This window comes from Coptis chinensis, chromosome 3 (assembly GCF_015680905.1).
Source record: "Coptis chinensis isolate HL-2020 chromosome 3, ASM1568090v1, whole genome shotgun sequence".
Taxonomy (NCBI): Eukaryota; Viridiplantae; Streptophyta; class Magnoliopsida; order Ranunculales; family Ranunculaceae; genus Coptis; species Coptis chinensis.
In genome coordinates, this window is record NC_141458.1 from 78,263,944 (window position 1) to 78,336,032 (window position 72,089).

A 72,089-nucleotide genomic window follows, 5' to 3' on the forward strand; every position below is an offset into this window, starting at 1 on the left:
GCTTTCGACCTTTAACCAATCTCTGCTTAAAGATGTCATTTTTTATTTCAGTTTCAATTGCAAACAAGCCTTTGAAATTTTAAAAACCGCATTAACTACCGCTCCCATAATTCAACCACCTGATTGGTCTAAACTTTTTGAATTAATGTGTGACGCGAGCGACTATTCTATTGGAGTTGTACTAGGGCAACGCCGAGAAGATAAGCCAGTTGTCATTTACTATGCAAATAAAACCCTTAATGAAGCTCAACGTAACTATACCACCACTGAGAAAGAGTTTCTCGCCATTGTATATGCTTTGGATAAGTTTCGTCCTTACCTAGTGGGTTCTCCAACTATTGTCTACACTGACCATGCGACACTTCGTTATCTCTTAGCGAAAAAAGATGCAAAACAAAGGTTGATTTGATGGATTCTCCTTTTGTAAGAGTTTACTCTAGAAATTAGAGATAAAAAAGGTTGCGAAAATGTGGTTGCAGACCATTTATCACGACTTGTCAGTGATGTTGATACTAATACCGAACCTATCGTGACTCCTTTCCGGATGAGCGGTTGTACTCTATTTTTCGTCCCCTTGTGTGCTGACGACATAGTAAATTACTTAGTTACCGAAGAAGTCCCTTCATCTTGGTCTCGTAATGACCAGAAAAAGTTCTTCTCCACTGTGAAATTTTATTTCTGGGATGATCCCTACCTCTTCAAGTATTGTTCAGACCAACTAATCCGCCATTGCATCCCTGATTGGGAACACAATGATGTGTTATCCTTCTGTCATGAACAATCTTGTGGTGGTCATTTTAGTGGTAAGAAAACTGCGGCCAAGGTCCTACAATGTGGATTATATTGGCCAACTCTGTTTAGAGATGCACATGAGGATTGCAAAGCATGCAATCACTGCCAGCAGCTAAGACGCATTACTCAACGAAATATGATTCCCTTAAATCCCATTTTAATTGTGGAAATCTTTGATGTATGGGGCATCGACTTCATGGGTCCATTTCCAAATTCACATGGCTTCCTATACATTCTAGTAGCAATTGACTATGTATCAAAATGGATTGAGGCATTGGCATGTCGTGCTAACGATCATAAAATAGTCGTTTTGTTCGTAAAGGAAAATATTTTCTCTCGATTTGGTGTTCCAAAAGCTATAATTAGTGATGGGGGAAAACATTTCTGCAATAAAATTTTTGAATCATTAGTAAAGAAATATGGAGTCACGCACAAAGTGGCAACTCCATATCATCCTCAAACCAATGGTCAAGTAGAAGTCTCTAATAGAGAGATCAAATCCATTTTGGAAAAAACTGTCAATCCATCTAGAAAAGACTGGTCTCTACGATTATCTGATGCCTTGTGGGCATACAGAATAGCTTTTAAGACACCTATAGGGATGTCTCCTTATCACCTCGTTTTTGGAAAACCTTGTCATCTGCCGGTTGAACTTGAGCACCGTGCTCTATGGGCCATCAAAAGCCTCAATTATAATACTAACGCGGCGGCGGTAAGAAGAAAATTGCAGTTAAATGAGCTTGAGGAAATTGAGTGATGCCTATGATCTCGAAATCCTATAAAGCCAACATGAAAAGAGTGCATGACAAGCACATATTGAGAAAAGAATTCAAAGTGGGTCAAAAAGTTTTGTTGTACAAATCAAGATTACACATTTTTCGGGAAAATTAAAGACTTCGATTATGCGGTCTTTTCACCGTCTCTGCTTTGTCACCCCCTTATGGGGCTATTTCTTTGAAAAGCGTAAATGATGATGACCGAATTTCAAGTAAATGGCCAACACCTTAAACATTATCATGAGTTAGCTCTCCGGATGTCGAAGAGACTCTTCTAAATGATCAGTCTACATAGACTAATAGATTTGATGGTGTACTTCTTTCCATGTGTTTAAACAAAGAAACTACGCCATTTGGGTAGCCAGGCCCTCTTCTATTTTCTTTTCTAAAATCCCTAGAGTGTGTGGTTGCAAAGCGCCCGGAACCATAGTCCACAAAAACTCTACTTGAGCTGAGTATATAAATGTCTTCTCGATAATCAAGCAAACATGCCTCACGGAAAACAATGGGTACCAAAATTTCAACTCCTTTTTCTCCTCCCCTTTTCTATTCTCTTCCTCGCTGAACTCCAACTCATCATTTGGTCCAAATCTCACCCATCTCGAATAGGTAATGGTCGTAGTACTTTTTGCTCAAAAGCGGCGGCGAAAAGGATGGGGTGGTGTATGAACTAATCAAACTCCTTTCTGTCAGGTCTTGATCTTCTATCCGAGATGAGCCGGTATAAGGTATATTATTGTCTGACACCAGCTCAGCAGGATAAACTTCGTCGTCGTCCCGTTGTTCCCACAGGTTGGGATTCGTCTTGAGGATCTGACGTTAAAAGACTCACATTCGTCTTGAGGATCTGGCGTTAAAAGACTCACATTCATCTTGAGGATCTGACGTTAAAAGACTCAACATGTATATACTCGTTTTTCCCTTAGCACCAAGCATGGTGCCCAAAGAGAGTCGTGATATGCAACATCGGACATTTCCTAGTTTGTGCGGGCAATGGATTCCACCAGGCCAACCCCGATCGGTTTTCTATGTGACTGTATCAAGGGGCGGTTTGAGGCTATACCATATGTACTAAGGGTAATATTATTACTAGACCATTGCACATTGGTCAGGGATGGTACCGTCCTGAACCCTAGGCCCCCATAACATAAAGGTTAAGCCACGGGTCTGGCGGGATTGGGTTAAGCCCGAGCCGACATGAAAGTTGCTGAGTTAAGGCTGTTGTGATGTGTTGTTTTATTTGGACTTCGGTGTTGTTGACCGCGTTCCTTTCGTCTTGTACATTTGTATATAAAAGTGTAAATAAATAAAATTAAAAAAAAATAAAAAAATAAAATTAAAAAAAAAAAAAAAATAAAAATAAATAAATAAATAAAATTTTGAGTTTGAATGTGATTATGTCATATTCCAGTGAATAGAATTTTTAATGCCGATCGTTTTGATATATCATTGGTTCAATTTGGAGTTAAAACGAATCGAAAATCCAAGTTTGAAATTTCGGAACAATTCGGGACATAAGGGGAATTTCTGGAATTTATTTGGGCTTGGGCAAAAAATTGGACCTAACCCAAAATCACTGACTCGGCTACAAAAACCCACACGTGGGGCACCCACGCGTCCAACCCTCTCATTTCTTCCCCCTAAAAATCCGGATCTTGGTCTCCCTCACACTCCCCTCGCGCACGCGACTCTACAGCAGTGAATTCAACCCGCGCACGCGGGCCAAACTCCACCAAATTGAAAATCCTTCCTCTAGCACCATCTCCTCCACCAATCCTAGCTATTTCAACCCTCAAAATATCATCTACACCGCGTTATGGCAGCACGAAGGAGAATCACAGTTGAGAGGAATTTCAAAAATCTCTACAATTCTAGGATGTTTCACCTATTTTTCGATGAGGAAATTGCTAGTAGAGAGTGGGAATATCTATTGCATTGAATTCCAGCTCAGTACTCTGAAGATTTAGTGTTGAAATTTTACAACAATTGAGGTTTCCGGGGTGATGAATTTTGGATTACGGCGGATGGGTTGGAGCGTGAACTCATATTTGGAGTTAATATCGAATCTGACCTGATTCCGATAAACTCTGATAGTCCGACCCTGTTATTGTCAGAGTATCCGACTACAAGGGATTTGATGTTTGACACGCTTCTCGAGGGAGAGTACAATGATGGCTCGAACTGCGTGTACCACCACCTCGCTCTCAGACGAAACCAACTAGCCCGTCCACTCAATGGGTCGGCTTGCAACGTCATTGGAACTTCAAAGACGTCTGACGTGAACAAGACATTCTTGCACCTGCTGTGGATCCTCCAAGAGAAGAAGCACACTTTCTGTATGGTCCATTTTCTGGGCCATATTCTTACGACCGCGTCAAACAGGTCAGCTCCTCTTGCTTTGTACTTGTTACTTTCGGCTTATGCTTAATTTAGGGTTCGATCCGATACTCCTTTCATTCCAACAAGGTCTTTCGAGAATTTTGAATTTTCGAGACTTGTGTTCGACGGACCCTGGGACCCGGTAGCTAGAGATGACATTGGCGTGATAACGTACCTCCTCCTCCCCTTCACCACCCGATTTGTTTTAATGAGGCTACCATGCACCGAATCAACACTCCCATGGAAGCCTTGAGACACATGAACACTAGTATCGCGGGATGTTTCTTCGTCGGGGAAGAGATGATTACTTCCCAAAATGACTTCCAAAGAAGAAATGGCCAATCGCCAAGGCCGTTTCAGAGAATGATGTTGGCAAATCAGCTGCAATTCCAAGATCAATTGCTTCTGATCCTATAGGCCACATTCGGACCGGTCGGCTCGGCCGAGGAAGTTAGTTCGTCGTGGCCAACGACGTAGAAACCCGGGTTCATCTTCTACTAACCCGGAGGATTCCCAGTAGCTGTTTATTTCCCTTATGCATTGCATTTTTAGTTTTCTTGTGATAAAAATATTATATATCGGTTGATTTCTCATAATTTTGTATCTCCAGACGGTTTGAATGAGAAATTATTTAAGTTATGCAATTATTGTAATTCCTACTATATTAGTTGTCCCTTGATGCATTGGACCTACTCTCAAAGCCCAACGGTCAGAACCAAACGGACTGATTCCAACGGTCAGATGCCCAACGGTTAGAAATCAAGTTATAAATACAACTCTCCTTTTCCACTTTCACTCATTCCCTTCTCTCCCTCTTCACAAATTCTTTTTCACAAATTCTCAATTTCTTAAACATAATGAATCAAATAGAGCGATGGGAAAAGGAGCAACGCGAATGGGCTATCACAGTATTCGTGATAACAGTGTTTATCATTATTCTCCTGTCACTCATGCATAACATAATCCAGAACATCTAGATCTATGTAACCATCTCTTTTTCTGATTTTCATTTTGTATATTAGTATGGTGTGTTAAATAATTCTCACACATTTGTACGGGTTACGTATTAAATGGAGAAGTTCCGTATTAAATATTTGTGTATATTAGTTGTGTTTTCCTCTCTAAAAAAATAAAAAAATAATAATAAATAATAATAATAATCATAAAATAAATAAGTAAATAAATAAACAAACCATATCAAAGAAAGGCCATCCAAAACTCACCAAAATAATTAATTTATACATATGGTGTTCAGAGAAGATCGCGCACGCTACAAGGTACGCATAACACTTGTCACACATGCAGCTCGATTATTCTATCCATATTCTATTACTGAGTTATGATCATCATTTCTGAAATTACGTGTAAGTCTAACTACCCTGTGAAACTTTCCTCCGTATTTTCTAACATTGAACCATCTCATTAATTGTATTTGGATATCTGACATGACAAGACTTACTGTGGATCCCCTTTGATCTTTGTTCATAATCACATGGGTCATTAACTACACTTGGAATCCAGATTGGTACAGACTCATAGATTGGCTATAAATCTCTTCTTTTTCAGCCATTCTTATTCAAACAATTTTCACTATCCTTCCCTCAGTAATACTACCAATGGATCAACCCAGAAAAATAACGGCAGAGAAAGACTACCTGAAAACTTTCGAAGATGGCCGGTTTTCTCCTTATTTTGACACCGAAATCATACGTTGCGGATGGACGCCTCTTCTATATCATTCAGCAGCTGGTTATTCCCGAGAATTGGTTTTGATGTTCTACCAATTTAGCGGATCTAAAAATGGAAAATTCTACTTCAATGCCTATGGACAACGTTCAGAATTGACTAAGGAAATGATCTCCGACATTTGAATACCCAGGGGTCCCTTTTTCAAGAGTCATCATTTGATTTCGCCAAAACTTTACTACGAGCTACCGTATCTCATGATGAAGTCGGAAATACACATCACATTGTTCTTCAACGCTCTTTTTGAAACAGAATCAGCGTGTTTGTGCTCCATCGGGTTGGGACACAATGTGGTAAGTACATCACACCAATCGAAGTCACAAAGCCTCAACTTCACCTACTTTGGATTTTGCAGACTCAAAGAGATGACTTTTGTCTAATCCAACACCTCTGGAATGTAATCACCAAGAAAACAAGAAGGTCAGCACCCCTACCCACTTTAGTAACGCAGATTATGATGCATTGGGGTTATCCAGTAATTTCTCCAGAGACACCCCTTCAAAGAGCACAAATAAAAGTACTCCAAACAGATTACTCCGTTGGTTTTTGGACTCCTGATACTCTAATAGAGGAATAGAACGACCCAAGCTTAAATTCTGACCATTTATTTGATGAAAATGCCATGTTGAACATTATTAATCCCATGGAAGGCATTAAACTTCTTCATCATGGTTTGAGGGAACTACACGCTCGTCAGAATATCATCATCACAACTCTTCAGGATTTCCAAGATCGTCAAGCAATGCATGATGTTGAACAAGAGGAGATCTTGGAAAATCATTCTCAGTCCTTGCAAAATCACGCTCTCCTAATGGAAAATCAAACTGTACTCTCTGCCAACCAAGGGGACATTCAGATGCAACTCGGCCAACAAATGGAAGACCTAAACAGTCTGGTGCACGATATGCGTCTCCAAGATCAACATAACAATCCATAGTTTTCTACTATTACTAAGTCAATAAATAAATACTCATATATGTTATTACATTTTTCGTCGTATTATGAATTTTGTCTTACTTTTGTGTCTTCTTTTGTATGAAATGCTTAATAGGATTGTCATCATTTGCGTTGTGACTAATATAATTTAACATGTGCTTACAGGAGGGTCTATTCTCTTACATACTCATTTATCCATCCAGTTTGCCTTTGTCGTTACCTATTTCTTTACTTCATCCAATATGGCGTCTTCATCAATTGCATCTTCATCAAACATTGTACCTCCCAAACTCATTCATGAGCAATCCTTTCAGTCTATGATGGATTCCAATACCTATGGCCATCTCTTCCGTGACTACATTACAAACATCGGATGGTCTTCCCTAATTCTTCAACCTGACCAAACTTATTCTCCGAGTTTGGCTGCATACTTTTATGCTAATATGGAAGACACACCAACATTCAACCATGCACATGGTTTCTACTTAGATGGGTTCACAATCCAAGTTAGTGACACACCTCATATCTTTTCTGAACAACAACTTGCACTAACTTTGGATCTTCCATATCACGATCCTATTGCATCATGGCATTACATCTATCATAATTCTTACCGTGCCTTTCAGTGGCAAGCATTTCGTGAAACTTACGGTGATGGTCTTGAGATTAAACGAGAAGGAAATGGCCATGTGGCATGGCGTGACGTCACCATTCCCTTAGCAAGCATGACCATGAACATGGGGACTGCGATGTTATTTGTACTCCTGAACATTATGGGAGATTGGTATTTTTTCTCGCCAATGAGGCTTCGCGTTGTATTGATTGCCCTAGCTCAAGGTCATACATTATTTAACATCATAGGTTGTGTTATCTCCAACCTGAAATGAGCTTGCACTTTTCAGGATCAGTATATACTTTTACCGGTCACCGCTTGCCGAATCATGAAGACACATTTCCCACAGTTTGCAGCTACTTTTCATGACTGGGTCGAGGTAGATTCTATATGCCCAGAAAGCGAGAATCATTCGTTCATTGAGGTTTCAGCAATGGAAGCGCCCTTTCGGTACCTGAGGCATGTTCGTTGTTACCCGAAGGATGAAAATATGGAGACACATTTGAGGAAATCTGGAAACGAAGAATGGGCAGAAATTTGGCAGACTATTATCTTTTGGCGCGATACTAAGGAAATGCATTTCCTTCAAGAGGGCCTTGAGAACTTCACATCTATTTGGATGGTAAACTTGAGCTTGCCATTGTACATATATCTAGCTAAACCTTATGTTTGGTGTGCTATTGTTTTCATGTTTTGTATGCTATTATTTTTATTTTGTGTGCTATGTTTAGTGTGCTATTGAACATTTTCTTGTTTTTTTTGAATAATATATTATGTTCTCCAACCTTTCTGTTCTAGCAATCTAGCCCTAATTTTGCTCACGGTTCTCAGGTACTTTATCTCTTTAATTATTAATACTTCGAGGACTAAGCATCATTCTGTTGGGGGTGCTTTAACCCTGTAGCAAATATTAGGCAAATTGTAACCTGTATATAGTTTTTATTTTCATGTTAATAATTGTACTTAGTGACAAAGTCTTGTTTCCTTTTCAATGATGAAAATTGTCTAGAAATCTCACATTAGTATCCGAATTAGGAGTTGTTTTTAAAAAACTTAAGATAATATGTATGCAATAGTTTATACATCTTTTCATGAACATTCATGTACTGAGTATCATCGATTGTACATAGCAGTAAGTTTCTGGAACCAACGGTTAGTTACTTAAACTATAAACCCTGTGAGAATCTAACAAAAACCTTGACATGAGTGATTTGTGTGTGATGACACAGAGGACTAGTTTTTCCGATTAGAGAAAATCACGCGTCTACTTACTTGATCACCACCTGAACCCTAGGCGAGAATTTAGGCCATCTTTGGATCGACATAACTAAAAATTCTAACATGTTACAAATTTTACCGCTAATCACTCCACTGAACCTTTCATCAAACCTTTCACTTTCACAAAAAAAAAAAAAAAAAAAAAAATCCTTACCCATCTATTAAACCAAATAAAAGAACCTACCTAAGTGATGAGTATGAGAAATAGGATGAAATATGGAAAGAATAAAGAGAAAGACTTGTCCCAAATAAAAGTCAGTTACTTGCTTCAGGAAAGAAAAATATAATCATGTTTTAAGCCATCTAAAAAAAAAAAAAAAAATCCATTAGAGGCTTAAGAACAAGGTTGGAAAACTCAGGTAGAAGAAGGAAAAAAAACAAATATTTCTCTAGTGTAAATATATGAAGACCCTATTCTCTCATACTCGTAAATTTTAATTATCCATTTCCATTTTCTTGTACACTATCACCTAATCCCCACAATACCTAATAAAGACCTCTAGCTCAATTAGGAGTAGGGTGGTGTGATAATAAGTAATAGACGTGATTGATCGACATCGGATCCTCTGACTGTCATTGAGATGTGAGGAAACGTGTTCCCACTGCACACTGGAGTTAACAAAACCTGAGTGGAAAAATTTTGAATGAAATTGTGTTTTGACACATACCTGTGAGAACCCATTTAGGTACACTCTCCAAAGGATTCAGAAACAACCCTGCTAGTACATTTCAATGAAAAGTTCACTGCATGCATGATCATATGTAGATGTTTTAATTATTGAATACATATTAACTTGAGTTTAAAATAAATCAATCCTCGTTCCCTGCTAAGGAGATGTATGGATATCTGAGATTAATTTAGGGAACGAAGTTTTACATCGAAGTCGTTGTAGTATAAATGAAGTTTGTGAGTATCTTCTCTGGAAAACTCTCACGAGGCTATAACTCGTCAACTAGGGAATTCCTAGTGGTTTAAGGCCTTGTTGCATATGGTCAATGCAACCGCACTCTGCGAAACAAGAATTAGTTAGGACTACACATTTTTTGGCCACTTATCTGTTTTAATGTCTCTTCTTTGCTTGAGGACAAGCAAAGTGCTTTTTGGGGGTAGTGTGATAAGCACCCAAAAGTGTATTATGAAACCCCGTTGAGACATATAAATTTGGTTAACTATGTGTTTAATAATAATCATGAAATAAATATGTTTTCATACTTTTGCGGTATTCGCGAGTAAACATGGAAATATGGTTTAAACCTGCAAATAAAGCACGAGGAGCGACATGTATATGAATTCTTCCAAATCCGCACGAAGCATCAAACTTCGAAGCTCCTACCTCTTGAACCGGGACTCGAATCGACAAGTGAGCTGCTTTCGGACAATCGTAGGCGATGAACTTTACGCATAGGCAGGAAGTTGTAAAATTGCCCAAAGACCGGACCGCCACTGGACTGCACATAGGACCCACTATACGGGCCTGCAAGATTGGATGAGTCATCAATCATGGAGCATATCAAGACAAAAATGACAAATTATTGGTGCAAAGTTGACACCTTGCATGTAATTAATTAGATTAGGTGTTAATAGTGAAAAAAAGGCAAGGTGTCACTTTGTTTTAATGTGGTGGATAAAAATGAAGTAATGTGGTTTGATGTTTCACATGGGAGGAAATGAGATGTCTCTCAAATAAAGAAAAAAACAAAACAAGGGGGGGCGGGGGACACTCCATTTACTCCCTTGACTTCTTTTCCTTACCTTGTATTATTTTAGTTCCTTAGTCATTCTTATTATTTAGTTTTTAGTTTTAGAAAAAAAAAACTTGTAATAGTTTTAATGGAGGAAACCTTGGTTTTCTTCTAGAAAATAAATAAAAAGCAAGTGAGTTTAGTTAGTTTTTCTTCTTCCTCTTTCTCTCTCTCTTTTGTTCTTCTAGTTTGTAATCCTTTATCCCAAAGATCATGAGCTAACTTCCCTTTTGGGGAGTTAATCCAACTCATGTGAGGGAAAATAATTGTTGTTGGTTTGGTAGGTTGTTAGGAAGAACAACTTGACCTACATCCTATCCCAAAATGATAGTTGGTGTAGTGTCTAGTTAGGAATCAAGGAATGAGCTTAGAGATAAGTCATTGCTTGATTCCAATTGCTAACATGTATGAGTTTAGAAATGAGCCATACATGTTAGGGATCAAGTTTTCTTCCATTAGGGCTTGTCTATGAGTCTAGGAAGAATCAAATGAACATTTTCAAATCAATAACTAAATGTTATTTTCACATGAGGAGGATTAGCTCTCCACCTTTTCTTTAGTAAATTGTATTTTGTCTTAGTTGCATATTTCGAATCTTAATGTTTTTCTTTAATGTTTGTGTAGGAAAGAAACCTAGTATTAATATAAACTTACTCACTAGTTCCCTAAGAGTAACAACCAAGTTGTAGTTGTCCTAATCTTTAGGTTGGTTCGATCCTTACTTAAACTTTACGAACGCGAAGATCGTGAGTAAGAAACTTTGAGTTCGCTTTTGCATCAAATTAGAGAGTCAAATCTCTAACGTAGTAAAAAAAAGCTAATATCACACCTCCACCCAATTGTTTTACAGCCTGCTCCATTTTCAACCCCCATATACCAACAAGAAACCCCAATTTCATCAATCCCCACTATAAATGGCTTCAGTTCTTAAAATCGTGCCGGAGCAAAATTTTCAAGACCTCTTCTATTCTGATCTATTTGAAGTGCACTTCAGAGCTAAGATTAGAAGAAGAGGATAAGAACCCTTGGTTTTGTTGGAAGGTGCGGCTTATTCTCCCTCTCCTACTCTTTCGTTTTATAACTGCATGCTTAGAGGGGAGGATGACCGCATCACGGTTGTCAAGGATGGCCACTCGCTGGAGCTCACCAAGGAGGTGGTGAGTGGAGTCTTGGGGATTCCTCTGAAGGCTTATGTTCAGACGGAACAGTCCCCAGATGGAAAGACCATCGACCTGATGATCATAGAGACACTTCTCGAGGGGGTTAAAAACCCCAAGTCTCACTGCATTTTTCAGAGTTCGCTATGAAAGAACCAGCTAGCTTAGTATTATCTTAGTGGACAGACCTACAACCTGCTAGGCTTGGCTAAGCCTTCGGATATAGGTAAGGCGATGCTTCATCTTTTATGGATTCTTCAAGAGCAGAAGAATAGCTTCTGCATCGTCTCCTTTATCTTTGAGCAACTCTGCAAACCGAAGAAGTCAACCACCCCTCTGCCAGTGCTGGTCACCAAGATCATGTAGCATTAGGGGTTCCAAGCCACATACGCCCTAGTGGAGGTCAAGGACGCTACCACAGGTCCTATCTATGCCCATTGTGTCCAAAAGTTATGGCTTCCACCTACCGCAAGAGCCCCTGAGCAAGCACGCCCGACCAAGAAGGTGGATTACTTCGCTGAAGATGCCACTCAACAGTTCACTTAGCTCTTGGATGGAATTCACTTCCTCTATGGAAGCCAGAGGATTCTACATTCGTATCTCCACCAACTCAGGGAACCTCAAGGGAACATCATAGCGGAATAGCAGACTATCAGAGTGGAATATCATACCCTCAGAGAGGAGCAGCGGTCCTTCCAGCAGGAGCAGCGATGTTTTCAGCACAATGTCACTAGAACACTGCAGAGCATCAGAGACACACTCCCGCGTAGTGGTAGACATGCTAGGTCCCGACGTCAGCAAGGAGAATGATCTTCTAGACGTCAAGACGAGTCCCGCACGGATTCTGACTAGGATTCCTAGTGTTCGTATAGTTGGATTTATTTACTTTTCTATTTTTTCTTTCACGTATATGACGTAGCATAAGTTTAACTTTATGCTTAATATTATTTGATTGTTTTATGTTGTTTTGTTTTTCTTGTGGAATTTGGTATATGAGTATAAGGTAAAATAGATACATCATGCCAAAATTTTCCATTTTTCTTTCATGCATTTTAGATATGTTTTCAAAAATACAAAAACCTAAAAAGATTTTATAGTAGAATAAATATCCCTAGTATAATAAACCATGTATTTCTCGTTCTATATCAAACAACCCACGCCCCAAACTTATTTGGGGGTGGCGTATTTTCATCGTGAAGAACAAAATACAGGTGTATCGCCGTTTTTTGCTCATGTTTCTATGGTAATCTCTTTCTTTATCTCTTCATACTTTGAGGACAAAGCATAATTCTATTTGGGGGTGGTATAGTAACATTTTGCAAAAACTAGACATTTTCTATATAGTAGGTATAATATTATATTTCTTCCTTTCTAAAAAAAATTTCGAAAAAGACCAAAAATATTTTTATGGTTAGTATTAAAAAGTCTTGTTTCGTTTTTCTATGATGAATAAAAAGTTTAGAAATCTCATTATAGCAATAGAGTAAGGACTTGTTCTTCGTACTTAGACTAATATACGTACAATAGTTTCTACATATTTTCATGAATGGCATGCATCAACATTTGTTTGTATATACCAGTGAGTTTCCGAAGCCAAGGTTAGAACAATTAAGTTACATAGCCTGTGAGAATCTAGCCAAAAGCCTCATCTAAATGATTATTGAGTGATGACACAAAGGATGTCCGGATAGAAAGACCACATGTCCATTTGCTTGATCGCCACACTATATCCTAAGAGAGAATTTAGGCCCTTTTTGGATTGATATAGCCAAATAAATGTTAAAACCCCAAAAAGATAGTTTTCCTCTAGTTACCCTTCTTGAGCCTTCCCCTTTTCTAAAAGTCTTTTTATTCTTCACCAAAAATTTCTAACCCGTTACAACACACAATAAAAAGCTTACCCAACTAATAAGTTGAGAACTGGATGGATATCAGAAAAAGAGAGGAGAAGACCTTGTACAAAAAAAGACAGTTATTTGCTTCAAAAAGAAAAGAAAAGAAATAGAAGAAAAGAAAGATCCATCAAAAACCAAAACTCCAAAAAATCAAAGGAGTAAAAAAAAAAATCGAATCTCCCAAAAGTTCAAAATCAAAAAGAGACGATATCAGAAACAAAAAGAAACAAAAGCAAAGTTAGAACTCTCAAAATTCAAAATCATATAGAGTCATAAAAACAAAGGGCAAAAAGAATGTATTACAGTTCGGAAGCAAAAGAACAAAACGAGGTTCTTCTCTAGTTACAAGTATCTTGAAGACTCAGTTTCTCGACTTATCAGATTTGTTTTTTCCTTCCTTTTTCATTCTAAGTCATCACCTTAGCCCCGTTACTCCTAATAAAATACCTCTAGCTCGATTAGGAATAGGATGGTGTGATAGTAAGTGGCAGGCGTGATCAATCGACCATGGTTTCTTTGGACATCATTTGAGTATGCGAGGAATATAAGTGCCCACTACACTTGAGAGAACGAACCTTGAGTGAATCTATCAGAGAGTTGTAATTGCAACACACCCCTGTGAGAACCCACCTTAAGGATGCTCTCCAAAAGCCTTGGAAACGACTCTGCTTTTGCATTTCATTGCTCATGTTTTGTACATTTATCTTTAGATGATTTAATTACTTTATATATGTTATTCTAAATTCAAAGGAGCTTGTCCTTATTCACCGCTATTGAGATGTATGAACTTCTGAGAATAAATAAGGAAACAAGACCCTTTGTACTGAATAGAAGAAGTTTGTAAGTACCTTCACTGGAAAACTCTCACGAGATTTAAAGCTCGTCCACTAGGGAATTCCTAGTTGTTTAAGCCCTTGTTGCATATGGTCAATGCAATCACACTTTGCGAAACGAGATTAGTATAACTTATAATAAATCACTCATTTGTAATCTTAGTTTTTTTTCTCATCCTTGCTTGTGGACAAGCAAGATATTATTTGGGGGTGGTGATTGACCTTGCCTCTTTTTTGTGTATGTAGATGGTGTATGGTCGTTGAACAAAATAAAAGCGTATCAAAACCTAATTATCCCTTAATAAGTAAAGGATGAGTATGGTATCGTTCCACTTTTAAGTGTATGTTATGTGAAGGACATGACTGGAGAGGGGGTTTAAGGGATTAAAAACTATGATTGTAGAGATTTTAGATTATAATACTAAACTAAACTAAATTAACTAAACTATTGAGAATTTATAAGAGAGGGAATTCAAGAGATTAGAATCCACCAATACTTTTAATCTATGACCTTCTGCTTCATGCTTGTTCTTACAAGTAGACTACAATTAGACAATCGAGCGAGTGTCGATGCCCTCTTGGACGAAACATCGTTAACAATTAACTCTACTTAAGGTTGTTCCTATGTTTATGCTATTAATATCTTCTTTCCTTTTATGTAAGCTCGGGCAGCCATTCAATGTATTACCAAGAGCAACATCAAGGAGTACTTCCTAATAGGGCGGCCATTCAATGAATCACCACTTAAGGCAAACACAAAGAATACTTTCCCTAGGCAGCCACTCCCTAAGCTACTCATTCTAAGGCAACACAAAGAATACTTCCCTAACTTTAAAGAATTATACTACTAGAAGAAAAGTAAAGAACACTAGCATGATATTAATATTGCAAAACATAAACCCTATTCTATACTTCCATCCCCTGGTGTGGGCAATGGAACTAATAACTAAAAACATAAAGAACTAACCTGATTGAAGAACACCATGAACTTGAAAAATCATTAAACCTTAAGCACTGGCTTCATCTCCTCCCTTGAAGGAGAAGATTAGCCTTCCATAGAGAAGGAAGAACAAGAAGAAGAAGAGTCGAAGAACATAAGACTAGAAAGACTAATTTATTAAGACTCAGCTAGTTGATCTTTTATTATTTATCTCTCTCTACCTCAAGTTATGGAGACAAGAATATAAGTGAATTGGCAAATTACATGAGGCACTTAGGTCCTCTATTTATAGAGGTTACAATGAGCTCTAGAAGCATTCCAAACCGACATTTGTTTTCTAATACAAATAGACTTCTTTCAGAGTCCAACTTCGTCTCCAAAACTGAGAAGAAATTGGCTACAGTGTCGATCCATGCATCTGGACACACTATTCATGCATCTCAAACGCGATCAATACGTCTGGACGCTCGATCCATGCGTCCCAGATGCATTAGCCTATTTTGTCTCTTCTGCTCTATCCTTCTATCCTCTTTTGTGGCTTTGGTCCAAGCAACGAATCCTTTGGCCTTGGGCTTCCAAATAGGCTTTAAAATAGGTCCAAGGCGCATCTTTAATAGCTCCAATTCCTTGGCCTTCTCCATGATTGTCCACGGGCTTCCCATGTGATCCTTAATACTCTGAATTGCTCCGTTTTACCCCTTTTTTTTCTAATATTCTACAAAACTTTCTTTTTCACCTGTAGAATCTTAAAACACAACTTATCAACATTATTAGTCCACTAAGATGGCTAAACAAGAGGCATAATCGAGGGTTAAATAACACTTTTTGAGCACTTATCAGTGATCAGCTTCCAAATGTGCATTTTATTACACGTATATTGCTGCATTATAGTGTTTAACGAAAAGACAACTCATAGCTTTTACTGCCTTTTTTAAGTTAAGGAGTATTTCATACCACTTATCATAAAAGATGTGTCTTAGCACCCAAAGGAGCCTTAATCACGCTTATTATAAAAACCAGTAACTGCTATGAAAAAGTGCTGAAAAAGTCAAAGTCAACGGTCAAGGTCCAAAGTCAAAGCCCTCAAATCAGAAAACTAGAGATGAAGGCTCTTATCTCAAAATATGATGACTTTCTCCCTAAACCTACCTTGGTCAAGAAGAAACCCAAAAGCAAAAGTGAAGTGTGAGGTGTCTAATTTGTAATGGAGAAGGGCAAATCTATAAAAGGCAAAAGTATGGGTATATAAGCTAAAAGCAAGGGAGAGAGAAACCATCCATTGTCTTAGGATCCAAACCATTTAGTTTGTTTAATTTCTTGTCTAGTTTTTCAATTCATGTTTTTACTTTCTTGTTGTTTTATTTCCTTTCAATCAACTTGTTATTTACTTGTTCTTATTTCAATCTTTCTTTCATATTGTTGTTCTTATTTCAAGTTTGTTTAATCTTCCTTTCAAAGTTTTCAAATTATTTCAATACCAACAATCAAAGTTTTCAAGTTTTCATTAGCTTAGAACTATTCTAATCCATACAAGAGTCTACCTTTCTTCTTTACATCTCCTTCACTCAGGCTCTAAACAATTTAGGATGAGCCTCACTTCTAAAAACAAACTCTTTTGAAGTTACTACCACTATCAAAAGGTTCAAGTCTCCCCAATGACAAGATCAACATAGGTGAGCTTCCTATCAAGAACATAAGTTTTACCCCTTACCGACCCACTCTTAGCACTACTCTTCATATAACCATTTTCTTTTCCCTTACACACATGAGAAACAATAACATTACCACTTTTCTCTTTCTCATAAGTCTCCAGATCCAACACATTGAGATCAATGTTATGCATGGACTTCAATCTGGAACCGAACTATCACTAGATTGTCCAACTGGCCTCCCACCATATCGATAACCTGACTCTGCAAGTCGCAAATATATTTTCCAACCTAGCAGCCTTGGTCATCCTGCTCTCAAAAGCCTTACTTTTCCCCTTGAGTAAACTACCCAGTTCATAAACAAGTAACACTCATATCCTCCATATCAAGCAAAAACGGTTCCCACCGCTTAGCAGGTTCCTTAGGAGTAAGCTCATAGCCCTGAAGGTTACCCTTCCCACTAGAACGCTTAGGTGCACCACCTCCACCACTCCTAGAAGCACCAATGCTACCAGTAGCCCGCATATGGCCAAAACGAGACTTGTTCCTACTCTCCCTAGTGACAATCCCACTGTCTTCTCTCTCCATCTCAGCCTCAGATTTAGATGTGCTCTCTACAATTCCATGAGCTCTCTTTTTCTGCCTTCTCCTTTTTAGCTTTATCTCTTTCCCACATTTTGGAACAAAATAGTCACGACCTCCCCCAATAATTTCTTTTTTTCAGGTCAGCTCAAGCGAGCAAACCTCTTGATTTCACATCGATGAGTTTGATGTGTGATGACGACCTCTACAAAACATATATTACGTAAGTACTAGACACGATACATCAAAAACAGGATTATCAAAATCAAATCTATCATTAAAATTACAAAACCTAGTCTTCACATAACTCCCAACAACGCAAAAATTACCAATAATGAGCAACGGCCTCCTCTCCCACAGTTCATTACTCACGCCATCCAAAACAACATACTTAACCATGGTCTGAGGACTAAAATTGTTGGCACTAGATCGCTCTAGACTCATTCAACAGGTCGAAAACCCTAAAAAGCCTCCAGCTATTCCCAATGAACTGACAAGGTGTTTTGTCACAAAAGTCTAGTGATAAGCACCTAAAAGTGTATTATGAAACCCCATTGAGACATATAAATTTGGTTAATTATGTATTTAATAATCATGAAATAAATATATTTTCATACTTTTGCAGGTATTTGCAGTAAACATGGAAATATTGGTTAAACCTGAAATAAAGCACGAGGAACGGCGTATATACGAATTCTCCCAAATCCACACAAAAGCATCAAACTTCCAAAGCTCCTACCTCTCGAACCAGGACTCCAAATGCAACACGAGAGATGCTCAGACAATCAGGGCGATGAACTTTACGCATAGGCGGGAAATTGTAACACTGCCCAAAATACCGGACCGCCACTGGACTGCACATGGACCCACTATGCGGGGCCACAAGATTGGATGAGTCATCAATCATGGAGCATGTCAAGACAAAGATAACAAATTATTGGTGCAAAGTTGACACCTTGCATGTAATAAATTAGATTAGGTGTTAATAGTGAAAAAAAAGGCAAGGTGTCACTTTGTTTTAATGTGGTAGATAAAAATGAATCAATGTGGTTTGATAATTCACGAGGGAGGAAATGAGATTTCTCTCAAATAGAGAAGAAATTAGACAAATGTGGGGACACTCCATTTACTCCCTTGACTTATTTTCCTCACATGACATTATTTTAGTTCCTTAGTGAAAAGGAGAAGTTAGTTTTAGTTTTGATTAAAAAATCTTGTAATAGTTTTAATGGAGGAACACTTGTTCTTCTAGAAATAAAATTAGAAGTGAGTTTGGTTGTTGATATTGCCTCTCTCTCTCTCTCTCTCTCTCTCTCTCTCTCTCTCTCTCTCTCTCTCTTTTGTGTTTTTTCTTAGTTCATAAATCCTTGTCCCAAGGATCATGAGCTAACTTCCCTTTTGGGGAGTTAATCTAACTCATGTGAGGGTAAACCAATTGTTGTTGGTTTGGTAGGTTTAGGAAGAACAACTAACTCTACATCCTACCCCAAAATGGTAGTTGGTGTAGAGTTTAGTTAGAAATCAAGCAATGAGCTTAGAGATAAGTTATTGTTTGGTTTCACTTGCTAGCATGTATGAGCTCTTTAGTGAGCCATGCATGCTAGGGATCAAATCTATTTTTCCATTAGGAACTTGTCTATGAGTCTAGGAAGAATCAAAACCTTTTTCAAATCAACACTAATGATAGTTTCACATGAGGAGGATTAACTCTCCAACTTCTCTTTCAAATTTCTATTTCGGTATTAAGAGCATGTTTTCATTGTTAATGTTTTTATTAATGTTTGTGTAGGAAGGAAAAATCTAACATTTATATTATATCCTTACTCCTTAATTTTCCTTTATTGTAACATCTAATTTTTAGTTGTTCTAAGCTTTAGGTTAGTTCGAATCCTTATTCAAACTCTACGAAACGAAGATCGTGAGTAAGGAACCTTGATTGCTTTTACATTAATTTAGAGAGTTCAAAACTCTAAGTAGTGTTCTCCAAGCATATATCAAATGGCGCCGCTGCCGTTCTAAAGCCATAAAACTTGTGCTAAAGATCGGAAGTTGCATCAAGGGGGAACCCCCATTCTCTTCCTTCCTTTCCTTTTCGTTCGTTTACGTTTTTTTGTTTTTTTTTTCGTATTTTAGCCTTGAAATAAACCTATAATCTAAAAAAAAATTCGTTCCACTTCCAGGTACCAAAAGTTAGGACTGGGAAAGATAAATACAGGCGATTATAAGACTTCTGAGAAAATTTGAAAGTATTCGAATTATTGGACAAGCGTCTTGTGGTGTAGAGTTAGCGTCTTGTGAGTGGGACCAGCGTTAGCATGGTGAATTTCTTCAGTTGTTGCTCCTGTTAAACCACCAGCATCTCCTGATCTACCTTGATCCATTTCCAGGCCTAAATATCTAGCCTTGTACCTAAAAATATCGATAATCCTTTGGGATTAATCGCGTCGACGAATTGAAACGTTTGTTTCAAAGGCTTAAAAGGAAGCTCTGAGTTCAATTTTCAGTATTATTGTAATTTTTTTTTTATTATTATTATATTTTTCTGCATGTATGCCATATATATAGTATTAGGAAAAATTTATGGATTATTATTTAAGCTTTAGCCTCGAATTATGCATGAATCAAGTTTGTATACCGGTAAATATTTATATAAGATTACTCGGACATGATTTGCATATGAATGTATATTTACATATTAATGGTACTGTTTTGCATGGGTATATGTCTTTCTACGTATAAATGTTACTTGTTCAATGATTGATATTTCTCTACGTATACGTACACGGTATTGTCTAATAAGTCGATTTTGTCAAGAAAGAGGAGAACATTCCAACGAGGGTTAAAATCTGAGTTGGGTAAGTTGTTTCTAAACCCTACGAGGGTAAAAGTTGCTCTCTATAGGATATTCAATCTCAATGAGTATTGTCGAAATCGATTTATTATGCAATACAAGAGTCGTATTTTAGTTTAGGTATAATACTTTGCATGTTTAGTTTTTTGTCATCTCTCCTGGCATGTATATCGTATTAGGTATGCTAATGTATTTAGATAATGTATGAGTGATTCAAATTAAGCTTTATTCTTGTTGATATACATTTACGTAATATCGATTTACAAATTAGCGTACATATACGTATTACTGATGTATATTTGCCTGTACGTATGGAAATATTTATCGATGACACAAGCTTGCCTATTCGTATAGCTATACGTATGAGTAGAGTACCTTCACATGCTACTGCACCTAGTATTGTATGAGTAGATCGTATTTGTATGTTTGTATTTTAAACCTTGCATAAATCTTTAAAAAATAATAATAATAATAATAATAATAATAAATTAATTTAAATTAAATTAATTTAAATTAAATTAAATTAAAATTAATTTAATACCACCTTTGCATAAATTTTAATTCCATAAATCTTAATCATATTCCAATATGTGTCTAGGAAACTTGAAAGATTGAGGTTACTTAATTAGAACCGTGCTTGCACGGAAATCCTCCCTCATATCTCTCTTGTGACCTGGCTGTTGGTTTATGCACACGTATTCCTAGCTTCCTCGCTCACGTTAGCAAAGCGGCTTAGGCATATGTTGTTCAACCCTAATGCTTAAGATAATAATAAAATTCGAGTCCTCATAATTCTTACGTAAGTTAGATTTAATTTTATGCTTGCATGAGATTAAGGTGCGGTTCCACTAAAGAAATTGAACATACCTATCGTCGAAAAAATACGATAAGCAATTGCGTAAGTTCTCACATAAAAATTGTTCTTCTTACGCTAATTACCTTCATCACAATCCTTCGCCGCCATCAACTTCGTCATTATGGCCGACGATCCTACCTGCCAGAGAAGCCCCTCTCGGACTTCTATCTTTGCATTACAGGAAGGACCTTCTTCCTGCATCAAACTTGAGGACATTGTCGGTGATTTTCATTATCCCACCAAACGTTTTCAGTTTGTTACCAATATATCATGGTTTGGAGCACGAAAAACCGCACAATCATCTTCGTAGACTTTAACAAGTGGCAACAACATTTCATCATCCCGTGAGTCTCTAAGGAACAACTCTTGCTTCGACTGTTTCCATTCACTTTAGCGGAAAAAGCGTCAATCTGGCTAGTAGGACAACAATCACAATCCATAGACACATGGAATAAACTAGTTCAAGCTTTTATGCTTCAGTTTTACACTCAGAAGAAAACAACTGAAATGCTTCAGAAAATTCAATTCTTCCGTCAAAATCCTCATGAATCCTTTACGGAAGCATGGAGTCGTTTTACTGATCTTCTGTTAGAATGTCCTCACCACCAACTAGAAAAAGCTGTCCTTGTTCGTTCATTCTTTAATGGTCTGTCTGATCATCAAGTTATAAATTACGAAACGAAGATCGTAAGTAAGGAACCTTGATTGCTTTTACATTAATTTAGAGAGTTCAAAACTATAAGTAGTGTTCTCCAAGCATATATCATCTAGGAATTCACAAGTCAGCCTAGAAAGAGGTAACCATAAACCAGCCATCAATTGACCTTGACAGACAACTATCCCCCCATTGCGCAGTACAAAATCTTCACTAAAAGCATTCACCTCATCACCATTGTCATGAATCTAGTTCATTTATTTTGTACTCAACCCTCAAATCCCTTAAATTTCTAGCATCCAACCTATCTATAACCCTAGGAGGCATACCACTAGAAGAAGAGCCCTCTTCAGTCCCTTCAATTTCTACAATAGACAAATCTCCTCCTCCACAAGACTCTCACCCCTTAATAACTCCTCAACGACCTCTTCAAATTGAGTGTCATCAGAATCTGACATAGTTCAATGCTTTCAAAGTAACAACACAATACCAAACACAAACTGTAACGCCCGTATTTTAAAATACGTTTTTATCTATTTAATTAATTAATTTAATTATTTATTTTCAAAATTCGTTGGATTGGGTTCGGGATACGTGGGCCTGGTTTTTGGGCCCGAGTCTGTGTTGGGCTTGGGTTTCGGACCCAAATATATAAACACATTGTTCTAGAGAATAGGGTTCATGGAGAATAATAAAATAATGAAAATGGAGGCAGAGCTTGAAGCTTGTTTGCTGGAGGGTGGAGCGCGACGACTCGAACTCGGAGGAATTCGTAGGGAGATTTGTTCCATACAAGTGAGTAGCTATTTTGCTATTTCACCGAATACCGAAACCGGTTTATTGTCCTATGTTTTCACTAAATTTTTACTGTTCATTACTTCCTGTCCTGTGTTGTGTTGTTAAAACTCGAACTCCGAAAATTTAGATTTAACTGTCCAAGCTTGATGGGCGTTAGGGCAGTTAAAGTCCAATAGAGAAATCGTCATTTTTCCTTGTTTTCTCTGTTTGCACTTTTTGATTTACTGTGGTTTGGGTTTGGTGATTGAACTGTCGGGGTATTGGTGATGGTTGAAATCGTTGGATTTAATGCCTGATTAGGGTGGACTGTCGAAGTTATGAACAGGCGTTCATGGAGGCGCAGCCCATGAAATGCACTGCCCTTTGATTAGGTTGTTTTGTTTTTTTGTGGGTTCGGTTGTGGGGTTAGTGCGATTGCCATTGGTGGTGATTGGAGGTCATCATGGGCGCTGGTGAAGCTTGGAAGGGAGGCGCGAGCCCCCAACCCTCCTCCCCTGAGGAAAAACACCATTACTGGGCTACTGAAGGTTTTGATATTTGTGTTTATTTGTTTGAGTTTGAACTGTGTTTTTGTAGGGTGGGTTGGCGGTTTGATGTATGGTGGTAGTGGGCTGTCGAGTGAGGGCTGTAAGAGCTTGAAACAAGCTTTAATGGCAGCTCGAATTTTAGATCTAGGTTGATGTATAAATGGGGATTGAATGATTTGAGCTTTTCGATTTCATTAATGTTGTTTGTTTTGGTGTGGGGATCAAAACTGACTTGATAAAATGGGAGATGGTGGTAGCTGGCGTTTTGGTGGCTGGTGGAGGAAAATTGGAGAAGATGAACAGTAACCCATTTCGGGCTTGGGCTTGGTTCTTTGGGCCCGGTTTTAGTTGTGATTAGTTGGGCCTTATTTGGTTTGTTTTGGGCCGAATTTAACCTTTTGTTTTGGGCCCGATTATGTTCTAAATTGTTGGACCAGTTCTAATATTAGTCTATGGCCCGTTTCATTTGTTTTGTTGGGCCAGTTTTATTTGTTTTGTTGGGCCGGTTTCAGTTCAATTTTCGGGCCGAACTCAGTTGTGTTTTGGGCTAGTTCAGTCTAAAGTTTTTGGGCCAGTTTCTAATATTACTTGGGGCCAGTTTAATTGCTTTTCTTTGGACCAGTTTCAAGTTAGTTTTGGGGCCGGTCCATATAACTTAAAATATATCCAATTGGGTCAGGTAGAATAAATAAGTTAGTTTTAGACTTTCGGGTTCTAAGGTTTGGGCTTGGCGTTTGGGTCGAACCATTACCTTAGTCATGAGCCCTCGAGCCATACATTGACCTTAGCCATGAACCATGGCTATGACCCTGAACTTGTCGAACATGGAAACGACAGTTTGACTTTGACAATGACAGTTTGACTTCGACCATGACGTGTTGATTTTGACTTTGACCTTTAACTTTGATGTTGACCATGACGTGTCGACTTTGACTTTGACCGTTGACCGTTGGCTTTGACTGTGGAATGTTGACTTCTCCAGTTTTTCTCATATTTGATTTTATGGACTATTATAATAATAAAATGTTGCCGAACATTAAATAACGTTGTCTGTCATTATCTAATTATGATTTGACGTGAGTAGTGTGTAAAACATATATATATTGGGCTTTGATTGTGGACTGTGGACTATTTAATTGTGCTACATTTTATGTTGTAAATTGATGGACAAATCAAATGTTGAAATGCTGTGGAAGCTGATATAAATTTGGTTGTCATTATCTAATTAAGATTTGACGTTGATATTGTGACATTATATAATATGTTGGGATATATATATATATTAAATGCAATAGTTTTGGAGGAATAAATGTATAAACCCTCCATTATTATATATGTGAGATGCTACTATGAGGTAGTATAATATTGATGAATATTTTCCCACGGGAGTGTGGCATAGTGCAATAATATATTGGCACGTGAAATAATGAAAGTGGTTATGAGATATAATTGAGATATTTCTAAATATTGTGGCTTAGTGCAATAAGGTAATTGACCTGCACGTGATATAGTGGAATGATTGTGAGTCATTAATGTATGACACCTGAATAAATTACGTAACGAAAATCCTAGAACCTGACTACCACAACTCATGTGATATGCCCTGTGTGGGCGTATGTGATATATAAGATGTTGATTGACCCATGTGTTGGGCAATCGTAGCCGAATAGTGGCTTGATTATTCTGTTCGCAAAATAGAACGAGACGCGTGATATTTTATGCCGAATAGTGGCATTACTTACATAATTGCTTCCGTGTGAGGATTTACCTGGTGTGCGGCATCCCGCTCAGGGTGGTTACGCACGGAGTGGTTCATTATGTAAGGGGAGGTATGTGGATGTACATGTTCGGCGTTGGGTAGCGATTGTGGTAGCCAGGGAAACTAGGTAAGACATAGATACGACGTGATTTTAGGGACATGCAAGGAAAGCCTTAAATAATATAATTATGGTAATATGCTTGACTGGTTATAGTTTAGTTAGCACCTAAGGCGCCTCGGGGAAGAACTACATGCCTTATTTATTATGCGTATAGTTTATGTGTGGTTAGTGGGAAGTTAAGGCGCCTCAGTGGAGGAACTACCTGCCTTAATTATTGTGCTTAAGGATGTTGTATTAGTCGTTGAAAGTTAAGGCGCCTCGGTGGAGGAACTAACTGCCGTATGGATTGTGTATATATATGTATATTATATGTTGTATTTTAGGACTACTCACACCAGCATTGTTTATAATGCTGACCCGATTTGCATGTTTGCTTATCGGGTGTGTTCATTCAATGAACATAGTTGATAAGTTTTGACAGGTTTAGTGTTGAAGAAGGTTGGCTGCTGCTTGTGGTTTGCGTTAGCATTGCATTTCAGGATGTATTTTGTTTTCCCTTAAGGTGATATAGATTTTTAGTCTAGACAATGTATTTGTACTTTCATTTGTAATTTTAAATAAGGAGTTATTGAAAAGAGATTTGTAACCTAATCTTATTTGTAAATTTTTGTAATGAAGAGGACATTTGTTTAATTGAAATTTTTATTGGTTTTTAATTATCCGCATATTTAAAACTGTTTATGGGTTTTTGGAAGTTGAGAGTGCGTCACACCTCGGAGATCGAAGAGTCGGGAACAAATAATGTTTTTCCGAATTCTGTCGAAATTCAGGGTGTGACACAAATAAGATCATTCAAGAGAGAAGAGTAGAGACTAACCTAACAACTTCAAGGATGAAGAAAACAACTATGCCAACACCTCTTTCGCCTCACAAAAACTTCTTATACAAGCTAACGATCCAGTTCCCAAAAAGTCGCATGCATAATCATTACCAAAATGACACGTCTACTAAAACAAACAGTCAAAATTTATTTACTCACACAAAATCCAGAGTGGTTGCAATTATTTCAAAATTTCACGGCTAGCATTCCACGTGACGTACACGTGCCAACTTACGCTCTTACCAGGTCGCTTACCCAAGGAAAAAAACTGACCTAATAAGAGGGGGTTGTGTAATGGACTAATATACTCACGCATATTATACACGTGTCCCGCACGAGTCAAGTGAGTTGATATCAGATCGCCACACTTAAAGTTGATTCCTTGTCCAGATCGAGATAGCGAGTTTCAAGCCAGATCAACTATCAGTTCGATCAAGTACCTACTCTCGAACTGATAACTTGGTACACTCCTGTAACGGCTAGTAAAGTTCTAATACAGTTGCATCCACTAATGTCGTAGCTTCAACAACACTCATCAATGGGTCTCCATGCGTTATTCTCCATTAAAGCTCATTTAACTCTCTCAAGGGAGGGAGCTAACCTGACGCGGAGACGGAGAGAGGAAGGATCGGAGAATCTCCTATAAAAAGAAAAGATGAACTATGTCTGACTTGATTCAAGTTAACTGGAGAACTTGATACGTAGGCAGCTCGTGCTAACCCGAGCTCAGTCAAAACACTGTTTTCCACCACTTTTCCCCATTTTCTTATATTTGTAAGATTCTACACAAAATGAGCATTTACATATTTCATTAAAAAAAAATCAATATTGCATTGTCATTGCTGAACTGGAATTAAGATATATACTACAAGTCTACAATGTGGCGGTTCTCATTTTTAAAGTCACGATTTTGAACATTTTTCCATATCGGATCCTACCTCATGAGTCATGACCTCAAGTCTCAACTAATGTTTATGAAATACTTTTCCTTCGGAGGGGGCTTTTACCCGATTTTCCTAATCAAAGTATGTCGATAAACAGCCGGCTGATAGTTGTAATCTCCATGAATGACACGTGTTAAACAATCAGGCCCCAATATTCTCGTAGACATTTGTTGTTTTTTTTTATAAAGTGGACATTTGTTATTGATAAATTGATATATGTAGTATTTTTTTTTTTGATAAAAGATATATGTCGTATTCATTTTACAAAAACAAAAGATAGTGGCCCTACGAGTCGTTGTATATTAGGAATTTAGGATAAAATTTAAAAATAAGGGGTTTGTGTCAGTTGACTACAATATATGGTGACGACGTGTTTTAAGACTTAAGACACGTGGATCCTCAAATGACCTCCACGTTTCAGTGGAAGCACACTATGGTCCACTCAGGTGTAAAACATGAAGTAAGAAACAGGAAAAGCGAAATTTAACCGAAAAGCACAAACATAAAATGAACCAGTCCAATTTTACAGTTATGTGACTTGTGTCCTCCATCAACTTCATTTATCGATTTTCTATCTTGTATGGGACCCCCCCCCTCCCCTTATCTCCATTTCCGTTGTAGGCATTGTCACCAAATACGGGTTTAAAAGCATGACCAATTGACCAGTTTGGTACAAAAATGTCGTTTTATCGTTTTGAAAATTGCGTTTCTAAAAGCTAGAAAAGAAAAGGGTTTTTTCTAAAATACCAGCAGATTTGCTTTTAGACTATTAATAATTCTAAAATTTTAAAATTATTTTTTAGGAGAGAAATCAAAAAAACACTAACTAAAACTTATTTGGATGAGTAATGATAATGGATTTGGATGAATTTTCTTTTCATTTGTATTATTATTATTTTTATTTTATGTGTCTATTTTTTTTTTTCCCACTTTTATAGAAAATCAAACTCCTTATCTATTATATTATTTATCATCGGTTTTACCGCTTTTACGTATATAAAACCCGCTTTTTACCGCTTTTAAACCCGTTTTTATGCCCCACGTTTTTTAAGCTTTTTTTTTCCAAGCGTTCCCCACGAAACTAAGTTTTTTCAAGTATATACGGTTTTTCACCGAACTTGGTGACAATGGTTGTAGGTGAGCATGACCAATTGACCGCACATCAATTTTCTTCTTTTCTCTTTTCTAAAATCAGATTTATTATATTCTCACCGCGGTATTTTTTCAAAAAATCGCGTGATTTGGATAAACCGGCCAGATAGCCCACACTCTAGTTCAAGCCCAAGCTCATATGGTATTCAAAAGCGCGTTTTCACAAAATCGCTGTTTGAAGCCTACACACTCATGGTATTTCAAAACATCGGCGGAGTTTTTCTAAAAACCCAGAGAGATTTGATCTATAAAGACAAAAAGCAAACACCAAATTTTAGCCGATTTGGTATTTGTTTTGGTGTTTTTTTAGTATTTTCATCAATATGTGTCTCTCCTGAAGATGAAAAAACACCAAATTAAATTGATGCTAAGATAGGAGACTAGGATAGTGTCTCACCTAAAGATGCTTTAAGTGTCTAAACCCTACAATTTTTTTTTATATGGTAGCTTACTAGGGGTGTCTCTATTTTCCGAAAACCCAATTTTTCCAAATTTGGCCATGATATTTGTGTTCCGATATCCGATTTTTCCGAAAAATAATTAGATCGGAATTGGATGTGTTTTCAAAATCCGATCCGATCCGATTTTCGATTAATTTTCAAATTTTTAACATATTGCGGTCTATTTCATATAGTTACTAAATTAAAACTGCAGATAGTTTACAAACCAAATAAAAACCCTAGAGAAATAAAACATTGTCTCTCACACAATTTCAAAAAATCAATATTGTCATTCTAGTACATGTCTCAATTTCTCCCATCTTCCTTAATGCATTAATATAAAGAAAAATTTTGCTGAATGAACGTGTTAAAAGATCTAACTTGTTTATTGAATTAATACATTTCAAAATGATTGCTAAATGAATGTATTAACTAGAAAAAAAAAAGTTAACTAGTATTACCCCAACTAGATGAGCCAATTAGGATTTCCCCCCCACTAGATGAGAAATTAGGGTCTCTCCCCTAAATACACACAAAAAAAAAAAAGTCAAAGTGGATTCCGAAATTTTCAAAAAAAAATAATTCAAATTTCCGATTATATAATGGTTATCCTAAATGAGAATTTATCCTAAATAATTCAAATTAATTCAAATTTCCGATTTATTTTTCAGATTTTATGGGATTCAAAATTTCAAAAAAAATTCTGATTTTCCAAACTTTCCGAATTCAGAAAAAAAATTGACATCCAAAAAATAATTGGATCGGATTTGGAAAGGATATTGCCATCCAAAAATAATTGGAAATTTTTCCGAAAGACTTTTATCCGATCCGAAATCACCCCTATAGCTTACTAGCTTCCAATCTTTTTTTTTTTTTTTTGCTAATCTGGTAGCTTCCAATCTTTCATACTTACAAGGTTACAAGAAGTCAAGCAGTAGTCTGTTATAAAATGGAAACCTAAACCCAAATTACGGAAATTACGGGCAAAATTACGACCCGGGATCTAAGCTAAGCTCTGTGCACATAATTGGACCCACGTAAGGTTTCTGTTGGGCGATATATGGCTTTGATTTTTGAATGGGAACAAATGTTAATATACAGTACTAAGTACTTAAACAGGCCAAGTGGCAGATAGCATCTCGTAAAGTCGTAATACGGTTCCTACTAACCTGACATTATCGAAGCAAAAATAAAACAAAAACCATGAACAACACAATAAACTTGCAGCACTTGTATGATAATTTCCTCTGTAATGGGACACCACAGCAGTGACCACCACTCACTAAGATGGAGGTATGCACCCAGTCCACAAGTCGGCTAGGCAGCAAAGGTTAATGGAACGTCACCAATTTTTTCCACTCATTGATCATGGTGAATTGCTGCCGTACTCAAAGCTGATAAACCAATGTGCGGAACAATATACATAAGTTTAGCATCAATGTAATTGTCAAAAATAACTGATGGAGACAATAGGATGTCAAAAGTGTCATTTCCATCTTAGGATGTTTTTGCAAATTTTTTTTTTTTTTTTTTGTACACAGCGACAAATTTTGTCGTCTCAAATTGGAGAAAAGTAGGAAGGGAGAAGTTTTGGAGTTCCATTCATAATTTTAGGAAGGGAGAAGTTTTGGAGTCCCATTTATAATTTCTATTTCTTTCAAAATTGCCACAAACTTTCATTTATTTATTTTTCTAAATGGTATACAAATTTTTTTTCTCATCTATTTGTACCACAGACTTACGATTTGGTACATTCATATATTTATCTGACCACAATGACCATACCTATTTATTTTTCTAATTTGCAATTAAGTGTATCTTTTTCATCCATCCATGCCACCACTTCCACCCTTGCCACCACCAACTAAAACTTTTTTCTTCTAAAAGAAAATGAAGGTAGATAAAGAAAATATATTATCACCGTCAGATTGCTAGATGACTCTAGACCTCTAGTAGCTTAAATGATAAAGTGGCAATTTGAAAATTAAAGACATTAAGACATTTTAGTCAGAAAAATATATGAGTATACCAAATCGCAAGAAATTGGCAGTTCGTAATACTAATAGGCGAGAAACAAATTGTGTACCATTTAAAAAAAAAAAATTGGAACGACAAAAAAAATTGTGCAATTGAGATTTGTGTAAGTGAACTGAGATACCAAATTGAAACAAATTGAGATTTGAGAGTACATCAAAGACCATTAATATTGAGTAGTTGAGAATGCTCCCAGAAAGCCACCTCAGCCCCCTTTTTTCTGGACACCTCAGCTTTTACAATTATTTGTCAGGAAAAAAATGAAATACACGTCCTCTTTTTACTATTGTTCGCGATAAATTGTAATAACCCAAAACAGATAATAACCATTCCCCTTCGTCAAACCCCCAAACCTTTGTTCTCTTCTTCTCCAAAAAAAAAAAAAAAAAAAAAAAAAAAAAGCTAATATTAAAAAAAACAGTCTCTCTCTACTTTCCTTCAATTTCAATTTCACTTTCTCTCTCTTTGTTTCTTGAATTTCAATGGCGAACAACAATCTACCTCGAAGAATCATCAAGGTTTGCTTCTTTTCAAACTTCTCTATCCTTCTTTCAATCTTCCTTCTTAAAAGAGCTCATCTTTTTAAAACCATTAATAGTTTGTTTTCATTTTTCAGGAAACACAACGACTCTTAAATTAACCAGGTAACTTTGTTGATATGGGTAATAAATTAGTGAAAATAATTTAGTTGGTATTAAATAAAAAAGTAATTTTTTTGTGAATATAAATAACTTCATGTGATTGAGCTAGGTTGGTACAGAAAACTCCTAGATTGAATACGACTATGAATTTTTACTTTTCTGACTCGGATTTGCTTCGAAGACTTCCTTATGGGTCTAGTGTCTTGCACAGTGCATTATAGGCATTGTTACAAAGCCACATAGGTACCAGCCAGTCAATCAATTGGACTTTGTCATGGTTGCAAGGTGTAGTTTTATGGGAGGTTAAGAATTGGCACTGACAAATTCAGAATACCAATTCATAAACATGTGGGTATATATAGTAAATTCAAGTTCTTGCACTGCATTCGTTTTTGCTTTCCTTTCCTTCCCTTTTCATTTTTTCCTATCTCATTTCACTTCATGACAGGATACGTAGATAATGTGCTTCTTTTATAACACTCAAAGAAATGGACAAGGAAATCCTAATAATAGAGACTTCCTTTGTTCGGATTGACTTCTTTATAACTAATAAATCACAAAATTACTCTCCATGCTAAGACACAAGCAACAAACAGTGAGAAGTGATGTGGAAATTTGCATTATCTATTAAAGACCATGCTATGTACTTGGATGCGGCTTATCCATCTATCGATACCATGTTCAGAACTGAAATCAGACATACTTGCACAAGATGGCAAATCTGCATGAGATGGAAGTTTCCTTATGTCGATTATTAAGCTGGGATTATGTTAAATTTCATGGTTTTTGTGCAATTCGATGAATGTATATGTTGGGCATTTGATGTCTATTCTTTTTTTTTAAAAGTACTACATTTTGGTATGTTGGATGTTTTTGAGTGAAATGCATAGTTTTATGTTAATAACTTTGTAGGTTAAGATACACAAGTTGCTACTCAAGTCGAAGTTTCGGACACTGGATAAAGATGAAGCGGGTTTGTTTTTTGTTCCATCTTATGTAAAATGTGTGCGGATGATGGGTGGTTTGAATGATAAGGAGATAAATCAAACGTATGTGTAGGCAAGCTTTTTCCTCTCCTCTTTTTCTGTTGAAATTGTCAAATCTTTTGAAGTGTGTGTTCGTAGCATATGAGAAGAGGCAATGTGAAATTGGAGCTTGCACATGTATAACTATTTCGTTATTTTTTTCTTTGTTTTGTGGTGTAAGCCTTTAGAACTAGCTGCTTAGTTTGGATTAATTGGATTAAGGAGGGGATGCTCTCGGTCGGAATTGGAGAGGGCACACTTATGGTTTTGCTTGCGACATGGGCCATATAAGTCATTAAATTTTATTGATCGGTGCGAGTTCTTAGACTATTGTGATCTTGATTTGGTCAAGGATCAGGCACGGATGTCGGCTCTATTGCTCTATCGATTGTTGTAGAAAGCTTATTCAAGTGTGATGGCTACAATCATGGGGGAGGAAGTAGCAGAAAGGCGCAGGCAGAAAATTGTTGCTGCACAAGCAACAACATTGGAGGTTATAGTCCAAGTCCCAGTGTCCATTGCGAGAAAAAATGAATATATCAACATTAGATGTCATTAGTAATTTTAAACCTACTGGGGCGAACCAAAGTAGTAAGTCGGCTCCATCAAATTATAGTCTTAGCAACACCAAGTTGCTTGAGAAGAAATCCTCGAAGAAATCCTCAGTGCTGCAATACCAGCTAGAGCAGCTACAACTTTCCGTGAAAGGTTTTGTAGAGATATAGTTATTGTCGCAAACATGCTATCAAAAGCCAATTTTAACCATTAAATTCCGGTGAAGTATGAGGCACTGAGCTGTTGCTGATGGGATTAGCCACTGGTGTTCAGGTTCCACCCCTTGAAGAGACCTCTCTTTGTACAAAAGGTTATTTCTAGGAAATTTTGTTTACCTACCTCTATATATATTTATGTAGTTAGTTTCTTTGCAATTGTTTATATTATAAGATGTTCTCATTCTCTATTTCTTATGGATACCTATGGTTGTAAAGTTACCTTGCCAAGTCATCATCAGTTACACTGTTAGTTACATAGTTTGCTTCACTCTCTCTTTATCCATTTGATGGCCTCATCTGTTTTTTATTGTTGTTTGCATCAATGTCATTTTTATTATATATCAATTTTTGGTGCATCAAACTTTTTATTAATAGAAATTGTCCTAGGAAGCCTGTTCCGCATTCTTTTTCTATATAATGGTTACGTGGGTTTGCCTACAGGGGGGAGACAGGTTGTCCATGAATACATGATGTAGTGGCACCAGTTGTGCTTGAGCTAATGGCATGCATTATGCTTTTCAGGTTAGCTGTTTGAGAATGCTCTCAGGAGAGCACGACCTTACGTCGTCCCATGATAGATGTGTAAAAATGTGAGTAATGACTATATTTACAACTTTTGTGAATTTTATGCTCAAAATTCTTTTAGGTCATGCAGGGATAGCTTTTGGGGTCCATCAGTGGGCTATATTGAAAGACAGCCTAAGTAAATGGAATCTCTACCTTTCAATGTTTGAAGGTACTTTACATATGACTATATTTGACTCTCACGGTTTATATATCTATATTTTGTTGCATTGAATTAAAATCTTAAAATGCATTTATCTATGACATGAATTATTTCAAATGCTATTTTTCATTACTTGAAATTAATTATATGCACTGATGTCGGAAATCATATGAAATGATCGTTTTTCCACCCTTTGTTATCTCCATTAAAACCTTAATCGCTCTCACTCTCCGATAATCAATTTATCAGCTAATCTTTGGACAGAAACACTCTAACAAATGGACAGAAATAGAAGAAAAGTCTTTTGCCAAGATGTGAAATTCAGCAGTAAGCATAGATCTTAACCTAAGTTTACCCTATTACATAAATGGATCAAAGAGTGTTCCTAATAAGCATTAGCATAGATGGAAACTAGCGTATTTTCATCTTCATGCTTAGGCAACTACTCCTCAAAAGAAAAGGGAGGATACATCACTTACAAGTATAGCTCCCATTTTCTGAAAAAGGAGTATTCCCATTATACCACATGCATGAATGTGACTTGGTTAGTATGCCCCTTATTGTGTTTTTGTCTTTGAAATTTGTATTGCTTAAAACTCATGTTTGTTTTTGTTTAATTTGGTGTTTAGGAGAAGAAAGAGCATGTAAGTTGTCTTAAAACGTCAGGGCATAATGCGGAAAAATGTCGAAGGTTTTCAAAGATGTATCTCGAATGTCGTATGGCCAATTAAGTCTTTTAGTATCATACTTGCTTCATTGTAGAGTATATATTGAGTTTTATAACATTGCTTCCATATCTATTTAGTGATAAACTTAGTGTTAAAGAGGGTAATTAGGATTGATAACAAGCCAAGCTATTAGGGCTTTGGCTGTTGCGATGTTTTCTTTTATAATATTAGCATCAGCAAGAGAATTTTAAGTTGCAACGCTCTATAATGCGAAAGTGAGCCCCACATGAATAACTAATGCTAGGGATAAGGAAAAACTAGGCGTCAACAAGGTAGTAAGGGAAACGCTTCAGTTTTCTCTTACAGGGGAACCCCCAAACTTACAAAATGATTACAAGAAGGTTAAGTTGAGGATGTAGTGTAACTAAAAGAAATGCAAGTTTGTGATATGGTATGATTACCTAGAAGCCTGATAGGAAATCACATAAACAATCCATATTAGATGGATTTGAAGAATTGTGTATATCTGAATAAGTTAGACTTTAAATAGCTCATGAAGAGTCACTGATAGGTGAGTTCTTAGCTTTGAAGAAACCTTCTTATGAACAAGTTATTTGTTATGTTGTGTGCTCTTATATGACATTATTAAGTTGATGTTGATGCCTACAGATTAAATGACACAAAGACAATTGATTTTATAAGGTCTTCGAAGTGAGGATAAGGTAGTTAGGTGCCTGATTGTTGTATGACATGTTGCAAAAAGAAGTGATTGCTTTGAGAAAATCTGAGCACAAAAAAGACCAAAGCCTTAAAGATAATATTATCATTCACCCTACTCATTTTAAGTTATAACATCACTGTATGTCCTAACTATACCTTGCAACTCATGTTGTTACAGATGTTAGCCAAGAAGGTAGAGAGTACAGTAACAAAAGCAATGGACGTTGAAACTAAGAAGATGAGAATGGAAGTAGCTGCTATGGAGAAGAAGGTAGCTTCCATACGTGTGGAGAAAGACGATGAAAAGAGAGCTAAGTGACTAGGTAGTTTGAAGCGGCCTACAAACAATTCTCACTTGCTTCTAGTAAGAGGTAGGATATATAATATATATGCATTATTTATTTGGTTAGTTTTCCTTTAGTTGTCTCTTTCTAACATTAATTAGTTTCTTTAGTTGTCTCTATCTTTAGCATCAATTAGTTGAAGGATATTGTGATTATTGTCATATGTCTAAATTCTGATAATGTTTTTGGTCCTTTATACTTATTCACATCCTCTTCTATCATCTCCAAGTTTTTAAGAAGTGAGATTTCCCAGTAATTGATACCCTAACTACTATTGCATACATCATCATTATTGGATATCAATCGAGCATTAGAACTTTACCCATATCAATAGATACAATTTGCTTCAATTATGAAAAAGAAAAACAATTGGAAAATCATAAGAAAACAGGATTCTGACATTAGCAATTCTAAATTAAACGAGCTCAAATGACATATTCAGTAGATAATCCACTTACGGTGTCTTAATTACTCCCCAATGTAAGCAATGGCTGTAATATTGTTAGATGAGGGTGTAGAAAAAGTATCTCCTGAAACACAATAATAATCTTGGTATAATGTTTAAGTTTAAGATAATCGATTTTATCGAAAATTAAATAAGAGTGGTTAATATGTGTAGATGTTCTACAATATGCGTGTCAAGCATGTGACATTTTTTGGGACTGTCTAGGCATGTGAAATAATTACTTGGATTACGCTATTAAGGTTTATAGAACTCTTAATCCCAAGGTTTGTTTAGTTGTTCACAAATTCTTATGCCCGGAGTACTCTTGTTTTATGTTGTCTAATTGGGCAAGGCATAAGAAATTGGGGTTTGAGATAAATCAAGACCTGAGTGAAAATTGAAACACACAAACACCAGATTGGGTCATAATTAACACACTGAGTCTCATATCTAGAGTGCAAGACCCACATGCTAACATTGTTCTACATGGAACTAATCAAAGTTGCAGTATTAAGACTTTTAGTTCTATTAATGACCTTTCTAGATATACCATAGTGAATAAAAGGCCCAACTGAAAATCCTCTTAAAATGATCCCCAAGCTAACCTTTGGGGAGTCGCATAACTTTTCTAAATGAAGTCACACATTCTGTCATTACTAGACAGAAACCATGTGATGAATTCTAAGAAGTTAGGTTCTTGATAGAGAAGTCTTTCTAGGCTTTCAACACCCATTCAAAGGGGCTATTTTTTAAACTTATTGAAGTGTATATGAACTACATGGAAACCACTTATGTGTTGTTTACACGAAATAGACATGACTTGATATTTTTTTGAGTAGCCTTTTAATTAATCTGAGATTTGTACATGATGAATGCTAATATTGTTTTTGTAAGATTCAAGAAGCTATTCAGATTTTGTTTATATACAAGGATGGTATTGTCGCTAAACAATGAGTTCAGTGAGTAGCATGTTTATTAAATCTCGAAGAACTAACCTGAACTATAGGTTAACATCGTTTTTTTCATACATTTGAATTTTACTGTTTTCCATAGTATATTTTGGTTAGCCATGTCGGGTTGGTTTTAACTTTTGACTTTGTGGCTCATGGAGCTGGGGATATTTGATTAGTAGTTTGGTACGGTTCAAGTTTTTTGGAAAAATTTGAGTCGAAAGAGGTATGTCTTCATTTGAATTTGTTAGTGATATAAACCTTTTGATAGCTATGGGACTCGAAAGTATATATTTAATTTGTCTTTTAGGTAATAGCTTTGTACAAGGTGTTTGGATGATCTGGCATTAATCGAGACATTCAAGTTCTTTGTTGTACTAAGTTATAATGTTGCAGTGATCTTATTTTTTAAACCAGTTATTTAACTGCTCTGGCATTCGTCGAGACGGTTAAGTAGCTGGGTTAATCAATAAGAAGTATATTGTTTTAAATTTTCAGGTTATGACAGGTTTTATATTTATAAAATGTCGAAAATATAGAGGAGACTATCAGAATTTTTCAGAAAAGTCACGTACTTTAGGTATATAATTGTTCGAGTTTTGGGGCGTTGGACTCGAAAGTATATATTTAATATGTGTTTTCGGTAATGGCTTTGGACGAGGTGCTTGGATGATCTGGCATTAGTCGAGACATTCAAGTTATTTGTTGTACTAAGTCCTAATGTTGCAGTGATCTCATTTTTTAAACCAATTATTTAACTGTTCGGGCATTCGTCGAGACGGTTAAGTAGCTGGGTTAATCAATGAGAAGTATATTTGTACAAGATGCTTGGATGATCTGGCATTAGTCGAGACATTCAAGTTCTTTGCTGTACTAAGTCCTAATGTTGAAGTGATCTCAGTTTTTAAACCAGTTATTTAACTGTTTTGGCATTCGTCGAGACGGTTAAATAGCTGGGTTAATCAATGAGAAGTATATTGTTTTAAATTTTAGGTTATGACAGGTTTTATATTTATGAAATGTCGAAAATACAGAGGAGACTCTGTCGAAATTCCTCAGAAAAGTCACGTACTTTAGGTATATAATTGTATATTCGTAGTTTCTAATAGTTGCATGGTGTGAATCCCTTATTAATATAAATCGATAGCATATTGTGTATAGCATTTTGGTTTTACGGAGAATCGATAACATATTGTGTATAACATTTTGGTGATGTAAGAAGATTCAATTCACTTCAAAGGGAAGATTGAGAAGTGTGGAGCAAGGTTGCATATTGATGTTTAGGGCAATGAATTCAATAACTATAGCTGAAGAGTGATATATATAGGGTTGCCTTTAGATATTTCTTTTTATACTATGTTGGGGTTTAGTATGTTTGTTTTTGTTTATGAACTACATCAACTACTATCACAATACAACTCATTGCACAAAACTATGTGCACTTTTCAGTTGAAGAGTTGCAATGCAACGTTCGACAAGTGCCCATCTTCGTTAGGGATCCATTCTTATGGGTTTATAACTTTCCAACAACTCATTTTTATACCAAAAATTTGGTTATCTGCAAAGTTCAAACATAAAGTCTCTGTTTGTTCAAATTCTCTTAGAAAAATTCAAATTCTCAAAAGTTCAAGAGGTATATATTTATTTGTAGTCTGATTTTTCTGGCAAGCTGCGTAACCAAACCTCAGCTCTTCTTCATCAAGTATTCATGCTTTTCATGCCTCCTATAATGTTATGCCTTTTTTTGCCTTCTTCATGACTATTTTTTTTTTCTCCACGAGTACTTAATTCACTACATATAATGTTTTTGTAAAAATTTGATCTTTGCATTGCTAGGTTCCAAAGTTGTTATATATATATAACAACTTTGGAACCTAGCATATATATATATAACTTGAGATGGTTGAACTATATGCATTCCTGCTTTCGTTATGCATTGCGGATTATTATAATATATTTTTTTTCAAATTACTACATTGTTACTGGCTTGTTGCTATATGTTACTTGAAATTTAATATGTGAATGGTTGGGCTATCTTAGTCTTAGTGGAATGAATGTATATGAACGTGCACACTGATCTTGACTCATGTAAAGGGCGGTAATAGATGAAGACCAATGGACGATGCTATATAAGTACTCAATTCACTACATATAATGTTTTTGTAAAAATTTGATCTTTGCATTGCTAGGTTCCAAAGTTGTTATATATATATAACTTGAGATGGTTGAACTATATGCATTCCTGCTTTCGTTATGCATTGCGGATTATTATAATTTTTTTTTTCAAATTACTACATTGTTACTGGCTTGCTGCTATATGTTACTTGAAATTTAATATGTGAATGGTTGGGCTATCTTAGTCTTAGTGGAATGAATGTATATGAACGTGCACACTGATCTTGACTCATGTAAAGGGCGGTAATAGATGAAGACCAATGGACGATGCTACATAACATGTCTATTTTTATGTAGAACTTGATTTCTTGATAATAGTATATGGAGATCAACTCATGTTATAGACAAATAGATAGTTAAAGAAAAAGTCAAACTCATAGTGCTTTTTTACTATTAAAATTTCACATTCATAACTTGATTGCTTTAGCTTTTGTATTTTGACACGCGACTTCGGTGACTTGGTGTTCTAAATTTGTACGTTTCATTGTATTGCTGTGGAGATGAAGAAATATTGCGAAGTTTCATTTCTATTTGAAAGTGTAGTTCGTGGTTATGGTGGAGACAAACACTAAGCACAACAAGAAACTTGAGTGCATTATATCAAATAGCGAGAATGCCGAGAAGTTACCACAAACTGTATATTGGTGAGAGGCTCTTTGAGACACAAATAATCCTGTTTTAATATTTTCTCAGGTTTGTTTGAAATCAATATGTGTTTGAGAACTAATGTAAATAATACCGTTGTCGACGCACAGTTGCATGATCTTCAAGCAATCTGATTGTTATTTTGATTTATTCCAACATGATATTTCTTTTTACATTTTTCTTTCACGCATTCATCTCATTGCTTATTATGTTTATTCTAATTGTGAATATATATTGTAGTTTGATTATAACATGGATAAAAGAAAAGCTAGCAAGTTTCACTGTATATAGGCATGCGCAACAATGGTGACCAAATAATTTGAAAGGAATACTAATACTACGACACTTGAGAAGCATAATCATTGGAGTTGTTGTTAGTAAGGAAAGGTATGCAGGCGTGATGTTCAAGGAAATTTTAAAAATGAAGAATGAGCAATCTTAATCTATGCTTGAACAATTTGCAGGGAGTGTTTTGCAAGGGAAGTGTTTCAGTACATTGGGATTGTAGAAATTTGGTTGAATTGAATAATATTATGTACATCCACTATCCATTTTGGTCATTGTAGATCATTTGTTGTTTGTAGAAATATATCTCAAATGTAATATAATGTGTACGCTTTTCCCAAGTAAATTTGTAACGAATCAATTATACTGATTTTTCCTCTTGCTAGCAAGACGCACTGTTAAAGATTAATCAGTCATGATTTTAATCAAGTATGACACTATTAAATTTTCAATATATAACACTATTCTCAACCAAGATGACACCAATTTAAGCAGAACACAGGCAATTTGAGATTAAAGAAAGAGTAATAACTAAATGCATCCATAACCAAAATACCTTACTCATGCATCCACAAATGAATTAAAAGTGTACTTTATTTGTTTATACGAGTTTTTTGCACAAGATTTTTCATAGATCTGTCTCTATTCCTCCACACACACACACACACACACACACACTCACTCACTCAAATTGGAAAAGTTATTGAACTCAATTTTTAAATGTTGAAACTATTTTCTTAGAATATTTGACAACAACCCATTTATTTTATTTTATTTTTCTAATTTTCATTTTAATTAATAGTGGAACCTGCTACCCAATTCACATTTTCTATCAATAAAGTTATATACTAATTATTTTCTGCTTTATTTTTAAAAAGTATTCACAAGGTACATAAAAATGGCACCTGTTCAGTGAATCGAACCTATAACCTATAAATTGGATAGAACTTACATGCAGTCAATTTTAATTAGACTTATAGTTAGTGCCTATTGGTTTGAGTTTGGGAAAAAAATTTATTGATTTTCGTTTTGGATGTATTATTTCATTATTTTAATCTATGTAACACCAACACACCATATTTCAAAAACAACCTGAATCAAATTCTTTTTCTATGCTATTTTCTAGAGAGGAACAACCCCATCAGAAATTACTTTAATTTAATTTTGTGAATAACGTAAATATGCAGCAAAATCTCTTTTAGATATTGTTTTGGCAACAACAAGTGAACTAAGCATTTATTTGTTTGGTTCCAAGAGCTGCGAAGGAGACAATATTAGTTTTGACTTTTGACTGCGTACACAGGGTAATTTTGTTAGAGAAAAAAGTAGAATAAGATAATTCAAGATGACTCATTTAGAGAGAGATTTCCTAACAACGGATGCGCTCACATTTCTCACTCTACATCTGATCCTGAAGTTCTTCAAGAAGAAAGCTTAAGTCCAGGCTACGATTTTAAGTTTGTGTCATGCAAATGCTCATTGGAGGAGTTGGAACACTTAAAAACTGAGAAGGACAATATGGAAATGAAGTTATCAAAGATGTACTCAAAATTTAGAACTTAATGTATCAGTTACACGTGGACTAAACAAACAAACACGTAAATTCATTTTTAATGTCAATATATAAGAGGTAATTACAGTTTAATTGGGCTCAAGCAGACAAAAACAAATGAACAAAAGAAGAATGCCCAAATCAAAATTAATAACTCGATCTAATGGGATTTAGGCTTTTAATTCAAAATCCAATATATATAATTATTTATTCAAGAAGATTTTGGGTTATTAAATCATTAACTATCAATGTACACATTATTTATTCAAGTGGAGTTTGGACATTTGAATCCTTAACTATCAAGGTAGCAGGCCCGGGCTTAAAAGCTAGTGGTACTAATAGACGAGAAACAAGACTTATATACCATTTAGCCAAAAAAAAAATAATAGTTTGTGGTACTAAATAGTTGTAAACTCTATAAATATATACTACTATATACGATTGCAGCAGGATTTCAATTAGAATATATCATCAATATAGTCGTCGAATAGCAACAAAACTCCTATGATTGGACAAGAGTGCAACAGCTATGAGAATCTGAGCATCTGCCATCCAATATCCAACCCAAACTTCATACTTTCTTCGTTGCAAATCGATGGTGTTTCCAGCACATTTACAAACCAAATCCATTACTTGATATATACAAGAAACGAATCCTTATAATTTCTTATTATTAACAGGAAAGATTCCTCATATCTCAAACTGTTAGATTGCTTGAGTCGTCTGATAAGATCATCAAAATGTCTGGTAACCCATCAACATTAGTTATGCCAAAAAGAATAGGTCCAATAAGATTATAAGACAAACAGGGAATCGGCATTCCTGAACCTGATCTGTTCCTTCCCATAAAATCGATAATAATGGAAAAATCATTTTGAATATGTTACAACTTACAGAAAAGAAGATAATACATGACAAATCAATACAACAATCATCACTATGAGAACATCTAACAAAAATTTGTATTCAAATGATAAAACGCCAAGGGTATGAAACTTCCATGAGCTAGGTAATAAAACAATTGGAAATGTATATGTGAGTTTGTCGGACGTATACAAAATTTCTGTGGTCAGTTGTTAATTCAATCTGGGCTCTGAAATACAACCTGGTCAAAAGATACACGGGAAAAGGAATTAAAAGCAAAACAAAAGTAGAAATCTAAGCTTTTCTTTTGGTTGTCTTGCCCTTTATGACACTTAAAATGGCTATCCAAATGGTCCCCATACCGCAGCTCTTGGAGGATCAGAACTCAGAAACATCTCACAACATAACATTACATAACATGTAAATGATATGAAGGACCGTATGCATCATAACATATTAAGAATACATGTCCTATGTATTTAAGATATACATTTCAGAACCGCCTTACAATTCTAAAATTATAGTTGGTCGCACCCTGATGTCTACAACTTACACGTGGAAAATGTTCTTTCTAAATCAACCTCAACAGTACCTTTCTTCGTCAATTCAAATAGTTAATATTTATGGTTGGAACAAATGAAAGATATATCAAATGAGTCTAACCCAATGGTCGATACTATTGGGCAGCATGCCAAAAGCAGTATAGAGTAATAACATAACATAACACAACTACAAAAGATAAAATTAAATGACATTAAGGTAAATTAAACTCTTGAAAATTTAAAAAAAGTTACTGTATGAAGATATTATTGTCACCTTGATAATTGAGCTCATCAGTGCTGGAACCAGTGGTCTGGAAATGACCTAGTAACGCGGTGTAAGAACTGACATCACAGAAAAGAGGGCATAGTTAGCTTTATCCGCACTACCTCTAACAGATATAAAAGCGTAAGGTAATATATGCTTGGGCAGGTATATTAGCTAATCAACATAAGATTAACAGTGTACTTTTAGCTATTTCAATAAAAGTACAGTTGACAAACTAAAACAAAAGGATGTACAGAAGGTCAACCAGAATTCCTACAAACTAACAATGTAGATGGGTCAAAAACACAAGCTATGTTCATCACAAATGTAAGCAGTTTCATCCACACAGTACGCGAATGCAGTTAAATTCATTAAAATTTTGCTTGATACAGACATTTGACAGTTGACCAAGCAAAGGGTTCATCCTGATTTGAACGAGCTGAATGGGCTGCAATCAGACAAATTTTGAGACATTGAATGACTGTAATCCACTCTGGAAAAAGTTCACGCCCATGGAATCAGAACAATATCATACGATTTGCACTTGAAGAACAGACTTTGGGAAATAGTATGCTGCTTTGCCCTTCATTATGGAATGCTTTGCTTCAGTCAGTATACTTGGGGTCTCCCAAAGGAGAGTAGTGAAAGCATATATAAGTTACTTCACAGAACAAAAGTTGTCCAGTAACATACAGCCTAAAGCAGGTTATTGGTTTGGTGGTGGTACATCTAGTTCATAATAGCCAGGGTGCTCATGTATGTTAAAAACTTAACAAAATGGATAAAACATTCGAATTCAGGATCAATTCTGGAAATTAAATACTAGTGCACCTTCAATGCTCAACTACACAAATTATGTTTTCACTTTCCATCACATGTTAAAATCAAAACTTTCGCAAGTTACGTTCTACCCATCAAATTGAAAATTTGAACCACTATAATACAAATGCACGTTTCTAAACATGGCTAATCAAAATTGATCAGGACACCTATAATGTACTCAGAACATGATCATGTAGCAGCTAACAACTAACACCACGTCAACAAAACCGCCAAACAAAAATAATACTAATTATAATCAGTATCTTACTTGATTTTAAAATAGTAAAATTCACTTTAGAAGGCATATTAGAGAAAAAATAATTAATCACCAGAAACAAAATTTGGATATTCACACTTGCCCAACCAATTGCTTTTAGGCTGACTGAGTTCCTTCATTATTCGTACCCCACTCTTCGTCTGCTTCGTTACTGTTAACAAGAACAACACCATCTGTAGAGTCAGCATCTACCTCACCAGCTTCTTCAAGGTCTTGTTCTTCACCATTCTCTTCTACCATCTGAAACAGTAGATTTCAACGCAAAAAACTTGCTTCATCGACTAAGATTATTTGGTATATATAAAAGACTTGCAAAAGAATCTTATACTTGTAAGAAGCTAATACCTCTTGACCCAAATCTCCATTTTCAACTGGTGCCTCTTCTTCATTGATTTGCATGTTTTTGAAGACTTCAACGAGGTTTATATTCAATCTATCAGCAAAGTTCAAGTATTGTTCCGCAGGAGAGTAAATGCCCCTATAATAATGCATTAACATAACCATATAAAAAAGTGTTTTAAATCCCACATTGACTCGCACTATAAGTGCTTCGTAAAAAGAACAATCTATTTTCAAAGAATGCAACATATGAACACCTGCCCCCACGCCTCACATTAATTCCGTATAACATATATGTAGCATATGCCAGTGGTTATAGACCCCCACAAGTGTCGGTGCCACTGTAACATGAGATATTTCAGCAGTTGCAAGAATCTGACTACCTGTCATAATGTGTCGGTGTCATTGTAACATGAGATATCTCAGCAGTTGCAAGACAAAGAAACTCAGAGATCTAGGTTTAGATGCTATAATTAAGTAAATGAATATGTCCTTTGAAAATGGATTTAAGGATTTGGGGGTGATGAAGATGCTTCATGAAATGATGTTAGTAAAGATAAGTATGGGACAGAACGGCGGGGATGGTCGATGATGTTGGAGGAGGATATCAGCTAAAAGGTTGATATAGGTTCTAAGGGACTATTCTGGGATAACAAATGGTGCATAAATAGACCTCTTAAAACAGTTTACGAGGAAAGCTTAAGCATTTTTTATTCAGCTTTGGAAAGCTTTTCTTTATTGACAATCTCCAATTCCGGCTTTGAAGGTATTTTTCTTTTAATTCCTTAATGATCAATAATAGATTAGCATGTTAAAGATGTAGGATTAATTATTTTCCAACATATGGTATCAGAGCAGGTCTATAATCTATTTTTGATTTAATAGAATAATCAAATCTGAAATTTTTTGTTTGTACAAATATATAAGATATATGGTAATTTCATATCTGCATGTTCTAAGTTAGGAGTGTAAAAAAAAACCGTTGACCCATCATCCAGTAGGGTATCCGGTTTTCACCCACCACCCAAACCCGCACCGACCCGAAAACAAACCCGCCCCGCCACCGTTTTTACACGGTCGGACTATGGGTGTAAGTTCTATATTCAAACCCGACCCACCCATCAAGTCAAAACCGCTGACCCAACCGACCAGACCAAGTAGTCAAAAAATCGATTGTCAAAAACCGTTGACCCAACCCCGATGACCCGCATAGTTTCAAGAATCTAACTCTAATATTTTTGTATTTTGTTTATATTTTCTTTTAACTTTTGTAAGAATTTGGGATATATGAACACAAACTTATGAGTTCAACATCAATTTCAAATGTTCAAGTTTGAACATTCGGCAAATATCAAAAGTTCAAATTCAACTTTAAAATTTTGAAGAAGATGAATCATTCATCCTTGTATTGATTTCAAATTCTTTTAGTTTATATTTTATTGTTTTGTACCATAGATCCTCACTCCCATCTTTATTTTATCATGCTATGGAAAATAATCAATGTACAAATGGTAAATCACAAGAAAAAAGTTTCAAATTTGCAAATATGGTTTTGGGTTCAAATTCAAGTTTTTTTTTATTTTTGTTTTTTTTTTATTGATTGATTATATTTTTTTTCTCTATGTTGTAAATTGGAAATATATTACTTGCAGAATTAGAAAAAAAAAATTTGGGTAAAATTGGGTTAAAATGATAATTTACACCCAACCCGGATGACCCGCCCAAAACCCGCCCCATAAGCTGACCCAACAGGGCGGGTGATAGTACTAAGACATGACACTTCAACCCGCCCCGCCCCGCCCCATCGGGAACCAATGGATTTATATCTCCTAGACCCGCCCTGCCCCGACCCATCACTATTTGACCCGCGGTTGATCCGGCCAGCCCCGTATTACACCCCTATTCTAAATAATACAAGTACAATTTTTTTTGTACATACTATTTAAAATTGAAGAAGGAAAAGATATATTAACATAGTTAACATGAGATGTTAATTTTAATTAATATGATCGCATGCTTTCTCTAAGATTAGTATTAATCTGTTTTAAATCAATGTATCATCTAATTAGATGGTATATTTTCACTGATGGCGGTGCTTGTAAATTGAAAATTTTCAAAATACGTGTTAGATTAGTGAAGTAGAATGTATACGTGTCAATTTCGCTTGGTACAAATTTTTAAGACTTGTACATCAGCACAATAGAGACGCTGGGCATATATGCAAAGCACGACAAGTTCCGTCTTCTTACTTTTTATAGTTTGAATATAAAGGCAACTCTTTCTATAATCCCTTAAATAATGAGTTCAAGAGATTGTTAATGGGACCACATGCTAGTAAAGGACGAAATTTTTTTTCTTCTGAAAAGTGGATAATTGTTGAACTGACATGCAAGAGATCATTTGTAAAGCTTATAAGGCTTGTACAGTAGGCAAGGTTAACAGTGGTACATGAAAGTAACATGTGCACTTCTAATATTTTATGTTCAAGTTTGGAAGTTGTAGGGTACACTTTCATTATTCCATCCTTGCATAAATATTAAGATATAGGGACCACTTTTTATATTAGCAAAAGAAATAGGGACCATATGTACTAATTAATCTAGTATAAGCCAGTAAAGTACAGGGACCATGTGTTGTACTACAAGGTAAAAACTATATTGTTTTAGACGTGTGTACAATTCGCCGACTTTTTTGTCTACTGAAACAATAGAAGGAAAGGTATAGTATTAATTCATTGCATGAGATGCACAAAGACTAAGCACATGGACACATGGTAACAAATAATATACTTCTTGTTATATGCATATCTATTCCAAGGAAATACATGAGTACATGATATGTATATTTTCAAGTATGTAATTATTAAATAATATTCATAAGTACACACTTTGCATGCTAAATTAGATCTTTTTCTTATATGCATGCATGATAGTTATGAGATAACTATTTGCATATGATGCAAGCTATTCAGATTTTCCATAGTACACTAATATATCAATGATAATATATCAATGATAGATCTTTAATTTTGGCATGAGATGTATAGTCTATTAAAAGGTTAATAGAAAGATGACATTGTCATTAACTGTTAATGTTGAATAACTGTTAATGTTAAATATTTGTTGATTAAATATCCTTGGTTTATATAAATCAAGTGGTAAAGACATTTAATTTATGAATTGAATCTCTTGCTACACCATTATCAATTCAATAAGAATTATATTGTTAAATGTGATTAATATGATCCCTACGGATAAACTAATTCCATGCTAAAGTATTTTTGCCTATTATCTATTCTTGAGAAGAAAAATTCATGTATGGCTAGTGGGAGTGTTTTCCCTTATGGATTCATTATCTTGCGGTTACATTAATGAATTTTGATGATGATACACTTGACTGAAATATAGTTGACAACTCCACGGTTTTGTGCAATTACGTTTTGGTAGCAAAAAGAATGATAATGGAAATCATATTACGTATGACAAATTGATGGGTCTAGTAGAACCCGCCTGATTAAGTTGAATAATTTTGATGCCCTACAGATAAGAGATTATTCATAAATATTAGGTTTCTATTGCTTATATTTGTCTTAATGATACAATATTACATTGAGAGTGTTGTATTTTCATTATATAAGTGGGTAATTGGTTTATTAAATTCCCAAAACCAATATTAAATGCATTATAATAATTTTTGTGTATATGTAAATGTTCTAGATATGTCTCAATCAAATTTCAGTCCCTTAGCATCTATCTTGAAAGAAAACAAGTTGACTGGTCCTAATTATGTGGACTGGCGTAATATTAACATTATCTTGACTGTTGAAAGTTACAAATTCGTTCTCACTATCCCGAACCAGCAAACAATGCTAGTGCAAGGCTGAAAAATGAGTACAAAAAATGGCAAAAGGCCAATGAGATGTCCAAGTGTTATCTCCTGGCATCCATGTCAAACGTACTCCATCGCCAACACCAAAATTTTGGAACAACTACTGAGATCATGACCAATTTGCAAGAAATGTTTGGCGAACAAAATCGCACTAAACGTCAGATTGCAATGACAAACTTGATAAATACAAAAATGGATGATAGGACTCAAATTAGGGAGCATATCCTTGAAATGATTGGTTATGCCAATGAGTTGGAGATCCTATGCGCTGAAATAGACGCCAATTCTCAGGTTGATGCTATTCTTCAGTCTTTGCCAGTTTCATTTAATCAGTTCAAGTTGAACTACAACATGAACAATATGGATCTGACACTGCCGAGTTAATGATCTCTTTGCAGCAAGCTGAAGACTTAGTTAAGGTTAAGCCAAGTGTAATGGTCTCAGAAAATATTGGTGTTTCCAAGCCTAAGCCGAAAGGCAAAAGCAAGTGGAAAAAGGGTAAAAAGTTTGCTTTTGGGGCAAAAGGGGGAGTGGAGAAGAATTCAGGGGCTAAAGCAAAAGGTAATTGTTACCATTGTGAAAAGCTTAGTCATTGGAAGCAAAACTGTAGAGAGTATCTGACAATGAAACAAAAACAAAAAAAGGTATGCAATACCTTATTCTTGAAACCAAAGAGTTGGTTTTTCCTTTCGACACTTGTTATGTGGAATAAGAGACCACTAACTACTTTTGTAAAATGTTACAGGAGTTTCAGGAGAAAAGAAGGATGAATGAAAAAAAAGTGTACCAGGCACTAGGGACAAAGGCAAAGGTTGCTACAGTATCAATAGAAGTTTATTGTTTAGCATTAGAAAAAAAATGTTGGCTTTAGAAGACTATTATTATGTTCCAGGGATAAAGAGAAATTTGGTTTCTGTTTCTGCACTTTATAAGTCATAATATAATATTCTATTTCATTTTATTCAAAAGTTGTAATCAGATTAAATAGAAAGATTATTGCCTCTGGTATTTTGGAAAATAGTCTCTATTTACTTTCTTCTATGCTATAAATAAATGATACTGATATTGATATTAGTAATTCATCATATGTTATTACCTCAAAAGAGGATATTTTCTTCAGTTAATCCAATAAACTTGTGGCACTTAAAACTTGGTCATATCAATCTGAATAAGATTGATAACTTGGGTGAAAGATGGGAATTTAAGTTCACTCCCTTTATAATCTTCCTCAACCTGTAATCTTACTTAGAAAGAGAAATAACTAATAGATCTTTTAAAATAAAGGGTCAAGAGCCACATTGTTAATGTAGTACATACAGATGTACATGGGCCTATAAATGTGAAAACAAAAGATAACTTATCGCAAAATATGATTTTGTTTCAATTAAGTGCACCAAGAACTCTACAACAAAAAGAGATTGCAGAAAGAAAGAACATAACCTTATGGGGTATGGTTTGGACTATGGTGAGTTATTTAAACTCTCCCTATATCTTTTTAGAGATAAGCCTTAGATATGTCAGTAGATATTCCTATTTATGTTCAATCTAGATTAACTTATAATTTAGATAAAACTTCCATGTAAAGTTCAGAGTTTACCTAAACCTACTCCAGTACTTCATCGTAGTGGGAGGAAAATTAGTCCTTCAGAAAAGTTAACCCTATTATTAAGGGAAACTTTCTTTGTTATATCAGATGACAAGAATGTAGATCCTATAAACTACGAAGAAGCAATTTCTAACATTGATTTTTTGAGTAAATGGCTTGAATCAAATGAGATGAGAAATGGAGTCCTTGTATTCCAACAATGTTGGGAACTTGTTGATCCATTGCCAAATATTAAGCCTATTAAAAATAAATAGTTATTCATAGTTAAAGAGGAGCTGATAGAAATGTAGAGACTTTTAAAGCGAGACTGGTGGAGAATATGTTTACTCAAAAAGACAGTATCGATTATGAGAGAACTTTTTCGCCAATAACCACGAAAAGTCCATTAGAGTCCTTCTAGTGATTGTTGCTCATTATGACTATATGATTTGGCAAATGGATGTAAAGACTGAGTTTTAGAACCTAGAGGCTTTACAGTTTCTACAAGCTTTAAAAAGTTGGAATGTAAATGTTGATCAAACAATCAAATTGTTTGGTTTTGATCAATGTGAGGAAGAACCTTGTGTTTTACAAGGTTGAAAGTAAGATGGCAAAGTTTTTGGTCTCATATGTATATGAGACACTATTTATCATGAATGATATAGTCTACAAGGACCAAACACTAAATATTGTTATATGATTATGCATACCTTTTTATAGATAATATAGGTCTTAGAATAGTTGCTAAATGGCTTTGAAAGCCAGTGGGAGATTGTTGGGATATTTGGCCTTTACAAAGCCAATGAGCATTTATTATTTATCTATGATGATTAAATACACAAATCTTATTATTATACAAATGGGTGAACTAATATCATATGATGAAACCATAAGTTTCATAGGTAATAGAATTAGAACAATCAAACATATGAAGAGTCATGTGTAAGAGATTTGACTGTATCTATTTACCTAGAATGCTCACAGTTAGGTGTGAAGTCGGACGCTTCACTTATACGACTGTAATATACATAACTGTTATATGATAGGATGATTATATCTCTATCATTTGAGTATGACTCTAAGTTTCTATATTGGTGTAGTCACTTGACTGACACTGAGAGGATCAAAGTGAGAACACACTATAAATTCGATATTAAGGTTAGTGTGCAAATCTCACTCTACCAATTAATCCTTGGACTTGAAGAATTGTGAAAATTCATTATCTCAAATTTATTATTTTGAGACGTTAAAAGTAATGTCTATTCATAGACTAGACTTGACGTTTTGGATAATGAATGTAGGATGTCTTGAATCACGAATTCTAATAGTTAAATATTATTTTGAATCACGAATGTAGGATCCACCATTCTACGGAGTTAAATATTAGGAAATTGTGGCATAACTAATTGAACTCAAACCCGGCCGGTATAAGAAATAGTTTCTTAATGCTCAATTAATGTTGAATGTCATATTGGATCAATTAGACATGAGTGTGACAGTGAAGAACAAATTCTCAATGGTTTAATTGTGAATACAACTGAGGTGGAGGGACTTAGATTTAAATAATGGTAGGCAAAGACTTTCTTGATAGTTTCATAGGCCTTATTGTAAATATGGATTTGTTAATGGGCACTTTCCATATTAAAGAGATATATATATTAAAAGTGTTTTAGTATGTTTTAGTATATCAAGTACAAGTACTTGTGTGACAAGGACTTGTCCTTTTTGAAATAAGACTTGGAATCCTAAGTGGATCCCACTACACACACTTACATATTCTCAAAATTTCTCTATATAAAAGAATGACTTTTTGGTGAAAGAGACCATTAGTCTTCCACAACTAAAAATAAGAGAAAAGCAAAGTGTTTTATAGTGTATTGTGTAGTAAATACTATTAGAAGGCTGAAGACTAAGTTTTTTTTTATTCAGCTTTGCTACTAGAAGGCTGAAGACAAGTTTTTTTTTATTCAGCTTTGGAAAACTTTTCTTTATTGACAATCTCCAATTCCGGCTTTGAATGTATTTTTCTTTTAATTCCTTAATGATCAATAATAGATTAGCATATTAAAGATGTAGGATTAATTATTTCCCAACAGTTGGAGGAGCATATCAGCTAAAAGGTTGATATAGGTTCTAAGAGACTCTTCTGGGATAACAAATGGTGCATAAATAAACCTCTTAAAGCAGCTTAGAATGAGAATTATGTCATTACTCGTCATAAGAATAGAACGGTTTAGCAGCGTATTGTATTGAGAGACGGTAACCGTGATCAGGACTTGAACTTTAGGGGAGGAATGTTTGAAAGAGTAATGCAACAAGCACCTTCCACACTCTAGAGCTGACTGGTAGTGTGGCTGTCAAAGAGCTATATTGGAAATGGGAAAAGAGAGTAACTAAGAGCAAGTCCAATAGAGAGCTGCTAAAAGGTGCCACATGGGCCTTTTAGCTTGCCCAGCCAAATTTGGCACCCCAAAATCAAAAAACCAATCCAATTACGTTTTTTGTTTTGAAGTGCTAAATGATACGGATGGCATAGTTTCTGCCGTCCGTCCATTATTTTGTAACTTAAGTTGAATTTTTTTTGGACGGATGGCACACTTTCTGCAGTCCGTCGAAATTTAATACACGGACGGCAGAAACTATGTCGTCTGTCTCCCGAACTTATTATAGCACAGCTGCTAGCGAAAGTCTTAACTTTAGCTGGGTTTTTTACTCCTTCCAAATTTAAGACCCTTTTAGCAGCCCCATTGGAATGACATTTTTGTGGTTGGGGTACTATATTTGCCTTTAGCAGCCCATATAGACCCCTATTGGACTTGCTCTAAGAAAGACAGGGGTAGGATTTCCGGAGGATGCATGAGCTTAATTTGGCTTTGAAGGGAATATGGGTCCATAGATGGGTGGCTTGAGTCTAGATTTTGGAAAATCAATTTAGGGTCAAATAGTATAGACATCAGGACCCTGTGGGACAGTAATTTAATTCAAACCACTGATGCATACACTATTGTAGTTTTCTATGACAGAGTAGATTTAAAAAAAGTAACAAACAAAAAGAAATAAGTGATACCTAGTCTTTGTGATTTGAGATTCAACTGCAAGAGCAACCTGCCAGTCCTCAAACAAGTTAGGATACTCTTCAGGATCGGCCAAAGATTCTGCAGCTTTCTCATTAACCTGTCAAAAAACCCAAATGAGCAGTCAAGCAAGATTTCAATATATTTTGTTAATCTCCTACAACTTAACACAAATTAGAAAATAACTTCTAACACGACATAGAAGTCATACAAAAAGAGATCGCCTCTGAGTATGACTAAATGAAAACGTACAAAACATTAAAAAAAAAATGAAGTTATAAGGGGAAAAAAAGAACATTAAAGAGACCTTATTGAGGTCCTTTCTCCATATTGCCACCATCTCTGAAGCCTTGCTAGGAAGGTAGGACCGTGCCATCAAAGTAGCCTCCGGTATCCGATCGCTGCATTAGAGATTTACTAGTACCATTACTAACAAAATGTAAGAGAAGTAGAGAACTAAGGTGCAAAATCTGCAATCAATCTCGTGAATTACCTTTCCACCAGTAGCTGGATACACTCCTCCAATTTACCTAGCATGAATAAACATAGGAATGCAACATTGTTCTTTCCCTTCTTTCTGGCAAGAGATGCAAGCTCTGTTATTCCTTCTGCATCTCCAAGCGCAGAATATAAAAGCAACAAACCACTCAAATCCATTGCATGCCTTAAACATTCCTCAGCCATTTCTAACTGCATCAAAAGATGTTAACTGGAGTGTCAAAGGCAAGGGCAATGCTTTATAGTAGGTGATCCAGGATTTCTACAAAATAAACGGATAGACAGATAAACTATTGATTGTTGTGGAGCAATATAACTATCATTATCATGACAGAACACTAGCAGTCTATGGAAACATCATATCTGAACAAAAAGAGGTCAATAAGATAGTCATATATGTAACTCATCTTATCAACAGTATTGAGAAAAAAATAAAATCTGCCAATTAACCGAAACTGCTGAATCTATTAAAAGGAGTGAAGAACAGTCAATGCTGAACAAATGCGCCACCAGTTGAGAGGTGCTTAACAGAAGCCTGAAGAGTGGAGTTCTAAGAGTATAAAAAGGAAAATCAGTGGGTAATTAAGCCAGCATAAGGGTTTGTCACCCCTGAAACGAATTTATATTATTTTTAACCAAGATGGGAGCTGTTTGTGCAGCTTATATAATTTCTCCATCCATAATTCTCTCTTCTATTATTATTCTTTTTTTCTTTACTTTCTTTTATTTACTGGTGTCTTTCAATGAACAAGAAAGAAAATTTAGGGTTAGCTAAGATTACTCAAGAATTTATTGACAGCCAAAATACCTTTCCACTAGACATGGCTAATTGTCCTAACTGCTTCCATTTGGATTCACTGTGTGCTTCGGATGCAATTGCCTGCAAAGAAAAGTCTCCATCTTCAAAGAAAATAAATGAAAGTTGCAAACTTAAAAAGGGACATCATCAATTTAATCAAAAGTCCAAGTGCTTTACCAAAAATTAGCAATTTAGCATTTTTTATTAGCATTAGAATGGCACATAAAGTTCCTTTATCAACTTCTATTAACTTACAATCAAGTAAGTCTCACCTTTGCAACCTCCAATTTACCAAGTTGTATAGCTAAATCAAATCTGTAATTAGGATCTGTAGCTACTTCAAGTGCTTCCTCCATCATATCTCGGGATTCCAAGAAACGAGCCACACTGACAAGTAAAAAAGAATGTTTTAAGATGGTCGGAAACAAGCAACATGGCTTAAATGAGAAGCTGACCAGTTCCAAATTCAGGGTAACAAACAGGCTTTATATTTTAAAATATACTAATAGCTAAGAAACATTTCATATTTCTCGTAGATATTTAGGGAGTTTAAAAATTGAACTAATACCAACAACCTAGCACCCACCTACAGACTAGTCTAAGGTCTTATTTGCGATTGAAGGGTCTCTGCTTTTGTCTATTTTTTTCCAGCATTTTACAGTAAAAAGGGCAAAAGGCAGTTTATAGGCAGCAATCCTCAATTGTGAAAAAACTCGTAATACAAAAATTCATGATTTTTTTTGTATTATCAATTATGAAGTATAACTCAATTGGTTTTCCTGCTATCGCCATGAATTATGCCTCAATCTAAACCGCATTATTTTTTCAAAAATATTTTCCAAGGTATCCCAATGAGATTTGGAAAAAATCATCCCCACAGGAAAAAAAGCAAATACAGAAATCAAAATTCCAATCCAAGTCAGTTGGTTTTCTGGTATTTCGTCTCAGAAGATAGATCCTCAAAATTAAAGCACATTCCACCTTGACAAAAAGTTTTTTTTTCCCTTTTTTCCACCTCATTTTACATACAGCAGATAATTTCATATACATCGGAATATTTCATCTGTGATAATGAGACATGATTATAACAAGAAAAAGGAGTAATAAAAGAGACATTCTTATAGCAACAAATAGGAATTGTACCTATTGTAATGCTCCGTTGGAATTGATGGTAAGATCTCACTTGCTCGTTCCAAATCTCCACGCATCACAAGAGTCTTATACTCGATCAAACTGAGAAGTAGTGTGTATCCCACAACACTGCATATGAATGAAAATCAAACAATAAAGGTCAAAAATTGCTAGCATAAACACTCATTGCTTCCCAATTATGTAATCAAGACTTACTTAAACTCTTTGTCGATAAGATATACACGACTTTGATTGGCAAGGTATCCCAGCAAGTACATAGGCCGGTCTAAGTGAAACATGGTAGTCACCTGATACAAATAATCATATACTATGGTGAACGCATGCTTCCATGAAATGAGAACCTCAAATTTTCCAGACATAAGATTACATAGACAGCATACCTCACCACCAACACAGTAGTTAAGTCGCCAAGAGGAGTTATTGTATATGAAACAATCTCCAACCCATAATCCAGTTCGAACTCGTTCATTTATCTCCTGAAGAAGCTCAAAGGCATTCTTAACACCCTCCTCCTCCACTGGCTTCCCACTATCCAAATAAGATGATACAATGTCCTTCTGAAATTATAAGTACCATGATTCAGATTTTCAATGTTTTATGTGTTTAGTATTACTGTATTAGATATGTTACAGGCATTATGCTACATTATGTTACTTAAGACGTCGCTAACAATGGGAAATATAAATGTAAGTACTACACATGTAAGGGATCCTACATTGTACTTCAGAATGTAAAATGATGTATCGCTAGCAATCGCCACCAAATCACCACTATCTGCCCAATAAAGATTCTGAAACATCAAAGACATAAAAGAGAAATAAAAAAAGGTGTTAACTGCAGTGTAGTAAAAAATCAACTAAACAGTAACTGAATACGTAAATAAGCTTCCGAAGTCATGCGGATTCTCACTTTGACATTAACATCAATGCGACAAATCAATCTGCACTCAGCCCAGTCATAAAAACAAATGAAGTCATTTGAACACATTGCTAGTAAGGTTCCCCCAAAGATATGCTCAGCAGAAAATGATGGCCGTATACTCTTCTTTTCCTGGAAGATTTCAGCATCATAATATTTAGTTGGAAAAGGATAACAGATACACGTATGAGAGAGAGTTCTCGAATTATCAACCAAATATTTATACTTACAGTAGCTTGTACAAGGTGTTTACGATCTTGCAGAAAATAAACGATTTATGGAAGAAATTTCCAACCACATGGTTCTCAACTAAATCAGTATGTCAAAGATGTCATGGACGATCAACTAAAAGAGTGGTTTAATATTACAATTATCATCATCATCATCATCATCATCATCATCATTATTATTATTATTATTATTATTATTATTATTATTATTATTATTATTATGATATCCATAAGACAATACTCATTAATGATTGATCGCAAGAAACATAATAGAATAATAATTTTACAATGATATTCCAGCCTCATGAATGTTATCAACTGAGGTCTGAGAGAGTTGTCACAAAATCAGTTCATGTATGTTTTCCGAAACAAGAACATGAAAAAAGTATTCAATGAATATTTATACTATTTATCGAAAAAAAAATTAATATTTATACTTATAGTAGCTTGTACAAGGTATTTACGATCATGGTTCTCAACTAAATCAGTATGTCAAAGATGTCAAGGATGATCAACTAAAAGAGTGGTTTTTATTATTATTATTATTGTTGTTGTTGTTGTTGTTGTTGTTAGGGAACACAATTTTCCATTGACGTTTTTACCACTTCCACGGATTTTCAGGGCATTGGACAAAACTACCCTCAATTTAAACAGTGGATGTTATGGGTATTTATATGTCCAATATACTGCAAATTCGTGGAAGTGGCAAAAACGTCCGTGGAAAATTCAGTTCCCCATTATTATTATTATTATTATTATTATTATTATTATTATTATTATGAATTTATGATATCTGTAAGACAATACTCATTAATGATTGATCGCAAGAAACATAATAGAATAATAATTTTACAATGATATTCCTGCCACATGAATGTTATCAACTGAGAGAGTTGTCACAAAATCAGTTCACGTATGTTTTCCGAAACAAAAACATGAAAGAGTATTCAATGAATTTAACATAATAGTATATAATACAGTAATGAAAGAAGTTAATATACTAAATTTGGAAGGGAACCTGAAAATTTTTACTGAAGATTTTGATCCTTGATGTACTTTCTCTCGCAGCATATTCTCCATCCAATGACCAAACAACTTCCAATGCTGATCCAAATGACCTATTTCTCCATGCCAAAGCTGTGTATATTATGTATTCCCCGTCCCCACAAACAACAACAAACCTCCCATTCGGATTATGCTTCAAACTCTGAAAACACAAACAAAAAGGATAAATAAATACGGAACTCATTCATATTATATTACCAAAAGACTATGGAGGTAATGGAACTGGAAAGAACTGCAGTCTTGGCTTTTAAATCACAAACAACTACCATGTGTTTTTTTTTTTATGAACAGCAACCACAACAAAAAATTAAAAACCGTAATGGCAATTGTTGATATGTTTAATATAGTCCCACAAGCGACATTGAAAGCCTTCCTTTACAATTATATAAATACCGGGGCCTCTTCACTCATCACCAACTGGTTTTGAGTTGGATGCTCCTAAAGTTTAAGATTTAACATAACATTAAAAATATATCAAACACTTTAAAATCTAACCAAATTAAGTCAAGCAACAAAGTCACAATCACCTTGCAATATATGTGTTTACAACTACTCTAACTTAATGGAAAAACTTCTGTAGTTTGCAATGATAACTGGAGCTCAGAGAGGGTTCATGACTGAACGTCCTCATCCAGTGACATGCAGACACAACCACTGACATCTATATAGCACATAAAACCCACATGCTAGAAGTTGACCTTAGAACAACACAAGCGAAGCTGATCCAAAATTATATTACGGGTTTATCAAAAATTAATCATATTTTAAATTCTTCACATAGTTATTAATGTTTCTTATTGGATAGTCATACACGGCAGCTTCAAGCAATCTTTAGATAATTCAATTTATGACGGTCTGATGCAAATTTTTCACAAATTGCATGTATTTATGTGTACTTTTCATTAGGATGCATTTAGATAGGTAGAAAAGTTGCAGGCTGCTAAACCTGGCAGAGTCTGAACGGGGTAAAAGAAAAGGAAAAAGGAAGACCATCATAAATTTTTTGTTGGTAAGAAATGAAGATGAAACAAAAACGAGCCTGATGTAGACATGCGAGATGATGACGTAGCTTGTAAGTACCTTCTCTTTAACAGAAATGCTCCTTTTGTTTTTCTCTTAGACCCTCAAAGTATAAGTAGCTAAAGGTACCTATATTTATAGTATGCATTGTTGTGCTAGTTCGCCACCAGAATCTGTATAAGAGGGACTTTCGAAAAAAAGAGGAGTACCTTTTCAAGGATGCATAATTGGCTGGGACCATGTATCAAGATAGTTCTGGCTAACATTTCGTATTATAGGTTACTCATGTTTTAATCCTAATAACTACTTTCCTACTTTCCGTGTACATTGTTTGCCGGTTTGACTGTTTGTCCATATATCAATTCCTTCACTATCTATGAAAAAAATTAAATAACAAATATGATAACAAAATAAGTATCCCAAAAAACAAGAGCTTCATGCTAAACATAGGATAGACCAGCTCACTCAGTTCAAAGAATACTGTGTGAGTATGTTTTTAACTTTAGTGGTAGATATGCTTAGGATTCAAGTGCAAGTAACCAGATTCGTTCAACAGCGTGCTGACTTATTATACGAGTAGAAAGTAGAAAAAAAAATTTGGCCAACAGTGCCACTTTGAGTTTCATAACAACAGCTGTGAAAGATCCGGACGGTCAAAAGCATAGGATGCTGCACACTCTGACAACTCTGAAAAGTTTGTACATTAGAAGCAGCAGACCAACTTACCTGAGGATAAATATCACAGCTCCCCAACTCCTTTACAGCTAATGGTAATCTCTCCCCTTCTGTAGCCTGAAAAATAAAATGAACAAGATTTACTTGAGCAAATACATACTTTCACTTCAGGTTTTCATGTCAAGCAACAGAGACGTGAAACAGATCTAATAGGGCACCAAACCTCCAAATCTGAGCCCACACTCTTGATGTTCACAGTTTGTATTTCATTATGCTTGGCCCAAATAATTTTCCCACTACTGTCCATACTAGCTACTGGTTCTTCTCGACCAATTTTAATCATAATGCTTCCTTCATCATAACCAAGCACAATACTAAGCAAAAAAAGAGGAAAGAATTGATTAGGACGGTAGCAATTATGAAGATATCATAAACAAGTGTATGACAAGTTGACAACTTTAGAAGAAAGTTACTGCAATCTGTCCCATTAAACTCTCAAGTAGGATGGTAGCAATAATGAAGATATCAATTGAGAACTTTACAGACATATGCAAAATGACAAGCCCACTGAAAAGAGTAAAACATACGCAGTGTTTAAACAACTGAGGCATACTCCTTGAGGCGAGCCTCATATGATCACACCCAATACCGCAATGAGTTTATATAAGAGGCTTACAAATCAATCGTATGAGGTGCTCATCTTGAGCTAATAGCACTGAGGCGTATCAAGGCTACAGAAAGTATTAGGTACCCAAAACCAACTAAACTTTGTTTATATTTCTGTTTTTCCCCCACTAATTCCACACTCCCTCCAAATAACAATAACAACCGTAAAAGGTCTGATTTAAGGTCTCCATCACTCTGTGTACCCACAAGGGGAAACCTATAGTGTCAATAGCTTTTGGATTTGTTTTAATGCTAGTACGTATTTTATTCCTTTTCTGGACATTAAGGATCAGCCAACAATGGACTTTGAAAATTTCCATAACCCTCTCAGAGGCCTGGCACATCAAGGCTCTCACGGGTCTCTTCAAATATGTATGTAGAAAATTGTAGAAAAGAGATAGAGCCGACCAAGTTCAAACTCATACAAAAAGATACACAAAAAATATTCAACACTCACCGTCGTGAACCTTTCAAGTATCCGACAGCCCAAGCTCTCTCAAGACCATAATTCAATGTGTTCTCCAGCCTGTACATTAACAAAGAAAATAAAAACAAAACAAATAAGGTAAACTGGGATTAGTAGTATGTTACTTCACTAATTAGTAAGTATTAGCGCATGCATACAAAACAAAAATTAAGTTACAGAGTCACAGACCAGCCCATCCATTCAATAACTATCAAAACTCCCACCAAACTATAACTGCAACACCACGTTACTAATTGTGATTTTTCATTTTAAGTACAGAAGAATGAAAGAATAGCCTGTTCGTGTAAGAAATGGACAAGCTAGACATACTGATCTCAATATCTCATTATTTCACAAACCTTTTTTTTTATTCCAATGGATTTACACTTAGCGATGAATAAGAAAGGGTGACACATAAATCCTACTAATGTCTGGGTTGAAGCTAGGGCAGGGAATCGGGTCGGGTAGACCCGAATCCAACCCGACCCGATTACCGAATACATCGGGTTCGGGTGCATTTTTGTATCCGTTTATTTATTCGGGTCGGGTTCGGGTTCAGATAAAAAATTTGGGCTTTTTTTTAATTTTTAGTGTTATCCGATCGGTTCAGTCGGGTTCGGATATTAAATTTCGGTTTTATTCGGGTTCGGATATTGTGAAACTATTCGGATTCGAATATAGCCGAACCCGACCCGATCCCTGCCCTAGTTGAAGCTGAGACTTTTGAAGAATGGAAAGGTTAACTATGTAATATGTATGTTGTTGAGATATATATTTCCACACCAGGTAATATAGAAGATCTTGAGGCTGGTCCAGTCATAGCCAATTGATTTTGAGTTGGATGCTTGAAGTTAAAGATGTAAATGTAAGAATGTATTAGACCTAACATGAATCAACCATAAGAGCAGATATGTTGCAACAATTGCAGAAGTTCAAGGATAAGCCGATCTGCTCACTGCCAATTGGTTTTGACTTTTGAGTCGGATGCACGGAATTTAAGACAAACAGAAAAATGTATTACAGCTGATTTATGGGATGAGTCCTCAACCATAGGAGCAGAAATATTACAACCACAAAAAGACTTTTTTTCTTAAAAGACAAGTCATATAGTGAATCTAAACTGCAGTTTCTTTTTTCATATTTAGACATTCATATATGACTATTTTCCGCAAGGCGTAGACTATTCAGTTACAAGAACTACCACGAAATTGTACCGAGAAACATTTTTATTAGTCCTATCAGCTCGTGACAATAACAAACAAAATTACCTGTATGTGGTTGCATGCCATATCCGGACTGTCCCATCCTCAGCCCCAGAAATTATTATGGGAAGTTCAGGATGAAAGCATACAAAAGAAACATTGTGTGTATGGCCTTCTAGCGTCTGAATACAGGTCTTGGTTTGGTAATCCCACACCTGCTTTAACAAACAGATGAACTTAAGTAATCACACATGAAGAATCTAAAGACTGAAGAAGAACAATTAGGGTCCAAACCTTGACAGTATGATCATCAGAGCCCGTGACTAGGTATGGCCTATCGCCACCGGTGAAATAATCAACAGAGTTCACCCCTTTTGAATGGGCGTCCAAAGTAAAATTTGGATCGGGAGAACCAAGATTCCAAATCTGGAGACGAAAGAGTTTCCAGATATTAAAGTCAATTGAAGAAAAAATATGCATCAATAGGTTATATGCTTAAACAGAAGCTAAAAGTATAACTACATATCTCATGCAGAAACTTTCACACACCTTTATGGAATGGTCAAGGGAGGCACTTGCAAAAGTGTTTGTGTCTTTTGGATTGAACGTAACTTGCATCACGTAATGTGAGTGCCCCTCAAATATTTGAGTGCACAACCAATCTTTTTCCCAATCCCAGAGCTTTATAAGTGAATCATCGGCTGATGACAACACATAAGGAAGGGTTGGGTGGATAGCCAAACTTCTGATATAGTCGTTATGAGCTTCAAGCACTTTGACCTTGTCCATTGTATTGTAATTGTAGACACGGATAGCAAAGTCATCAGATCCAGTAACAACCCATTGTTTACGTGCAATAAATTTTGATGTCCGGACTGCAGTTATTTTTGTCAAAAGTGGAGGTTATAATAGGTATTAAAAATCTCCAAATGAATATGAACATGCAAAAGATAGGCATAACTTACCAGGTAGGTGCGAAACTTCAAAAGACTTGGCCATAGTCTGCAGTAATATGAAGACATTTCATTATAAACTGTCCAGAATACATATCATCACAGAATGACTTGTCCATATACAATTTTTATCCCCTTCGCTCCAAAAAGTCCGCTTTACTAGTTAGATAGTTTAGTGCAAACTACTATACACTTATATACAAAGATTGCGTGTAGCTGAAATATGCCCCACCCTGCCATTAAGTGTCCAATATCACCACATTCTAATAAAAAAAAACCTTGCCTGAGAATGGTAGTTCCAGATAAAAACACTTCCAGTATAAAGGCTCACAAGAATCCTACATTAAAAAAAAAATCCACGTCATCACACCAACAACTCATAATAATACATTAAAAAAAAAAACACACATATCCTTAAATGATTACCATGGTTCAGTTGGATGTAGATCCACAGACTTCACTCTTTCAGATCTATTCGTTAGTTTTCTCTGCTCATTATTACATATATATTCCACGTCACAGCATTTCAAAACAATATAAGTATTTTGACTAAACCAAATTTAAGCATACCTTTATATCCAGTCGTAGAGGCTGCCAAAATAATAAAGCAAAATTTCATTAGCTATAATTTAGTTCGAGTATTTAAACATTTTTTTAAAAAAAACAATAATAATAATGAGTGATACATAGTTACATACCATTTTGTTGCTGACGGAAGAGTAGGACGAAGAATGAGGAGAGAGAGAGTGTGTGTTTTTTTTGTTATGTCTCAAAATTTGGAAGAGTATATAAAGGTTTTTGAGATTTAGATGAATTACGATAATGCCACTGATGTTAGAACGTCACTAGAGTCGTTAAAAGCCGTTGATCAAGATTTATGTTGAGTTATTTGACGGTTTAGATTTGATTTGTTTGTGGTCATTTGCGTTTACCTCCGTTGCAAGTTCGAGGAAATTTCAGTGGATGTTGCGGTTTATATCGAAACAAAAACGAGATATTGCTTTTTATCAACTGAAATATTACGGGGAGCTTTTTCTAAGAGCATTCCCAATGCAACTCACTGTAAGGGGAAATAGGGACTTTCAGATGTCACCCTTATGGAGCCAAAAACCCTTGCCCAATGCAAGAGTGATAATGAGGGTAGCTTGTAATTCAGTGACAATGAGGATAACACTTGCTACGGAGATAGCTGCTGAGTTATGAACTTCTGACGGAAAAACATTCCGTCCAGATTATAAAACTCACCGGACAAAATAAAACATCCCCATCTCGATATATTTCTTTTTCTTCAAACGGAATAAAACATCTCGTCTAGAGTCCTAACGGCTAGTTTATATCCAACAATGGTCAGAAAGTCAGAACAGTCAAAAACGAATGGGTCAAGTAACTATATGTGCGGGGGAAGCTAAAGGTGTTTTAATTGCAATGAGAAACTTTGAATTTGTCTTTCTCTAGCATTTATTGCACAAGATAATGGAAATCACTAATTTATTGTGTCAAGCTTTGCAAGAAAAGTCTCAAGACATCTTAAATGCTATTAGTTTAGTCTCGAATACAAAAGCACTTCTTCAATAACTAAGATAATCAAGTTGGGACACTTTTCCTTATAAATGTGATTTCATTTTGCGAAAGATATGACATTGTTATGCTTGATGTGGGTGCTCGTTACATTGTGGGTACAGGTCGTTCTTGTCACCAGAGAGATTACATTACAGTTGAACATCATTACCACTTCGATATTTTTAATGTTGTAATAGATTACCAGTTACTGGAGTTAAAGAATAGATTCTCGGATGAAGCAATGGAGCTTCTTTCTCTTAGCTCAGCTTTGGATCCAAGTGGTGCTTTTAAGTCATTCGATATTGATGATATTTGCAAGCTCGCCAATTGTTTTTATTGTGAAGACTTTACTAAGCAGGAGATATATATTTTGAGAAGCCAACTACAACATTACAATATTGATGTGGCTAATCATGCTATTTTTCAGAAAATGTCTACAATCTCCGAGTTATGTCAAGGATTAGTTGAAACAAAAAAGTCAAAACACTATTTTTTTATTGATAGATTGATTCGTCTTATCTTGACACTTCCTGTTTCCACGACAACTACAAAACGAGTATTTTCAACTATGAAAATCATCAAAACAAGGCTTCGTAACAAGATGGGGGATGTGTTTCTTACCGATTGTATGACTGTCTATATTAAACAAGAGTTTGCTGAAGAAGTCAATTTGGATAGGATAGTAGATGAATTTATTAAGAAACCACGTAAGGCAAAATTTCGCTAGTGCGATACTTTGTACTTCGTTTAATGTCTTTGTTATAGTTGTCTAGGTCTGTAGTGACGACACTCACTCTTTTGTCCATTTTGAGTGTTATAATGAAAATGATGACTCTTTTGTTTACAATGTTAGTTAATTATGATCTCAAATAGATATTCACATAGTTTCGTTTGACACAAGGAGTGGATGGAATGGTTTGATTTGATTGGTTCTCTTAAGAAAAAAAAATCATAGAAGTAAATTTCAAACTAGCCCGCCTCCTCTGATATTACATCCTGGTTTCGCCCCTGCATCTCTGAAGCAGCAACATTCGATCTCACTCAAGTTGTAAGTACTCAAAACTTTGACGAGAGGGCTCCATGAACGACTCACGCATGGCATAAGTCAGAGAGTTGTAGTTAAGGAGTTCCGACCTTAATTACTTCCTCCTGATAAACAAAACAAATGCATGTTACATGTTAAAGTGAATAAAAATAATAAATCATTAATAAATTTAAATCATACTAACCATGGCTAACTACTTAAATTGTTCTGACAAATTTGTGACCAATACGGCATTTGCTGGTGGAATATAATAGGTATGCTCATCTCTTGCCCATGAGAAGTAATCATACTCCAGTGTCAAAGGTTAGACTCATCAATTATTTGTGGAGTTCTTTGTGGCATCTCAATATCATGAAACACCTTGGGCTGTGACTGTGGCAACTCCACTCCTTCTGGAAAATTAATGTCATGCCTCAATGCTTCAGAAGTAATCCCGTCAAAGTTGGGGCCCCAGTATAACACACCTAGCAAGAGACCTCGTCCAATCCTTTTCCAATACAAATCATAGTCTCTCGTAAAAATGTAAGCTGCTGCATAAGGCCAATCATTTGGGTTTGCTCTATAGTGTGCAAGAGTTGTAAGAGGAATATCAAAGGCTATCATATCTATGGGTGGTGGGTAAGGTGTAACAATATCCCCAGATATTTGACGCCAACATCGGTCCCCAAGGTACCATGTAGTTACTGACCCTACAAGTATCACTCGTCGCTGAGAAAGATACCTTGTTCTATGACACATATATGACAATCTACAGTACTTAGTGTTCTCTGGAACATCTGGAATATCCTCATAAAAATAAGGGGTCTAAAAGATGAAGGAAGAGACCCCAGGGTTGCCACTCAATTCGTGTAGCTCCTAAAAACTCAATATGTTGACTAGTGTTATGAATATTATGAGATAAATTATTATACCCCCTATGCCTACGATGGAGGCCCCATGCTTGAAGACGTGGAATTAGGTCATGAGTCTCATTTTGTTGCAACGACTTCAACATAGGATGCATTACGTGAAAATATTCGTACCACCAATACTAAATCAATAAATAAAATACAATATCAACATAAATATAAACATGCTAACATCAATAACTAGTAAATAAATGAGATGAAACAATAACTTAATAAATGAGACTTACAAATATAATCTAAACAAAGCCGCACAAATTGTCTTTAACGACTTTAGTCTCAACTGTGAGGTCTAGCCAACGGTAAAAGTATGCCAAGATCGATTGACCCCAGTCATAATATATCTCACATCCTCTCTACGTCTAAGACAGCGGTCATCCACCCGATACGTAAGAAACTATCAAAGTTTCCAAATAGTACCGCAGCAAAAAAATAAAATAGGAATGCATGTACATACTATTCGATCGACTCAATGCCAATGTAATAGTCCATCAACTTCTCCTTTAGCCTATTTAAGTATTTCAAAGTAAACCAACTCATATTTATACCTCCTCCCTTAAAGTGCTCAACCGATAATCTAAAGAACACGTCTTCCTCATCATCTTCTATAATATCAAAACCTTCAAAGAAACTCATTGCAGTAGGAAAAGCCTCCAAGTTTTCATCAAAAGGAACGACATCTCCATAACCAATAGGGATACTGTATGATCCCATTTCATACACACTAATCTTACAAGTCTCCATTCCTCAATTTTCTGCCGTAGATGAGAAATGATCGCGATTTAATTTGATTAGCTGAACCAATTTGGGTTGCCTACATACCCTCGAACCCTTCTCGGAGGATCAAGTTATGTCGTAGTTCTCCTTTCCCTTTCCTCCCTCTTCTTTTTCTTCACTCTCCTCCTTCTCTCTCTTTCTTTTAGCCACCTCTCTCCTTCTTTAGGTCAAAGTCCTTGGACCTCCTGATCTTGGGCCCATCCATTTGGCCTAATACCACATAATGTCCACTTCTCTCTCTCACTCATTTTATGTCTATATTCTTGTGCTCTCTGATAAGCACCCAAAACTGTAATATGAAACCTTATTGAGACATATAAATTTGGTTAATTATGTGTTTAATAATCATGAAATAAATATATTTTCGTACCTTTGCAGGTATTCGCAGTAAACATGAAAATATTGGTTAAACATGCGTTAAAGCACGGGGAACGACGTATATATGAATTCTTCCAAATCAGCCATGTAAAGCCCAACAAATCCGCACAGAAGCATCAAACTTCCAAAGCTCTTACCTCTTGAACCAGGACTTGAATCGACAAGTGAACGCTCGCTCGCATAATCGAGGCGATGAACTCTACGCGATAGGCGGAAGTTATAAAATTGCCAAAAGACCGGACCGCCATCGGATCGCGACGTGGACCCACTATGCGGGCCCACAAGATTTGATGAGTCATCAATCATAGAGCATGTCAAGACAAAAATGCCAAATTATTGGTGCAAAGTTGACACCTTGCATGTAATTAATTAGATTAGGTGTTAATAGTAAAAAAAAAGGCAAGGTGTCACTTTGTTTTAATGTGGTGGATAAAAATGAAGTAAATGTGGTTTGGTGTTTCACGTGGGAGGAAATGAGATTTCTCTCAAATGGAGAAAAAAACAAAACAAGGGGGGCCAATCCATTTACTCCCTTGACTTATTTTCCTTTACCATGTATTATTTTAGTTCCTTAGTTTTGGATAGTTTTTTAGTTTTAGGTTTTTGAACAAAAGCTTGTAATAGTTTTAATGGAGGAAACTTTGCTTTCTTTTAGTGGAAATAAAATCTAAATGCAAGTGAGTTTTTATAGTTAGTTTATTCTTTTTGTTCTCTCTCCCTCTTTTTGCATTCTACATTAGTCATCTTTTAGTCCAAGGACCATGAGCTAAACCTCCCCTTTGTGGGAAGTTAATAATACTCATGTGAGGGAAAATCTTTGTTATTTGGTTTAGTGAGTTGTTTAGGAAGAACAACTAGACCTACATCCTATCCCAAAATGATAGTTGGTGTAGTGTCTAGTTAGGGATCAAAGTGACGAGCTTATAGATAAGTCATTGCTTTGGTTCTACATGCTAGCATGTATGAGCTTAGATATGAGTCATATATATTAGGGATCAAGTTTTCTTTTATTAGGACTTGTCTAAGAGTTCTAGGAAGATTAGATGCACTTACTAAAATCAAATAACAAAAGTTATCTTCACATGAGGAGAATTAACTCTCCACTTTTGTTTTATTAAAATTTTATCTTGTCTTAGTTGCATGTTTACGTAACTTAATGTTTTAAATTTTTGTGTAGTAAAGAAACCAAGTATTTAGTATTTATAAAATTATAGCTAAACTTACTCACTAGTTTCCTAAAAGAGTAAACCCAAGTTGTAAGTGGTCCTAGAATTTAGGTTGGTTCGAATCCCTACTCCAAACAATATGAACACGAAGATCGTGAGTAAAGAAAAATATCTTTGAATTCGCACTTTGGCCAAAGAAGAGATTCAAATCTCTAATATAGCAAAAAGTTAAATATCACTCTCCTTTTTCTCTAGGTGTTGTGCTCTTGGGACCCTTCTACATGTGGTGTCAGTGGTTATGAATATGGCTACTACAGATGCCCCCTCTCAGGTCTGTCGACGAAGACGGTGGACCCGAGAAGACCTTGACGTCTCCTGTATACGTACTTGAATTCCAAACCTTCGTAGCATCATGACTTGATCTCATAATTTTGTGTACTCCTCTGACACTAGCTTTGTGATGTAAAAACTTTTGAAAGCAGTTTTTTAACGGAGGTGTGCCATCTCGAAATATCTAATAGTTTGAATATGTCTCCATTTATATCATTCTGGCTTATATTGATATTTTCTCAGCTCATCCCTTGAAATTTTTTGCCCATACAAGTTTAAGGGAGTGTCCAAACCATGTGACAGTTTAAGGGGGTGTCCAACCCACGCTTGTTTTGGACAAGAGAGTCCACGGATGGCTCCTCCCACCTGCTCCACTCAGATAGCACAAAATATATTCAGATAGCTTGCCCCAGTCTGTTTTAATTTCCACGGCCTTGAACTAGGCGGTGTTATCAATAGTGACTTGGTTTGCTCTCACGTCATCATTACTTGCCCCTTGCTCTCCTTCACTAAACTCACTACCATGTCCGCGATGTGTCTCAACCCAGCCATCATCTCTCCTTCACAAAACTCGTTACCCTGTCCGCGATGGGTCTTTTCCCTTGGCCCTCACTCTTCACAATCAATCATCATCTCTGCAAAGTGTCTCAATCAATTGGCTCTCGTACATAGAACTCATTAGTGTATCTGCGAAGGGTCTCCTCCCCTTCGCTCTCACTTTTCAAACTCAATATATTGTCCGTGAAGGGTCTCATCCCCTTCGCTCTCACTATTCCAACTCAACATATTGTCCATGAAGGGTCTCATCCCCTTCACACTTACTCATGGAACTCGATATCACGTCCACAAAGGGAACCTCATCCCCTCTATTTCTCTTTTGTAGAACTCCCCTTCGCTCTCACTCTTCAAACTCAACATATTGTCCACGAATGGCCTCAACCCCTTCGCTCTTATTCGTAACACTTAACATCTTCGTAAGGGTCTCATCCCATTCTCCTTGGCGCTCTGTAAAACTCAACATATTGTCCATGAAGGGTCTCACCCCCACTCTCTGGCTTACAGGCATCTCATTTTGCCCCAAGCTTGATTTAGACACTACGGTCCACGAAGGGCTCATCCCCCCCGCTCTCTGGCTTAGAGGCAGCTCATTTTGCCCCAAGCTTGATTCGGACACTGCAGTCCATGAAGGGCTCATCCCCTTCGCTCTCTGGCTTAGAGGCAGCTCATTTTGCCCCAAGCTTGATTCGGACTCTGCGGTCCACGAAGGGCTCATCCCCCTCTGCGGGCTTAGAGGCAGCTCATTTTGCCCTAAGCTTAATTCGGACACTGCGGTCCACGAAGCTGGCTCATCCCCCCCCCCCCTCTGCGGCTTAGAGGCGTGACTCATTTTGCCCTAAGCTTAATTGGACATCATGCGGTCCACGAAGGGCTCATCCCCCCCACCCCCCGCTCTCTAGCTTAGAGGCAGCTCATTTCTATCTCTGACATAGAGATAACAGTGTACATGTATGTAACTCAGTGTAAAGATATCATGATCTTAATGTGAACTGTAAGTCACAACTATATAGAGACACCAGTAGACTCCGAGGTTCCCCGTATAGCTAGTACGGGGCTCGACCCCGACCTTACTCAATGTTATATCATGCAATATACATTTAATGCAGACAATAAACTCTTTGATATGATGACAATATAGTGTATGCAAATAAGGTAGTAAATGAGGTGAGATGGATCCATCTCCCAATACTAGCTCAAACTCCGCTCGGTTCCACGGTACCGCAAGTCTTTCTCTTTCTCTGTAACCTGAAACTTTCATGTTCGAGTATTGTACAAATAACACGTGAGATATAATGAAAGACATTCCACATAAACTCTTGCATACAAGACTAATGGTGATAATGTGCTCTAGACAATGTACCACCCGTCTTACCCTGAGGGGTATGACCACGTTTTCTCATTTATGGTGATAGGGTTATATACTAAAAACATTACTTTTGTATTAACTCTAATTCTTTATATTTTGAATGAGAATCATATGGGCAAATGTTATGCATATTATATATGTTATTAGTTATATGCATGCGTCTAATACTTTATGTTGTAGATAATATGGTGTGTGGTCACACACAAAAGATCATATCATCAGTACCTTATAAACACTACACCAGAATTCTGGAAATAGGACACACTCTAAGGACTATATACCCCGTCTCAAATTAAGAATGAGAAATGCCGTCCTAAATTGTTTGGACCTCGTCGTATTTGTTGTTTAGGTTAACTAAGGTTGACTACTGGGACATTAGTTATCGCCCCAAATTAGAGGCGAGATTTATTGTCTTTCCCATTTTCGGTGACCGTCGTAGATGAATTTTTCGAGAGGAAAGTGAGCCCAATATGTCACTATCCCGTTTCAATATTTTTTTTTTTTCAAGAACCCTAACCCTAGTGTAAGGAAATTGAGGGCTTTGGTGGGAGGGCTACGAAGTAAAGCTTTGGCAGGAGTGATTTAACAGTGAGAGCTTCAAGTCTCTCTCAAATCGGTAAGAGCTACATCTATCTCTCAAGTGTTCACTCAACTTCTTCCCTTCCTCACTTCCTTCACTCCAAAACTCTCGTTCCTTCCATTTCTCACTCTCTCACAACAAAACCCTTTCCTTGAATCTTACTTCTTCACAAAGCATTTTTCGGGTTTCACCCAGGTTCTTCCCATCAAACTCTCTCCACCTCAAAACACCCCCTTCTTTCTTTTTTTTTTGCAGCTAAAAGGTTATAAAATGAAAACACACAAGGTAAAGTATGTTTTTTCATGATTTGAGCTCATATTATGACTGCCCATTGTGTTTAATCCTATGTTTGTGTTGAAAATGAAGGGTTTTTTTTAGTTGGTTTTGGATTTTTTAGGCTTCTGCGAAGCGGTTTCGGGTGACGGGTAATTGGAAGATAGTGAGAAGGAGAGCTCGTAAACAACATTTGCTTGCTAAAAAGAATGCTAAGAGGAGAAATCGATTGTCGAAAATGGTGAGTTTTCTTGAATGCTTTCATTTTAGTATGGGTTGAATTGTTGAAATGTGAAGAAATGATACATAGACACATGCATTGTATGAGTGTTTGCTATGATGAAACTTGAATTGTCGGAAATGGTGGAGATTATTGAATGGTTGAGTTCTAATATGTGTTGACGGACCGTCAGTTGCACAACGTGATACAAAGAGAAATACAATGTTCTGTTGATTCTTTTAAGAAGAACTGTATTGATTGGTTCGAGGGCGCTTTGGTTATGCAGAGATCATCAATAATTCAGTTAGGTTGTGATATGGAAGATGAGTGCGTTTTGAGATTTGTGGAGAGAGAGATAAGCTAGAGATTTGAGAGAATTTGATTTATTTTGAGAGAGATTTGAGC

General features: G+C 35.9%; 1 protein-coding gene and 1 long non-coding RNA gene across 10 annotated transcripts; one reads left to right on the top strand and one right to left on the bottom strand.

The window, feature by feature from the left end:
• Positions 1 to 30,655: 30,655 nt before the first annotated feature.
• LOC147510955 (uncharacterized) lies at positions 30,656 to 39,570 on the top strand. Of its 8 annotated transcripts, none has more exons than XR_015219125.1 (7): positions 30,656 to 30,794; positions 30,893 to 30,920; positions 31,830 to 32,807; positions 33,238 to 33,305; positions 33,362 to 33,451; positions 35,009 to 35,201; positions 39,245 to 39,570. It is a non-coding gene; the product is annotated as an uncharacterized LOC147510955 (long non-coding RNA). The 8 variants fall into 8 exon arrangements; XR_015219123.1 differs by having other exon boundaries at positions 33,371 to 33,451; XR_015219129.1 differs by having other exon boundaries at positions 33,371 to 33,451; positions 39,251 to 39,570.
• Positions 39,571 to 42,039: 2,469 nt separating this feature from the next.
• LOC147510956 (coatomer subunit beta'-2-like) lies at positions 42,040 to 63,328 on the bottom strand. Of its 2 annotated transcripts, none has more exons than XM_086602775.1 (26): positions 63,225 to 63,328; positions 63,097 to 63,117; positions 62,953 to 63,014; positions 62,810 to 62,864; positions 62,539 to 62,575; positions 62,123 to 62,448; positions 61,868 to 61,999; positions 61,640 to 61,788; positions 60,363 to 60,431; positions 59,463 to 59,613; positions 59,291 to 59,356; positions 57,498 to 57,686; positions 56,241 to 56,381; positions 56,047 to 56,121; positions 55,712 to 55,888; positions 55,527 to 55,618; positions 55,323 to 55,439; positions 54,452 to 54,566; positions 54,189 to 54,260; positions 53,376 to 53,572; positions 53,190 to 53,283; positions 52,876 to 52,982; positions 44,342 to 44,474; positions 44,079 to 44,236; positions 42,907 to 42,974; positions 42,040 to 42,331 (listed from the first exon to the last, which is right to left on the bottom strand). In XM_086602775.1, the coding sequence occupies exons 1-24, from the start codon at positions 63,225 to 63,227 to the stop codon at positions 44,093 to 44,095; spliced, it is 2,724 nt and encodes a 907-aa protein (XP_086458901.1). In that variant the 5' UTR covers positions 63,228 to 63,328; the 3' UTR covers positions 42,040 to 42,331; positions 42,907 to 42,974; positions 44,079 to 44,092. The 2 variants fall into 2 exon arrangements, with proteins under 2 accessions (XP_086458901.1, XP_086458899.1); XM_086602773.1 differs by having other exon boundaries at positions 44,049 to 44,236.
• Positions 63,329 to 72,089: the final 8,761 nt, after the last annotated feature.

Bases quoted from the DNA above. Each gene is read 5' to 3' on its own strand.
- LOC147510956 (XM_086602775.1), bottom strand. The intron at 56,122-56,240 runs GTGAGAATCCGC...TTGATGTTTCAG, and splicing joins GCATTGATGTTAATGTCAAA to AATCTTTATTGGGCAGATAG. The intron at 44,475-52,875 runs GTATCACTTATT...GCATTATTATAG, and splicing joins TCTCAAATCACAAAGACTAG to GGGCATTTACTCTCCTGCGG.